The sequence below is a fragment of the Pseudopipra pipra genome, unplaced genomic scaffold (genome assembly GCF_036250125.1).
Source record: "Pseudopipra pipra isolate bDixPip1 unplaced genomic scaffold, bDixPip1.hap1 HAP1_SCAFFOLD_72, whole genome shotgun sequence".
NCBI lineage: Eukaryota > Metazoa > Chordata > Aves > Passeriformes > Pipridae > Pseudopipra > Pseudopipra pipra.
In genome coordinates this window covers 1-62,113 of record NW_026991215.1, presented here as the reverse complement: position 1 = coordinate 62,113, position 62,113 = coordinate 1, and the positions used below count along the sequence as shown (strand labels likewise).

Sequence of the window (62,113 nt, the reverse complement as noted above, 5' to 3'; positions counted from 1 at the left end):
GTTGAAATTGTAATTGGTTGTTTCTTTGCTACTTGTTTAGGTTTGGCTTTCCATGTTGTGTATGGCATACTGTCTAACAGCATTTTAAAATAGTGAGAAGTAAATACTCGATTTAGGGTCCCTCCTAGTATTTCTATTCTTCCCCCCTGTAACACAAAAGAACCTTTTATAATAGTAGATAATTTGTCAATTAGTAAAGTTGTCCTTTTGTGACTTAGTAAGTTAAATATGGTAGCTGATAGATGTATGTCTGCTGTGTTTTGCAATGTTACCCTTAGATTGTTGGTTGTGTCAGTAGGTGGATTGTGTTGTTCCAGCTGAAATTCTCGCAGCATAAAACCAGCAGCTGCTATTGTTAGCAACGTAGCCAATATATATATTGTCCATTTTAACATTGGTAGCTTTGACTTCACTGATGGTCTCGGCTTGGGCCGAGGAATATGTTTTGTGTTTTGTGTGCTTTCCCACTCTGTATTCTCTTCTTCGAGCTGAAGTAGTAGCTGTAGCCATGTTTGCTGTTCTTCCTCTTCTGCAGGATCCAAAACTGCTTGTCTTCTATCTGGTTCTCTCATCTTGCTGAGTTCGGTTTGCCACAGCTCGGCTAAGATTTCTAGGGTGTCAATTTCTAATCTTCCTCTTCCATCAGGCCGTCTTCGGCATAGAAGCTGTTCTGAGGCTGGCAAGGGCTGTGGGTTGGTTTCTTGGTAGGAGTGCCACGGTGGTGTTTTAACTGTTGTGCATTTGTTGGCTGTTGGTTGAACTGGTGGTGACGGAAGAGGCACTTTAACTTGCGCCTCATGACAGGAGTAAGCTGGCTGTGTCCATTGTTCTGCAGAAGTCTCATGGCAACTGCGCGGCCAAAGAGAGTTACTGGACCCCCCTGACCCCGCAACAGCAGTCCATCCGTTGCCCCCTCGTCGCAGCCCCTGCAGCTGATGCTACTGCTGGTGCCCTAACCCAAGTGAAGTTTGGAGGGATTTGTGGAGGTGGGGGGACCTGTGGGAGGGTGGGTGGGTGGGTAGTGGCTTGGAGATCTCCCTCTGGGGGTGTAGGGATGTTTCCCTTCTTGGGGAGGAGCTGCTGTTTCTCAGGCTCAACTGTGTCCTCCTGCCTTGGCAGAAGCTGTCGGAGAAGAAAGAAGAGACTGGAGTGCAACTTCGAGGCAAGAGCGAACAAGAAGAGGAGCAGCGTGAAGCTGAAGAGGGGGCAAAACAGAGACCCTCTGGGCAAAGGCCCCTCCCTTGGCATCCCCGGGGCAGGGATCCCAAAGAGTCCGGCGGGCAGCTTCCGGCTGCGCCGGCCGGCTTGGCGCTGGGCGGACCTCCCTGTAAGCAGGGCTGGGTCCTTTGCTTTGCTTGGCGTTGGCCTTTTGCCATCGCGCTCCTGTGGCTGCCCGGAGAGAGGGGCAACCGCCCTGTAAGGAGGGCGAGAGTGCCCGCCTCCGCGCCCGAGGGGGGACACGGAGCTCTCCCGACCCCCGGCCCGCCCGCCCCGTAAGCGGGGCAGGGCTTTTTCCCTTGGCACCTTTGGTGCCTGCTGGCGGCCCCTGGCCAGAGTGACCCCCCGTAGTCGGGGTGTGTCACGGCCTGTGTCCCTTGCCCCTCAGCACGCCGAGGCCCTTCTGGCCCGCGCGCAGCCCGGGGCCACTAACGGGCTTCTCTCCGTCCTCGGGAACAGGGGGCGAGCCCGAGGCTCTCCTCCCCTGCTCGGCGGCAGGGCCGGCTCCCCACGGCTTGGCGCACAGAGCTTGCTCCCTCTTCTGGGACGTTCCCCCTTTGTGTCCTTGTCCCGTCGGTGTGAGTGAGCGAGCGAGCGAGCTGGTCCCTCCTGTAGCCCCCGTAGAGATGTAGGCAGCGTAGCTTAGACTTCCCAGGAGGGAAAGAGGGGCTCTGTGTGCCAACCCGTGGGGAGTCAGCCCCGCTGCCGAGCAGGAGAGGAGAGCCTCGGGCTCGCCCCCTGTTCCCGAGGACGGAGCGAAGCCCGTTAGTGGCGCCGCGGGGCCGCCGGTCCTGCTGGCGATGTGCCAGCGTGGGCCCCCCCCCGTCCTCGGGGCTGGGGCCCTGTCCCTGCCGGCCTTAGGCCGCGAGGCCGTTGCTGGGAGTGCCGGGCCTCGGGGGGGGCGGCCCCCTAAGTGGGGCTTTGTGCGTCCCCCCTGCTCGGCGGGCGGTTGGAGGGACCCCCTGTAATCAGGCGGGTGTCCCGCGGGGTCCCCCGGCCTCTCACGGGCGTGGGGCTGGGCGTGTGCCCTCCCTGCCCTCGGGGCCCAGCTCAGGGCCTTAGGCCACGAGCCCCAGTGCCTGGCCCTTGAGCCAGGTACTTGATGCCGCGGGGGAAGGCCGAGCTCCGTGGCTCCCTGGGTGTGGACCCGCCTGTAAGCAGGGTCCGGGTCTGGGAGCCTTTGCGCTCCCTCAGCTGGCAGCCTGTGCGGGGCGACCGCCCCGTTAGCGGGGAGCGGGTCAGGTGCCCCCCGAAGCGGAGAGAAGGAGCCTCCGTAGGCCTTTGGGCCCAGGGCCCCCCTGTAAGTCGGGGTCAGTGCCCTGGTGTCCCAGGCCCTTTGTGGTCCAGGCAGCGGCCGGAGCCCCCTGTAAGCAGGGCGGCAGCCTCTTTGGCCGCTGCTTCGCGTGCCCAGCTGCCTTTGCCCAGAGGGCCCGGCTCCCCGCAGCGGGTGGGACTGCGCCGTGCGTCGCCGTGGTGAGTCCAAGTGAAGCTTGGAGAGTTTTGTGGGGGGAAGTGGGGGGGCCTGTGGGTGGGCGGGGAGGGTCTTGGAGATGTGCCTCCGGGGGCGTGGGGTCCGGGTTGCCTTGGTAGGGAGGAGCTGGTGTTTCTCGGGCCCACCTGCCTCCTCCCGCCCTGGCAGAAGCCGTCGGAGAAGAGAGCGGAAGAGGCGTCGCGCGGGACGGCAGCGCCGGCGCGGGAAGACGCCGCGGTGAGAGCGGCTGAAGTTGGGGGGTGGTGTGGAGGTGTGGGGGTCCTGCGAGTGGGCGGGCGGGTGGTGGCTGGGGCAGCTGCCCCTGGGTCCTGCTTTCCTTCGGTGCAAGGACTCGGAGCTTCTGAGTCCGAGCTGCGTCCTCCTGCCTTGGCAGGAGCCCTCCGAGAAGAAAGCAGAGCCGTGGAGCGGGACGGCGAGGCAAGAGCGAGGAAGAAGAGCGTCGGCTTCGCGCTCAAGAGGGGGCGGGAGAAAGGCCCTCTGGGCAAAGGCCCCTCCCTTGGCATCCCCGGGGCAGGGATCCCAAAGAGTCCGGCGGGCAGCTTCCGGCTGCGCCGGCCGGCTTGGCGCTGGGCGGACCTCCCTGTAAGCAGGGCTGGGTCCTTTGCTTTGCTTGGCGTTGGCCTTTTGCCATCGCGCTCCTGTGGCTGCCCGGAGAGAGGGGCAACCGCCCTGTAAGGAGGGCGAGAGTGCCCGCCTCCGCGCCCGAGGGGGGACACGGAGCTCTCCCGACCCCCGGCCCGCCCGCCCCGTAAGCGGGGCAGGGCTTTTTCCCTTGGCACCTTTGGTGCCTGCTGGCGGCCCCTGGCCAGAGTGACCCCCCGTAGTCGGGGTGTGTCACGGCCTGTGTCCCTTGCCCCTCAGCACGCCGAGGCCCTTCTGGCCCGCGCGCAGCCCGGGGCCACTAACGGGCTTCTCTCCGTCCTCGGGAACAGGGGGCGAGCCCGAGGCTCTCCTCCCCTGCTCGGCGGCAGGGCCGGCTCCCCACGGCTTGGCGCACAGAGCTTGCTCCCTCTTCTGGGACGTTCCCCCTTTGTGTCCTTGTCCCGTCGGTGTGAGTGAGCGAGCGAGCGAGCTGGTCCCTCCTGTAGCCCCCGTAGAGATGTAGGCAGCGTAGCTTAGACTTCCCAGGAGGGAAAGAGGGGCTCTGTGTGCCAACCCGTGGGGAGTCAGCCCCGCTGCCGAGCAGGAGAGGAGAGCCTCGGGCTCGCCCCCTGTTCCCGAGGACGGAGCGAAGCCCGTTAGTGGCGCCGCGGGGCCGCCGGTCCTGCTGGCGATGTGCCAGCGTGGGCCCCCCCCCGTCCTCGGGGCTGGGGCCCTGTCCCTGCCGGCCTTAGGCCGCGAGGCCGTTGCTGGGAGTGCCGGGCCTCGGGGGGGGCGGCCCCCTAAGTGGGGCTTTGTGCGTCCCCCCTGCTCGGCGGGCGGTTGGAGGGACCCCCTGTAATCAGGCGGGTGTCCCGCGGGGTCCCCCGGCCTCTCACGGGCGTGGGGCTGGGCGTGTGCCCTCCCTGCCCTCGGGGCCCAGCTCAGGGCCTTAGGCCACGAGCCCCAGTGCCTGGCCCTTGAGCCAGGTACTTGATGCCGCGGGGGAAGGCCGAGCTCCGTGGCTCCCTGGGTGTGGACCCGCCTGTAAGCAGGGTCCGGGTCTGGGAGCCTTTGCGCTCCCTCAGCTGGCAGCCTGTGCGGGGCGACCGCCCCGTTAGCGGGGAGCGGGTCAGGTGCCCCCCGAAGCGGAGAGAAGGAGCCTCCGTAGGCCTTTGGGCCCAGGGCCCCCCTGTAAGTCGGGGTCAGTGCCCTGGTGTCCCAGGCCCTTTGTGGTCCAGGCAGCGGCCGGAGCCCCCTGTAAGCAGGGCGGCAGCCTCTTTGGCCGCTGCTTCGCGTGCCCAGCTGCCTTTGCCCAGAGGGCCCGGCTCCCCGCAGCGGGTGGGACTGCGCCGTGCGTCGCCGTGGTGAGTCCAAGTGAAGCTTGGAGAGTTTTGTGGGGGGAAGTGGGGGGGCCTGTGGGTGGGCGGGGAGGGTCTTGGAGATGTGCCTCCGGGGGCGTGGGGTCCGGGTTGCCTTGGTAGGGAGGAGCTGGTGTTTCTCGGGCCCACCTGCCTCCTCCCGCCCTGGCAGAAGCCGTCGGAGAAGAGAGCGGAAGAGGCGTCGCGCGGGACGGCAGCGCCGGCGCGGGAAGACGCCGCGGTGAGAGCGGCTGAAGTTGGGGGGTGGTGTGGAGGTGTGGGGGTCCTGCGAGTGGGCGGGCGGGTGGTGGCTGGGGCAGCTGCCCCTGGGTCCTGCTTTCCTTCGGTGCAAGGACTCGGAGCTTCTGAGTCCGAGCTGCGTCCTCCTGCCTTGGCAGGAGCCCTCCGAGAAGAAAGCAGAGCCGTGGAGCGGGACGGCGAGGCAAGAGCGAGGAAGAAGAGCGTCGGCTTCGCGCTCAAGAGGGGGCGGGAGAAAGGCCCTCTGGGCAAAGGCCCCTCCCTTGGCATCCCCGGGGCAGGGATCCCAAAGAGTCCGGCGGGCAGCTTCCGGCTGCGCCGGCCGGCTTGGCGCTGGGCGGACCTCCCTGTAAGCAGGGCTGGGTCCTTTGCTTTGCTTGGCGTTGGCCTTTTGCCATCGCGCTCCTGTGGCTGCCCGGAGAGAGGGGCAACCGCCCTGTAAGGAGGGCGAGAGTGCCCGCCTCCGCGCCCGAGGGGGGACACGGAGCTCTCCCGACCCCCGGCCCGCCCGCCCCGTAAGCGGGGCAGGGCTTTTTCCCTTGGCACCTTTGGTGCCTGCTGGCGGCCCCTGGCCAGAGTGACCCCCCGTAGTCGGGGTGTGTCACGGCCTGTGTCCCTTGCCCCTCAGCACGCCGAGGCCCTTCTGGCCCGCGCGCAGCCCGGGGCCACTAACGGGCTTCTCTCCGTCCTCGGGAACAGGGGGCGAGCCCGAGGCTCTCCTCCCCTGCTCGGCGGCAGGGCCGGCTCCCCACGGCTTGGCGCACAGAGCTTGCTCCCTCTTCTGGGACGTTCCCCCTTTGTGTCCTTGTCCCGTCGGTGTGAGTGAGCGAGCGAGCGAGCTGGTCCCTCCTGTAGCCCCCGTAGAGATGTAGGCAGCGTAGCTTAGACTTCCCAGGAGGGAAAGAGGGGCTCTGTGTGCCAACCCGTGGGGAGTCAGCCCCGCTGCCGAGCAGGAGAGGAGAGCCTCGGGCTCGCCCCCTGTTCCCGAGGACGGAGCGAAGCCCGTTAGTGGCGCCGCGGGGCCGCCGGTCCTGCTGGCGATGTGCCAGCGTGGGCCCCCCCCCGTCCTCGGGGCTGGGGCCCTGTCCCTGCCGGCCTTAGGCCGCGAGGCCGTTGCTGGGAGTGCCGGGCCTCGGGGGGGGCGGCCCCCTAAGTGGGGCTTTGTGCGTCCCCCCTGCTCGGCGGGCGGTTGGAGGGACCCCCTGTAATCAGGCGGGTGTCCCGCGGGGTCCCCCGGCCTCTCACGGGCGTGGGGCTGGGCGTGTGCCCTCCCTGCCCTCGGGGCCCAGCTCAGGGCCTTAGGCCACGAGCCCCAGTGCCTGGCCCTTGAGCCAGGTACTTGATGCCGCGGGGGAAGGCCGAGCTCCGTGGCTCCCTGGGTGTGGACCCGCCTGTAAGCAGGGTCCGGGTCTGGGAGCCTTTGCGCTCCCTCAGCTGGCAGCCTGTGCGGGGCGACCGCCCCGTTAGCGGGGAGCGGGTCAGGTGCCCCCCGAAGCGGAGAGAAGGAGCCTCCGTAGGCCTTTGGGCCCAGGGCCCCCCTGTAAGTCGGGGTCAGTGCCCTGGTGTCCCAGGCCCTTTGTGGTCCAGGCAGCGGCCGGAGCCCCCTGTAAGCAGGGCGGCAGCCTCTTTGGCCGCTGCTTCGCGTGCCCAGCTGCCTTTGCCCAGAGGGCCCGGCTCCCCGCAGCGGGTGGGACTGCGCCGTGCGTCGCCGTGGTGAGTCCAAGTGAAGCTTGGAGAGTTTTGTGGGGGGAAGTGGGGGGGCCTGTGGGTGGGCGGGGAGGGTCTTGGAGATGTGCCTCCGGGGGCGTGGGGTCCGGGTTGCCTTGGTAGGGAGGAGCTGGTGTTTCTCGGGCCCACCTGCCTCCTCCCGCCCTGGCAGAAGCCGTCGGAGAAGAGAGCGGAAGAGGCGTCGCGCGGGACGGCAGCGCCGGCGCGGGAAGACGCCGCGGTGAGAGCGGCTGAAGTTGGGGGGTGGTGTGGAGGTGTGGGGGTCCTGCGAGTGGGCGGGCGGGTGGTGGCTGGGGCAGCTGCCCCTGGGTCCTGCTTTCCTTCGGTGCAAGGACTCGGAGCTTCTGAGTCCGAGCTGCGTCCTCCTGCCTTGGCAGGAGCCCTCCGAGAAGAAAGCAGAGCCGTGGAGCGGGACGGCGAGGCAAGAGCGAGGAAGAAGAGCGTCGGCTTCGCGCTCAAGAGGGGGCGGGAGAAAGGCCCTCTGGGCAAAGGCCCCTCCCTTGGCATCCCCGGGGCAGGGATCCCAAAGAGTCCGGCGGGCAGCTTCCGGCTGCGCCGGCCGGCTTGGCGCTGGGCGGACCTCCCTGTAAGCAGGGCTGGGTCCTTTGCTTTGCTTGGCGTTGGCCTTTTGCCATCGCGCTCCTGTGGCTGCCCGGAGAGAGGGGCAACCGCCCTGTAAGGAGGGCGAGAGTGCCCGCCTCCGCGCCCGAGGGGGGACACGGAGCTCTCCCGACCCCCGGCCCGCCCGCCCCGTAAGCGGGGCAGGGCTTTTTCCCTTGGCACCTTTGGTGCCTGCTGGCGGCCCCTGGCCAGAGTGACCCCCCGTAGTCGGGGTGTGTCACGGCCTGTGTCCCTTGCCCCTCAGCACGCCGAGGCCCTTCTGGCCCGCGCGCAGCCCGGGGCCACTAACGGGCTTCTCTCCGTCCTCGGGAACAGGGGGCGAGCCCGAGGCTCTCCTCCCCTGCTCGGCGGCAGGGCCGGCTCCCCACGGCTTGGCGCACAGAGCTTGCTCCCTCTTCTGGGACGTTCCCCCTTTGTGTCCTTGTCCCGTCGGTGTGAGTGAGCGAGCGAGCGAGCTGGTCCCTCCTGTAGCCCCCGTAGAGATGTAGGCAGCGTAGCTTAGACTTCCCAGGAGGGAAAGAGGGGCTCTGTGTGCCAACCCGTGGGGAGTCAGCCCCGCTGCCGAGCAGGAGAGGAGAGCCTCGGGCTCGCCCCCTGTTCCCGAGGACGGAGCGAAGCCCGTTAGTGGCGCCGCGGGGCCGCCGGTCCTGCTGGCGATGTGCCAGCGTGGGCCCCCCCCCGTCCTCGGGGCTGGGGCCCTGTCCCTGCCGGCCTTAGGCCGCGAGGCCGTTGCTGGGAGTGCCGGGCCTCGGGGGGGGCGGCCCCCTAAGTGGGGCTTTGTGCGTCCCCCCTGCTCGGCGGGCGGTTGGAGGGACCCCCTGTAATCAGGCGGGTGTCCCGCGGGGTCCCCCGGCCTCTCACGGGCGTGGGGCTGGGCGTGTGCCCTCCCTGCCCTCGGGGCCCAGCTCAGGGCCTTAGGCCACGAGCCCCAGTGCCTGGCCCTTGAGCCAGGTACTTGATGCCGCGGGGGAAGGCCGAGCTCCGTGGCTCCCTGGGTGTGGACCCGCCTGTAAGCAGGGTCCGGGTCTGGGAGCCTTTGCGCTCCCTCAGCTGGCAGCCTGTGCGGGGCGACCGCCCCGTTAGCGGGGAGCGGGTCAGGTGCCCCCCGAAGCGGAGAGAAGGAGCCTCCGTAGGCCTTTGGGCCCAGGGCCCCCCTGTAAGTCGGGGTCAGTGCCCTGGTGTCCCAGGCCCTTTGTGGTCCAGGCAGCGGCCGGAGCCCCCTGTAAGCAGGGCGGCAGCCTCTTTGGCCGCTGCTTCGCGTGCCCAGCTGCCTTTGCCCAGAGGGCCCGGCTCCCCGCAGCGGGTGGGACTGCGCCGTGCGTCGCCGTGGTGAGTCCAAGTGAAGCTTGGAGAGTTTTGTGGGGGGAAGTGGGGGGGCCTGTGGGTGGGCGGGGAGGGTCTTGGAGATGTGCCTCCGGGGGCGTGGGGTCCGGGTTGCCTTGGTAGGGAGGAGCTGGTGTTTCTCGGGCCCACCTGCCTCCTCCCGCCCTGGCAGAAGCCGTCGGAGAAGAGAGCGGAAGAGGCGTCGCGCGGGACGGCAGCGCCGGCGCGGGAAGACGCCGCGGTGAGAGCGGCTGAAGTTGGGGGGTGGTGTGGAGGTGTGGGGGTCCTGCGAGTGGGCGGGCGGGTGGTGGCTGGGGCAGCTGCCCCTGGGTCCTGCTTTCCTTCGGTGCAAGGACTCGGAGCTTCTGAGTCCGAGCTGCGTCCTCCTGCCTTGGCAGGAGCCCTCCGAGAAGAAAGCAGAGCCGTGGAGCGGGACGGCGAGGCAAGAGCGAGGAAGAAGAGCGTCGGCTTCGCGCTCAAGAGGGGGCGGGAGAAAGGCCCTCTGGGCAAAGGCCCCTCCCTTGGCATCCCCGGGGCAGGGATCCCAAAGAGTCCGGCGGGCAGCTTCCGGCTGCGCCGGCCGGCTTGGCGCTGGGCGGACCTCCCTGTAAGCAGGGCTGGGTCCTTTGCTTTGCTTGGCGTTGGCCTTTTGCCATCGCGCTCCTGTGGCTGCCCGGAGAGAGGGGCAACCGCCCTGTAAGGAGGGCGAGAGTGCCCGCCTCCGCGCCCGAGGGGGGACACGGAGCTCTCCCGACCCCCGGCCCGCCCGCCCCGTAAGCGGGGCAGGGCTTTTTCCCTTGGCACCTTTGGTGCCTGCTGGCGGCCCCTGGCCAGAGTGACCCCCCGTAGTCGGGGTGTGTCACGGCCTGTGTCCCTTGCCCCTCAGCACGCCGAGGCCCTTCTGGCCCGCGCGCAGCCCGGGGCCACTAACGGGCTTCTCTCCGTCCTCGGGAACAGGGGGCGAGCCCGAGGCTCTCCTCCCCTGCTCGGCGGCAGGGCCGGCTCCCCACGGCTTGGCGCACAGAGCTTGCTCCCTCTTCTGGGACGTTCCCCCTTTGTGTCCTTGTCCCGTCGGTGTGAGTGAGCGAGCGAGCGAGCTGGTCCCTCCTGTAGCCCCCGTAGAGATGTAGGCAGCGTAGCTTAGACTTCCCAGGAGGGAAAGAGGGGCTCTGTGTGCCAACCCGTGGGGAGTCAGCCCCGCTGCCGAGCAGGAGAGGAGAGCCTCGGGCTCGCCCCCTGTTCCCGAGGACGGAGCGAAGCCCGTTAGTGGCGCCGCGGGGCCGCCGGTCCTGCTGGCGATGTGCCAGCGTGGGCCCCCCCCCGTCCTCGGGGCTGGGGCCCTGTCCCTGCCGGCCTTAGGCCGCGAGGCCGTTGCTGGGAGTGCCGGGCCTCGGGGGGGGCGGCCCCCTAAGTGGGGCTTTGTGCGTCCCCCCTGCTCGGCGGGCGGTTGGAGGGACCCCCTGTAATCAGGCGGGTGTCCCGCGGGGTCCCCCGGCCTCTCACGGGCGTGGGGCTGGGCGTGTGCCCTCCCTGCCCTCGGGGCCCAGCTCAGGGCCTTAGGCCACGAGCCCCAGTGCCTGGCCCTTGAGCCAGGTACTTGATGCCGCGGGGGAAGGCCGAGCTCCGTGGCTCCCTGGGTGTGGACCCGCCTGTAAGCAGGGTCCGGGTCTGGGAGCCTTTGCGCTACCTCTGCTGGCAGCCTGTGCGGGGCGACCGCCCCGTTAGCGGGGAGCGGGTCAGGTGCCCCCCGAAGCGGAGAGAAGGAGCCTCCGTAGGCCTTTGGGCCCAGGGCCCCCCTGTAAGTCGGGGTCAGTGCCCTGGTGTCCCAGGCCCTTTGTGGTCCAGGCAGCGGCCGGAGCCCCCTGTAAGCAGGGCGGCAGCCTCTTTGGCCGCTGCTTCGCGTGCCCAGCTGCCTTTGCCCAGAGGGCCCGGCTCCCCGCAGCGGGTGGGACTGCGCCGTGCGTCGCCGTGGTGAGTCCAAGTGAAGCTTGGAGAGTTTTGTGGGGGGAAGTGGGGGGGCCTGTGGGTGGGCGGGGAGGGTCTTGGAGATGTGCCTCCGGGGGCGTGGGGTCCGGGTTGCCTTGGTAGGGAGGAGCTGGTGTTTCTCGGGCCCACCTGCCTCCTCCCGCCCTGGCAGAAGCCGTCGGAGAAGAGAGCGGAAGAGGCGTCGCGCGGGACGGCAGCGCCGGCGCGGGAAGACGCCGCGGTGAGAGCGGCTGAAGTTGGGGGGTGGTGTGGAGGTGTGGGGGTCCTGCGAGTGGGCGGGCGGGTGGTGGCTGGGGCAGCTGCCCCTGGGTCCTGCTTTCCTTCGGTGCAAGGACTCGGAGCTTCTGAGTCCGAGCTGCGTCCTCCTGCCTTGGCAGGAGCCCTCCGAGAAGAAAGCAGAGCCGTGGAGCGGGACGGCGAGGCAAGAGCGAGGAAGAAGAGCGTCGGCTTCGCGCTCAAGAGGGGGCGGGAGAAAGGCCCTCTGGGCAAAGGCCCCTCCCTTGGCATCCCCGGGGCAGGGATCCCAAAGAGTCCGGCGGGCAGCTTCCGGCTGCGCCGGCCGGCTTGGCGCTGGGCGGACCTCCCTGTAAGCAGGGCTGGGTCCTTTGCTTTGCTTGGCGTTGGCCTTTTGCCATCGCGCTCCTGTGGCTGCCCGGAGAGAGGGGCAACCGCCCTGTAAGGAGGGCGAGAGTGCCCGCCTCCGCGCCCGAGGGGGGACACGGAGCTCTCCCGACCCCCGGCCCGCCCGCCCCGTAAGCGGGGCAGGGCTTTTTCCCTTGGCACCTTTGGTGCCTGCTGGCGGCCCCTGGCCAGAGTGACCCCCCGTAGTCGGGGTGTGTCACGGCCTGTGTCCCTTGCCCCTCAGCACGCCGAGGCCCTTCTGGCCCGCGCGCAGCCCGGGGCCACTAACGGGCTTCTCTCCGTCCTCGGGAACAGGGGGCGAGCCCGAGGCTCTCCTCCCCTGCTCGGCGGCAGGGCCGGCTCCCCACGGCTTGGCGCACAGAGCTTGCTCCCTCTTCTGGGACGTTCCCCCTTTGTGTCCTTGTCCCGTCGGTGTGAGTGAGCGAGCGAGCGAGCTGGTCCCTCCTGTAGCCCCCGTAGAGATGTAGGCAGCGTAGCTTAGACTTCCCAGGAGGGAAAGAGGGGCTCTGTGTGCCAACCCGTGGGGAGTCAGCCCCGCTGCCGAGCAGGAGAGGAGAGCCTCGGGCTCGCCCCCTGTTCCCGAGGACGGAGCGAAGCCCGTTAGTGGCGCCGCGGGGCCGCCGGTCCTGCTGGCGATGTGCCAGCGTGGGCCCCCCCCCGTCCTCGGGGCTGGGGCCCTGTCCCTGCCGGCCTTAGGCCGCGAGGCCGTTGCTGGGAGTGCCGGGCCTCGGGGGGGGCGGCCCCCTAAGTGGGGCTTTGTGCGTCCCCCCTGCTCGGCGGGCGGTTGGAGGGACCCCCTGTAATCAGGCGGGTGTCCCGCGGGGTCCCCCGGCCTCTCACGGGCGTGGGGCTGGGCGTGTGCCCTCCCTGCCCTCGGGGCCCAGCTCAGGGCCTTAGGCCACGAGCCCCAGTGCCTGGCCCTTGAGCCAGGTACTTGATGCCGCGGGGGAAGGCCGAGCTCCGTGGCTCCCTGGGTGTGGACCCGCCTGTAAGCAGGGTCCGGGTCTGGGAGCCTTTGCGCTCCCTCAGCTGGCAGCCTGTGCGGGGCGACCGCCCCGTTAGCGGGGAGCGGGTCAGGTGCCCCCCGAAGCGGAGAGAAGGAGCCTCCGTAGGCCTTTGGGCCCAGGGCCCCCCTGTAAGTCGGGGTCAGTGCCCTGGTGTCCCAGGCCCTTTGTGGTCCAGGCAGCGGCCGGAGCCCCCTGTAAGCAGGGCGGCAGCCTCTTTGGCCGCTGCTTCGCGTGCCCAGCTGCCTTTGCCCAGAGGGCCCGGCTCCCCGCAGCGGGTGGGACTGCGCCGTGCGTCGCCGTGGTGAGTCCAAGTGAAGCTTGGAGAGTTTTGTGGGGGGAAGTGGGGGGGCCTGTGGGTGGGCGGGGAGGGTCTTGGAGATGTGCCTCCGGGGGCGTGGGGTCCGGGTTGCCTTGGTAGGGAGGAGCTGGTGTTTCTCGGGCCCACCTGCCTCCTCCCGCCCTGGCAGAAGCCGTCGGAGAAGAGAGCGGAAGAGGCGTCGCGCGGGACGGCAGCGCCGGCGCGGGAAGACGCCGCGGTGAGAGCGGCTGAAGTTGGGGGGTGGTGTGGAGGTGTGGGGGTCCTGCGAGTGGGCGGGCGGGTGGTGGCTGGGGCAGCTGCCCCTGGGTCCTGCTTTCCTTCGGTGCAAGGACTCGGAGCTTCTGAGTCCGAGCTGCGTCCTCCTGCCTTGGCAGGAGCCCTCCGAGAAGAAAGCAGAGCCGTGGAGCGGGACGGCGAGGCAAGAGCGAGGAAGAAGAGCGTCGGCTTCGCGCTCAAGAGGGGGCGGGAGAAAGGCCCTCTGGGCAAAGGCCCCTCCCTTGGCATCCCCGGGGCAGGGATCCCAAAGAGTCCGGCGGGCAGCTTCCGGCTGCGCCGGCCGGCTTGGCGCTGGGCGGACCTCCCTGTAAGCAGGGCTGGGTCCTTTGCTTTGCTTGGCGTTGGCCTTTTGCCATCGCGCTCCTGTGGCTGCCCGGAGAGAGGGGCAACCGCCCTGTAAGGAGGGCGAGAGTGCCCGCCTCCGCGCCCGAGGGGGGACACGGAGCTCTCCCGACCCCCGGCCCGCCCGCCCCGTAAGCGGGGCAGGGCTTTTTCCCTTGGCACCTTTGGTGCCTGCTGGCGGCCCCTGGCCAGAGTGACCCCCCGTAGTCGGGGTGTGTCACGGCCTGTGTCCCTTGCCCCTCAGCACGCCGAGGCCCTTCTGGCCCGCGCGCAGCCCGGGGCCACTAACGGGCTTCTCTCCGTCCTCGGGAACAGGGGGCGAGCCCGAGGCTCTCCTCCCCTGCTCGGCGGCAGGGCCGGCTCCCCACGGCTTGGCGCACAGAGCTTGCTCCCTCTTCTGGGACGTTCCCCCTTTGTGTCCTTGTCCCGTCGGTGTGAGTGAGCGAGCGAGCGAGCTGGTCCCTCCTGTAGCCCCCGTAGAGATGTAGGCAGCGTAGCTTAGACTTCCCAGGAGGGAAAGAGGGGCTCTGTGTGCCAACCCGTGGGGAGTCAGCCCCGCTGCCGAGCAGGAGAGGAGAGCCTCGGGCTCGCCCCCTGTTCCCGAGGACGGAGCGAAGCCCGTTAGTGGCGCCGCGGGGCCGCCGGTCCTGCTGGCGATGTGCCAGCGTGGGCCCCCCCCCGTCCTCGGGGCTGGGGCCCTGTCCCTGCCGGCCTTAGGCCGCGAGGCCGTTGCTGGGAGTGCCGGGCCTCGGGGGGGGCGGCCCCCTAAGTGGGGCTTTGTGCGTCCCCCCTGCTCGGCGGGCGGTTGGAGGGACCCCCTGTAATCAGGCGGGTGTCCCGCGGGGTCCCCCGGCCTCTCACGGGCGTGGGGCTGGGCGTGTGCCCTCCCTGCCCTCGGGGCCCAGCTCAGGGCCTTAGGCCACGAGCCCCAGTGCCTGGCCCTTGAGCCAGGTACTTGATGCCGCGGGGGAAGGCCGAGCTCCGTGGCTCCCTGGGTGTGGACCCGCCTGTAAGCAGGGTCCGGGTCTGGGAGCCTTTGCGCTCCCTCAGCTGGCAGCCTGTGCGGGGCGACCGCCCCGTTAGCGGGGAGCGGGTCAGGTGCCCCCCGAAGCGGAGAGAAGGAGCCTCCGTAGGCCTTTGGGCCCAGGGCCCCCCTGTAAGTCGGGGTCAGTGCCCTGGTGTCCCAGGCCCTTTGTGGTCCAGGCAGCGGCCGGAGCCCCCTGTAAGCAGGGCGGCAGCCTCTTTGGCCGCTGCTTCGCGTGCCCAGCTGCCTTTGCCCAGAGGGCCCGGCTCCCCGCAGCGGGTGGGACTGCGCCGTGCGTCGCCGTGGTGAGTCCAAGTGAAGCTTGGAGAGTTTTGTGGGGGGAAGTGGGGGGGCCTGTGGGTGGGCGGGGAGGGTCTTGGAGATGTGCCTCCGGGGGCGTGGGGTCCGGGTTGCCTTGGTAGGGAGGAGCTGGTGTTTCTCGGGCCCACCTGCCTCCTCCCGCCCTGGCAGAAGCCGTCGGAGAAGAGAGCGGAAGAGGCGTCGCGCGGGACGGCAGCGCCGGCGCGGGAAGACGCCGCGGTGAGAGCGGCTGAAGTTGGGGGGTGGTGTGGAGGTGTGGGGGTCCTGCGAGTGGGCGGGCGGGTGGTGGCTGGGGCAGCTGCCCCTGGGTCCTGCTTTCCTTCGGTGCAAGGACTCGGAGCTTCTGAGTCCGAGCTGCGTCCTCCTGCCTTGGCAGGAGCCCTCCGAGAAGAAAGCAGAGCCGTGGAGCGGGACGGCGAGGCAAGAGCGAGGAAGAAGAGCGTCGGCTTCGCGCTCAAGAGGGGGCGGGAGAAAGGCCCTCTGGGCAAAGGCCCCTCCCTTGGCATCCCCGGGGCAGGGATCCCAAAGAGTCCGGCGGGCAGCTTCCGGCTGCGCCGGCCGGCTTGGCGCTGGGCGGACCTCCCTGTAAGCAGGGCTGGGTCCTTTGCTTTGCTTGGCGTTGGCCTTTTGCCATCGCGCTCCTGTGGCTGCCCGGAGAGAGGGGCAACCGCCCTGTAAGGAGGGCGAGAGTGCCCGCCTCCGCGCCCGAGGGGGGACACGGAGCTCTCCCGACCCCCGGCCCGCCCGCCCCGTAAGCGGGGCAGGGCTTTTTCCCTTGGCACCTTTGGTGCCTGCTGGCGGCCCCTGGCCAGAGTGACCCCCCGTAGTCGGGGTGTGTCACGGCCTGTGTCCCTTGCCCCTCAGCACGCCGAGGCCCTTCTGGCCCGCGCGCAGCCCGGGGCCACTAACGGGCTTCTCTCCGTCCTCGGGAACAGGGGGCGAGCCCGAGGCTCTCCTCCCCTGCTCGGCGGCAGGGCCGGCTCCCCACGGCTTGGCGCACAGAGCTTGCTCCCTCTTCTGGGACGTTCCCCCTTTGTGTCCTTGTCCCGTCGGTGTGAGTGAGCGAGCGAGCGAGCTGGTCCCTCCTGTAGCCCCCGTAGAGATGTAGGCAGCGTAGCTTAGACTTCCCAGGAGGGAAAGAGGGGCTCTGTGTGCCAACCCGTGGGGAGTCAGCCCCGCTGCCGAGCAGGAGAGGAGAGCCTCGGGCTCGCCCCCTGTTCCCGAGGACGGAGCGAAGCCCGTTAGTGGCGCCGCGGGGCCGCCGGTCCTGCTGGCGATGTGCCAGCGTGGGCCCCCCCCCGTCCTCGGGGCTGGGGCCCTGTCCCTGCCGGCCTTAGGCCGCGAGGCCGTTGCTGGGAGTGCCGGGCCTCGGGGGGGGCGGCCCCCTAAGTGGGGCTTTGTGCGTCCCCCCTGCTCGGCGGGCGGTTGGAGGGACCCCCTGTAATCAGGCGGGTGTCCCGCGGGGTCCCCCGGCCTCTCACGGGCGTGGGGCTGGGCGTGTGCCCTCCCTGCCCTCGGGGCCCAGCTCAGGGCCTTAGGCCACGAGCCCCAGTGCCTGGCCCTTGAGCCAGGTACTTGATGCCGCGGGGGAAGGCCGAGCTCCGTGGCTCCCTGGGTGTGGACCCGCCTGTAAGCAGGGTCCGGGTCTGGGAGCCTTTGCGCTACCTCTGCTGGCAGCCTGTGCGGGGCGACCGCCCCGTTAGCGGGGAGCGGGTCAGGTGCCCCCCGAAGCGGAGAGAAGGAGCCTCCGTAGGCCTTTGGGCCCAGGGCCCCCCTGTAAGTCGGGGTCAGTGCCCTGGTGTCCCAGGCCCTTTGTGGTCCAGGCAGCGGCCGGAGCCCCCTGTAAGCAGGGCGGCAGCCTCTTTGGCCGCTGCTTCGCGTGCCCAGCTGCCTTTGCCCAGAGGGCCCGGCTCCCCGCAGCGGGTGGGACTGCGCCGTGCGTCGCCGTGGTGAGTCCAAGTGAAGCTTGGAGAGTTTTGTGGGGGGAAGTGGGGGGGCCTGTGGGTGGGCGGGGAGGGTCTTGGAGATGTGCCTCCGGGGGCGTGGGGTCCGGGTTGCCTTGGTAGGGAGGAGCTGGTGTTTCTCGGGCCCACCTGCCTCCTCCCGCCCTGGCAGAAGCCGTCGGAGAAGAGAGCGGAAGAGGCGTCGCGCGGGACGGCAGCGCCGGCGCGGGAAGACGCCGCGGTGAGAGCGGCTGAAGTTGGGGGGTGGTGTGGAGGTGTGGGGGTCCTGCGAGTGGGCGGGCGGGTGGTGGCTGGGGCAGCTGCCCCTGGGTCCTGCTTTCCTTCGGTGCAAGGACTCGGAGCTTCTGAGTCCGAGCTGCGTCCTCCTGCCTTGGCAGGAGCCCTCCGAGAAGAAAGCAGAGCCGTGGAGCGGGACGGCGAGGCAAGAGCGAGGAAGAAGAGCGTCGGCTTCGCGCTCAAGAGGGGGCGGGAGAAAGGCCCTCTGGGCAAAGGCCCCTCCCTTGGCATCCCCGGGGCAGGGATCCCAAAGAGTCCGGCGGGCAGCTTCCGGCTGCGCCGGCCGGCTTGGCGCTGGGCGGACCTCCCTGTAAGCAGGGCTGGGTCCTTTGCTTTGCTTGGCGTTGGCCTTTTGCCATCGCGCTCCTGTGGCTGCCCGGAGAGAGGGGCAACCGCCCTGTAAGGAGGGCGAGAGTGCCCGCCTCCGCGCCCGAGGGGGGACACGGAGCTCTCCCGACCCCCGGCCCGCCCGCCCCGTAAGCGGGGCAGGGCTTTTTCCCTTGGCACCTTTGGTGCCTGCTGGCGGCCCCTGGCCAGAGTGACCCCCCGTAGTCGGGGTGTGTCACGGCCTGTGTCCCTTGCCCCTCAGCACGCCGAGGCCCTTCTGGCCCGCGCGCAGCCCGGGGCCACTAACGGGCTTCTCTCCGTCCTCGGGAACAGGGGGCGAGCCCGAGGCTCTCCTCCCCTGCTCGGCGGCAGGGCCGGCTCCCCACGGCTTGGCGCACAGAGCTTGCTCCCTCTTCTGGGACGTTCCCCCTTTGTGTCCTTGTCCCGTCGGTGTGAGTGAGCGAGCGAGCGAGCTGGTCCCTCCTGTAGCCCCCGTAGAGATGTAGGCAGCGTAGCTTAGACTTCCCAGGAGGGAAAGAGGGGCTCTGTGTGCCAACCCGTGGGGAGTCAGCCCCGCTGCCGAGCAGGAGAGGAGAGCCTCGGGCTCGCCCCCTGTTCCCGAGGACGGAGCGAAGCCCGTTAGTGGCGCCGCGGGGCCGCCGGTCCTGCTGGCGATGTGCCAGCGTGGGCCCCCCCCCGTCCTCGGGGCTGGGGCCCTGTCCCTGCCGGCCTTAGGCCGCGAGGCCGTTGCTGGGAGTGCCGGGCCTCGGGGGGGGCGGCCCCCTAAGTGGGGCTTTGTGCGTCCCCCCTGCTCGGCGGGCGGTTGGAGGGACCCCCTGTAATCAGGCGGGTGTCCCGCGGGGTCCCCCGGCCTCTCACGGGCGTGGGGCTGGGCGTGTGCCCTCCCTGCCCTCGGGGCCCAGCTCAGGGCCTTAGGCCACGAGCCCCAGTGCCTGGCCCTTGAGCCAGGTACTTGATGCCGCGGGGGAAGGCCGAGCTCCGTGGCTCCCTGGGTGTGGACCCGCCTGTAAGCAGGGTCCGGGTCTGGGAGCCTTTGCGCTCCCTCAGCTGGCAGCCTGTGCGGGGCGACCGCCCCGTTAGCGGGGAGCGGGTCAGGTGCCCCCCGAAGCGGAGAGAAGGAGCCTCCGTAGGCCTTTGGGCCCAGGGCCCCCCTGTAAGTCGGGGTCAGTGCCCTGGTGTCCCAGGCCCTTTGTGGTCCAGGCAGCGGCCGGAGCCCCCTGTAAGCAGGGCGGCAGCCTCTTTGGCCGCTGCTTCGCGTGCCCAGCTGCCTTTGCCCAGAGGGCCCGGCTCCCCGCAGCGGGTGGGACTGCGCCGTGCGTCGCCGTGGTGAGTCCAAGTGAAGCTTGGAGAGTTTTGTGGGGGGAAGTGGGGGGGCCTGTGGGTGGGCGGGGAGGGTCTTGGAGATGTGCCTCCGGGGGCGTGGGGTCCGGGTTGCCTTGGTAGGGAGGAGCTGGTGTTTCTCGGGCCCACCTGCCTCCTCCCGCCCTGGCAGAAGCCGTCGGAGAAGAGAGCGGAAGAGGCGTCGCGCGGGACGGCAGCGCCGGCGCGGGAAGACGCCGCGGTGAGAGCGGCTGAAGTTGGGGGGTGGTGTGGAGGTGTGGGGGTCCTGCGAGTGGGCGGGCGGGTGGTGGCTGGGGCAGCTGCCCCTGGGTCCTGCTTTCCTTCGGTGCAAGGACTCGGAGCTTCTGAGTCCGAGCTGCGTCCTCCTGCCTTGGCAGGAGCCCTCCGAGAAGAAAGCAGAGCCGTGGAGCGGGACGGCGAGGCAAGAGCGAGGAAGAAGAGCGTCGGCTTCGCGCTCAAGAGGGGGCGGGAGAAAGGCCCTCTGGGCAAAGGCCCCTCCCTTGGCATCCCCGGGGCAGGGATCCCAAAGAGTCCGGCGGGCAGCTTCCGGCTGCGCCGGCCGGCTTGGCGCTGGGCGGACCTCCCTGTAAGCAGGGCTGGGTCCTTTGCTTTGCTTGGCGTTGGCCTTTTGCCATCGCGCTCCTGTGGCTGCCCGGAGAGAGGGGCAACCGCCCTGTAAGGAGGGCGAGAGTGCCCGCCTCCGCGCCCGAGGGGGGACACGGAGCTCTCCCGACCCCCGGCCCGCCCGCCCCGTAAGCGGGGCAGGGCTTTTTCCCTTGGCACCTTTGGTGCCTGCTGGCGGCCCCTGGCCAGAGTGACCCCCCGTAGTCGGGGTGTGTCACGGCCTGTGTCCCTTGCCCCTCAGCACGCCGAGGCCCTTCTGGCCCGCGCGCAGCCCGGGGCCACTAACGGGCTTCTCTCCGTCCTCGGGAACAGGGGGCGAGCCCGAGGCTCTCCTCCCCTGCTCGGCGGCAGGGCCGGCTCCCCACGGCTTGGCGCACAGAGCTTGCTCCCTCTTCTGGGACGTTCCCCCTTTGTGTCCTTGTCCCGTCGGTGTGAGTGAGCGAGCGAGCGAGCTGGTCCCTCCTGTAGCCCCCGTAGAGATGTAGGCAGCGTAGCTTAGACTTCCCAGGAGGGAAAGAGGGGCTCTGTGTGCCAACCCGTGGGGAGTCAGCCCCGCTGCCGAGCAGGAGAGGAGAGCCTCGGGCTCGCCCCCTGTTCCCGAGGACGGAGCGAAGCCCGTTAGTGGCGCCGCGGGGCCGCCGGTCCTGCTGGCGATGTGCCAGCGTGGGCCCCCCCCCGTCCTCGGGGCTGGGGCCCTGTCCCTGCCGGCCTTAGGCCGCGAGGCCGTTGCTGGGAGTGCCGGGCCTCGGGGGGGGCGGCCCCCTAAGTGGGGCTTTGTGCGTCCCCCCTGCTCGGCGGGCGGTTGGAGGGACCCCCTGTAATCAGGCGGGTGTCCCGCGGGGTCCCCCGGCCTCTCACGGGCGTGGGGCTGGGCGTGTGCCCTCCCTGCCCTCGGGGCCCAGCTCAGGGCCTTAGGCCACGAGCCCCAGTGCCTGGCCCTTGAGCCAGGTACTTGATGCCGCGGGGGAAGGCCGAGCTCCGTGGCTCCCTGGGTGTGGACCCGCCTGTAAGCAGGGTCCGGGTCTGGGAGCCTTTGCGCTCCCTCAGCTGGCAGCCTGTGCGGGGCGACCGCCCCGTTAGCGGGGAGCGGGTCAGGTGCCCCCCGAAGCGGAGAGAAGGAGCCTCCGTAGGCCTTTGGGCCCAGGGCCCCCCTGTAAGTCGGGGTCAGTGCCCTGGTGTCCCAGGCCCTTTGTGGTCCAGGCAGCGGCCGGAGCCCCCTGTAAGCAGGGCGGCAGCCTCTTTGGCCGCTGCTTCGCGTGCCCAGCTGCCTTTGCCCAGAGGGCCCGGCTCCCCGCAGCGGGTGGGACTGCGCCGTGCGTCGCCGTGGTGAGTCCAAGTGAAGCTTGGAGAGTTTTGTGGGGGGAAGTGGGGGGGCCTGTGGGTGGGCGGGGAGGGTCTTGGAGATGTGCCTCCGGGGGCGTGGGGTCCGGGTTGCCTTGGTAGGGAGGAGCTGGTGTTTCTCGGGCCCACCTGCCTCCTCCCGCCCTGGCAGAAGCCGTCGGAGAAGAGAGCGGAAGAGGCGTCGCGCGGGACGGCAGCGCCGGCGCGGGAAGACGCCGCGGTGAGAGCGGCTGAAGTTGGGGGGTGGTGTGGAGGTGTGGGGGTCCTGCGAGTGGGCGGGACCACTCTATCTTGTTGCCTGACCTCCGCCGCCACCTGGAAATATAAAAAACAAAAGAAAATAAAAGAAAGAGGCAAAAAAACTAAAAAGGAATTAAAATGATTATGAAATAAAAGAGAAAAGAAAAAAAAAAACCACCCTTTTTGGGCTCCCGCTCCCGCCCCCGTCCCCGCCCCGCTCGGTCCCGCCGTGGCCTGGAGATGCTGTCGGGGCTGCGCCGCCGCCTTCCCCCCCTGGAAGCGACCCACGGCGGCAGATCCGACGGAGATCGTCCCCGGGGTAACCTGGGCGCTGTGGGGGGGCGCGGCGGTGGGGGGGCGCGGCGGGGGGGCGCGGCCGCTCTTCTGCCTCTCCCGCGGCCATCGGCGACCGCAGGCAGGGGAAGCGACAGGCAAGTTTCTCGCCTCTGCGGAGAAACTTGCACCTGCGTGCCGCCGCAGGGCCGGGTTCGGATGTGCCCTGGCATTGCGCCCCCCCCTCCCCCGCGGGGAGGGTCTGCGCTGCCTCGGGGCCCCTGTCTGTGCTGCCGGGAGAGAGAAATCCTTTGGGAAGCTGGGCTGGAAACAGCAACTCTGTGAATTGCTCAGCTTTTCCTAGGCAAGGGCAGGTTTTAGGGAACAAAGGCCCGTACTCGCGAAAGGCGCCGCGGGTCTCGCCAAGGGGTGGGGGGGGGCGCGCGGCTGCGGCGCCGCGCGCGGCTGCAGTGCCGCTCCCGGCCGTGTCCGCCAGGCGGCGACTGTGAGGCCCGGCCCGGCGCTCGGGGGCGCTCTCGCAAGCGACGCCCCCGGGAAAGCGGCGGGGTTTGGGCGCTGCCGGCCTTCCCCCGGAGCGCCCGGGCTGGCCCGGCGCCTGGCAAAACCTCTGAGGGAAAAGGCAAGCAACAGCTGCGCTTGTTCTGCCGTTTCTTTAGCCAGGGACTGGAACACAGACAAAATCAAGGGGCTCTTTGACCTGTGCAGGCTCCGAGCATTTTTCAGCCTTCCCTAGCAGGGCATTCTCACCCTCTGAAAAGCTGAAAGGCTTTAACAGCTGGAGACGCGCCTGCAGCTGTGCAGATTAATGTAGTTTCTTTGAGGAAACGAAGGGGAAGTTTTCCTGTTGTGAGCCTAAATACCGAGTCTACTCTGCTTTTTCAATCAGGTGACGAAGCTTATGGAAAAAAAGACCAAAGGCCTCGAGGTGAGTACATTCTACCGAGTTCTGCTTTTCTGGGATCGGTTTGGGAAAATCACGTGAAATTCTAAAAAGCTTCTCTCCGTGTTTTCTAGTTGTTTTTTCAGCCTTGGTCTAAGTTTCCTGTAGAAAAGGGCATAGAATTATTAGAACAGACAAACTAGACCTTCTCGGGAGAGATGGAAGAAAAGGCTGCTGATTGCAGTTCTGCTTTTCTTGTCTTCCCTTCGACTGTCATTTTCTCTCCCCTGCTGTTCAAATAGGCAGCAATTAATTGCTCTGCTGAAGAGTTTGCTGTGCTAAGTGTCTGTCAAATTGACGCCTTCAACTCAAGACAGCACCTGCTCCTTAGTTACAAAAAGTTCCTCCCAGGAAATTTCCAGGCGTGCCCATAAATCTCCTCGCTGTTTGTTTGGGAGAACAGGGTTTTCTCGTCTGTAACAGAATAGTCGTGGCATTTGCTATTGAATGCTGGTGGCAATCTAGTCAGAAGAGGACCCCGTGCTTCACTAATTTTGCCTTTTTGTTGTTGGGGGTGACTTCTTCCCAGGGATGTTCTTCTTGATCCCCCGGGGCAAAGGGAGGTGTCAGCGTCAGGAGCCATCCTAACTGGGGCCCTGGTAGGTCAGTGCTTTTTGTGTGACTGGACGGTGAAGCTGTCTGTGGGAATGACCTGGCTAGTGCTCAGTGTAGTCCTAATTAAGGTGTCTTTTACTCCGTGTTCCCAGGCTCCCTGTTTTCCTTCGGTCGCCGTGGGTGTGCCGGACGCCTCTGGCAGGACTAACCCTGTGGCTTTTATGTCCAACGTGCTGTGCTGTGTGTGCCTGCAGGTAAGAAAAGCTGGGAGTGCAGTCCCTCTGCTTTGATTGCTGTGTCTCTTGGGTAGCGATTTTGGAAGCGGCGCCCGCGCAGAGCGAGGCGTTGGCCGGGCCGGCGCCTGAAGCGCTCGGGGCCGCCGGGCAGGGCAGTGCCCGGCTGGTGGGTGCCTCGCAGAGAGAAGAGCCTGGCCCTGGGAAGGCAGGAGCCTGGTCTCGAGCTGCTCTGGACCGCTGTGGGGATGAGTTTGAAGTTTTGGGATCGCTTGTTTCTGTCCCTACCTTCCCACTGAAAACAATAACTTAAGAAGTTCTCCTCTGGACTGGTCCAGAGAAATTGTGGAGTCTCCATCCCTGGAGATGCTTAAAACACTTTTGCTCAGGCAAAGTTGTGAGCAACCTCTTCTGCCTAATCCCGCTTTTTGAGCAGGAGAGACTGGACTAGATGATCTCCAGAGGTATTGTCCAACCCCCACCATTCTGTCCTTCTGTAAAGGGGCTTTGCACTGCCCTTTGGAACTGTAATCTGTTGATGACCTGTGTTGAGGTCACGCTGCAGCTTGTTACACTGCAGCTTGTCACACTGAATGGCAGCCTGAATAATTTAATATTGAACTGTGATTAATCACAAGATGAAAGCTCAGATAGGCTGGTAAGAGGCAGTGTTCTTTGCTGCAGCATTTCCCACCTGAGGTAATTTTCCTTGTTCTGAAAGTGTCAAGTACAGTTGGGCAATGTACTGCATAGGAAGAAGGGAAAGAATCTCCAAAGCAAATAAATGAACAAAAAAACCCTTTATATTTGCTTGTGCAAGAAGAAGATTGTTATTCCACTCAACCAGGTTTTGAGAGGACAAATTAATTGTTTCTCTGACAACAGTATACACTGGAGGCTGTTAATGATCCCATAGTCTGTGCTAAAGGTTTTAGCTGATTGTGTTTGTCATCAGCTTTTACTAAAGAAAAAGCAAGCCTTCTCGGCTGTGTGGATATTACAGGAACGAAATGATTCCATTCATGTAGATAATGATAACAGAGCCAAACCAAAACTATTGTGAGTGTCCTATGTGGAACAATATACAGAATTTCAAAAGGGATTGTAGTGGTCCCATATACAGAACTAACATACTTCCTGTTCCTTATTTGCTGATCAGGTCATGTTTATCTGCCTGTCAGGACTGTTGGAGCACTGGATGGAGAGCAGGTCATATGAGGAGGATTACGGAGTAAAAGGCAGCTTGTACTGAAGTGCAGGGAAAGTATAAATATTTATATATATTGGCACAGCGCCTGGCCTTAATGCTTAAAATCCTTTGGAGAGCTGTCTGCATATTTACTGTATTAATGATCAAATGCAAGGCTGTGTTGGGAAAGGTCTTCCATTTGGAAGTCAGTAGTTGAGACTGTCTTGCCTATGAAAAAGAGGGAGAATTTTCGTTAGAGGGTGTAGGATTCTGGCTGGTAATAGTCTTAATTCAAGGTATTTTTAAGAATTGATTTAATACAAGCAGAACAAATGGCCAGAAGTGTAATGAGAGACAAGTTGAAATTAGAAAGTAGATGTGCATTTTGAATGTATTGTCATAGCAACTGATTAAATTCTCCCTCTCTTGCTGTTCTGGGGACCTTTTAAATGTGCTTTGGCTAAATAAAAAGTTAGACTATTAGACTATTTCAGAGCCAAAAGGTCAGTTCTTGTTGTCTCTTTTGCACTTTAATTCTAGTACACTGATACTTGCTAACCACGTATAACCCTAGATGCAGAATGAGAACTTGGGTTATTAACAATAAACAAGTAAACAGCAGAAAGACTTGACCTTTCTTTTGAATTGCCCTACAGTGTTACAAAATACCAAACAAACCTCCTTCCCCAAAGAAACGCCCCCCAAAATGCCCTAACAACTCACCAAACACAAAATCACCGACAACCAAAAAGCAGAAGTAACAAATATGAACAGCAAGTGGAGGAAGAGTTTGAAAGCGGGCTGGACAGAAGCAGAAGTGTTACTGCCCACTCTTAGGCCACTGTGCTGATTAAATGGGTGTTGTTAGGTTTAGATTAGTAGTTTGTTGTTGTTGGGTTTTTCGGTGGTGTTGATTTTTTTTGTTGTCGTTGTGGGGGATTGTTTGTTTGTTTGTTTTTATTTTGGTTTTTTTTCTGTATTAAAAATCTGGCTCAGTTACTCTCTAGTTCTGGTGTGTTCTCTTTTCCAGGTGGTTGGTGTTTCTGCAGTGTTTGGCACAGGACTGGGGGAGATTTTTACCCAGCTTTCTAAAGCTGTAGATGAATAGGAGAGGTAAGGGGATAACTTCTGGTCCGCGACCCAGTGACCACTTCCTGAAGGTCCTGATTCATGAGTCTGCTCCTTTGATTTGAAGGAGTGTACAGTTGCCATAGCCAAGGTAGCTTAGGGTGTCCAGTATCAGCATAAAAAGCAGCAGTAAAAAGGAACTATTCAGAGATGAATTTTTGTGCTGTTCCGTGAAAAAGTAAAAGCTATCTGTGCCAGCAAGTCTGTGAAGTAATTTTTTTCTTGTAGTTCCATACCAAGTTTTGAATTGTTGCTGTTTTAATGAAGTATGTTCATTGATTTTGCATCCATTGGTTTCAGAATCCAAATCTGGGGAAAAAAGTACTGTCTTTCTGAAATGTCTCTCAAACATGAAAGCCTAGAGAAAACTTTTTTTTGTGAGTAAAAAGAAGCCTCCAGGATGATCCTTATGCAATACAAATCATGTGTTTTTCAGACTGAATGCACTCCCTTTATTCACCTTTTCAGAGAGTATCGGCCAGAATACGAGCGCCTGAGAAAAACACTGGTAAGTGTTTTTAGCTGTTTTACACCTGAACAGTGTATCTTGGGTCACTTTTGTGCACACAATTGCCTTTATGTTGAGAGGGTCTAACATTTCATTTACTAGTCGTACTCACTGTGGGAAAACTCCTGTCCTGAAGGAGTCCACCATTTGCCTTTTTTTTCCTAGATGTGGTGGAGCATATCTTTACAAAACTAAAGATTTTGTAAAACAGATGTTGCTCACTGGTTTAGTGCTAGTATTTGAGCTAATTGTGTGAAAATGATTGGGAAATAAGATTGTGTCTTCCATTCAGATGGACAGAGAGTTCTTAAAAATAAATTTCCAAAGGGATTTGTTGAGACTATCCCTGTATCTTCCTGCACCAGTGAAGAGTACTAGTTTGACTTAGTAAGAAAGGCTGAATTGCAGTGCCAAAATCAGTAGCTCTGCTCACCTTGAGTTCTGGCTGTCCAAAGGACAGTTCTCTGCAGGCACAGCTACACAGAGTTTGGCTTCCCGGCGCTGCTGAAAACGTCCTAGAATCCCACCTGACTGGAGGTTGCTTTCCATGCTTAGTCAGAAGTTCTGTGTAACCTGAGTTGAAATGTAAGACCTGCGTAGTGACTTCTGCTCTCTGACTGGGGGACAGGCTGCTGGGTTTGGGTGAGGTTTCTCTTCTCCTGATGTTTTAAATGTTCTCAGAATCCACATGTAAATCTTTGTCTACGGGAGAAAGCTCAAAATAAACAAAAGAGAGAGCAGCTGGAACACTTGTGGAAGGACATGGGCAGCGTGTGTGTGCAGGGCAGCACACTGGCAGGTACCTCCCCAGGAAGATAAAGTTTACTGCAGAAGTTTTCTGAAGAGTTTGCCTCGTGAAGTAGTACAGTGCTTCTTTGTCCTCACAGCAGAAATGTGAAAGCAGCTCCATGTTAGAGGAGCAGGGCTTTAGTTCCTGTGGGATTGGTCACACTCAGCTCGTCCTGTGTCAGTCACAGGTTTGGAAGAAACCCCGCTGTGTAGCTAAAGCAGTGGACCTACTAGAAATAATGAAATACTTTAGAAAAGGCGAAACAGTCAGATCAGAATATGAGAAAGCTCTGCTGTTGGCTGCACTGTTCCTTAGATGAGGCGAGTAGGTGCTGATGGAGTCTGTCCTGTGTCTGGGATCCACAAGCAGCTTTCTGTCCCCTTAGAGCAGGTGTTCATTGCTGGGTTTCTGTGCAGATAGAAACCTTACCTTTAGCAAGCTGCTGTGCTGTGTGTGCCTGCAGGTAAGAAAAGCTGGGAGTGCAGTCCCTCTGCTTTGATTGCTGTGTCCCTTTGGTAGTGATTTTGGAGGGGAATCCCAGAGCCATTTGGTTTGAAGGGGACCTTCAAAGGCCAGCCTGTCTTCCGTGGGCAGGGACACCTTCCACTGTCCCCGGTTGCTCCGAGTCCCGTCCAGCCTGGCCTGGAACACGTGCAGGGATGGGGCAGGCTCAGCTTCCCTGTGCAGTGTGCTCTAATATCTCTCCACTGGCATCCTGAAAAATGTTGTCAGCGTGTTTTGTTGGCCGACGGTAAGCAGGACCTGGGTGAAAAGGACATTCTCTGAGGTGCTGGGAGAAGGAGGACTCGTGCGGGCACCTCCAGAGACAGCGGGAACGGGAGCGTGCTGCGGAGAAGGAAAATTCCAGGGGGTGGGTGCCAAGAAATTTGTCCTTCCCTTGCCCTGTGCTCTGCACTTAGCAATGGGTCAAGTGCAGAAGTTTCCTGGGGACCCTGGGAAATGATGCCGGGTCTGCTAAGAAAAGTGGGGCCAAGGGAGCAGGACCTGGGTCTGCGAGCGTGGGAGAAACAAGGGCCGGGTCATCCTCTGCTTCCAGGAGGGAGGGCAGCAGGAAAGGCCACGGACTAAAGCACTGAAGTGCCGTTCCCCAGGGAGCCCCTGCCCAGCACTGAACTTGCTTGTGCACTTGCTGTCCCTTTGCCAGCGGAGCCGAAGCGTCGGGTGCGGGTGCCGGGGGGATGGAGCTGCCAAGGACAAACTGGGAGGGTGTTTGCGAAGGAAGGGGGGAGAAGGAGCTCTTGATGTGCTTTTTTTACTTCTTCATCCCACAGAATTGCCACGAGAGGAAATACTTCAGAGGGGCTTCCCTCCAGCTAAGCCCTGAATATGCCAGGAGGTTTCAGCCGGGAGGAAAGGAGCTGTGGAAGAAAAGCAGCCTAAAAATAGCCAGCGGGGATCATCAGGTTTTCCAGCCAAGAAGAACAAGGAGAGAGATGAGGGAATCGGGTTCCAATTCCTAATGATTTGGTGGGTGCAGGAATGATTTCTGTGTGTTTTCCAGTCCCTTTTGATTCCTGAGATGATTTGAAAATGATGGCTTTAGCAATCAACTAAATCGGAGATGTTGTTTTTGAGAGGAAATGATGCCAAATAAATGCAGAGTTTTGGGTCAGTTTTTGGGATGATTTGAGTCAGTTTTTGGGGTCAGTTTGGGGTCATTGTTTGGGGTGATTTGGGTCAGTTTTGGGTCAGCTTTTGGGGTGATTGGGGTCAGTTTTGGGTCAGCTTTTGGGATGATTTGGGTCAGGTTTTGGGGTCAGTTTTGGGTCAGCTTTTGGGGTGATTTGGGTCGGTTTGGGGTCAATTTTTGGGGAGCACTGGGTGTTACTGGTGGTTGTTGGGGAGCACTGGGTGTTACTGGGGAGCACTGGGAGAGCAAATGAAAAATAAAGGGAATAAAAAATAACCGAAATAAAAAAGGAAATATAAAATAGAAAAGAAAATTAAAAAAAAAAAAAGGCAAAAAAACTAAAAAGGAAATAAAATGAAAATGAAATAAAAGAGAAAAAAAAAACAAAAAACCCCCTTCTTGGGCACCCCGTTTCCTCTCCTCCCCCCCCCCCCCGAACCGTAAATTGCGGGGTCATCACCCCTCAAATGTGAGAAGGGGACCCCAAAATGTGGGTGAGGGAACCCCAGGGAGCCGAAAAAGTGGAGGGGGAGCCGCAGTAAGAAAGCGAAGCCGGGCGGTCGGGCGGCGGGGTGGGGGGGGGAGCCAAGGTGGCGACGCCGGCGCGTGCGCAGTCGTTGGAAAGACGCCGGCGATCACGTGGTAACTGAGGGCAGCCAGGAGAGGGACCGGCGACGCATGCGCGGTGGCTCTCGTGCCGGTGCAGCGCTCCCTGGTCGAGTTAAGGGCCGGTTCCGGCGGCAGGGCGGGACTCGCGGTCTCCCGTCCCTCCCGGGGTGTGTGTGGGGGGAATAACATGAAGATTTTTCGGGGTGAAAGCGCAGAAATTAGCGAGGAGGGACGCTAATTTGGGTAAACCCGGTCCCCGGAAGTAGAGAGCGACCGGAAGTCCTCCAAAGCCCCGGCCCGGAAGTCCGCCAAGCCCACAGTAAAGATGGCGCCGCCAGGACCGGAACGACCACACTAAAGATGGCGGCCCCGGCCCGGAAGTCCGCCAAGCCCACAGTAAAGATGGCGCCGCCAGGACCGGAACGACCACACTAAAGATGGCGGCCCCGGCCCGGAAGTCCGCCCCGAGGCCACACTCAAGATGGCGCCGCCAAAACCGGAACTTAGCCGAGGCCACTCTAAAGATGGCGGCGAGAGGCCCCCTCGCTTTAGAGAGGCGTTTATCCTGTTGCCTGACCTCCGCCGCCACCCGGACCCCCGCCCCGCGCCCGCAGCGCCGTCTCGCCGCGCCGCTTCCCGCTGTGGGGACAAGGCGGGGCGCTCGGCGGCGCCGGGCGCGGGCGGTAGGTTCGTGGGCGGCGGCAGGCACCGGCGACGGCAGCCCCCTCTCGGCGCCGCGGAGCGCGGCGGTCGCCGCGAGAAGCCCAGGCACCGCCCCCCTTCCGCTCCGCTCCGCTCCCGCTCCCGCCCCCGTCCCCGCCCCGCTCGGTCCCGCCGTGGCCTGGAGATGCTGTCGGGGCTGCGCCGCCGCCTTCCCCCCCTGGAAGCGACCCACGGCGGCAGATCCGACGGAGATCGTCCCCGGGGTAACCTGGGCGCTGTGGGGGGGCGCGGCGGTGGGGGGGCGCGGCGGGGGGGCGCGGCCGCTCTTCTGCCTCTCCCGCGGCCATCGGCGACCGCAGGCAGGGGAAGCGACAGGCAAGTTTCTCGCCTCTGCGGAGAAACTTGCACCTGCGTGCCGCCGCAGGGCCGGGTTCGGATGTGCCCTGGCATTGCGCCCCCCCCTCCCCCGCGGGGAGGGTCTGCGCTGCCTCGGGGCCCCTGTCTGTGCTGCCGGGAGAGAGAAATCCTTTGGGAAGCTGGGCTGGAAACAGCAACTCTGTGAATTGCTCAGCTTTTCCTAGGCAAGGGCAGGTTTTAGGGAACAAAGGCCCGTACTCGCGAAAGGCGCCGCGGGTCTCGCCAAGGGGTGGGGGGGGGCGCGCGGCTGCGGCGCCGCGCGCGGCTGCAGTGCCGCTCCCGGCCGTGTCCGCCAGGCGGCGACTGTGAGGCCCGGCCCGGCGCTCGGGGGCGCTCTCGCAAGCGACGCCCCCGGGAAAGCGGCGGGGTTTGGGCGCTGCCGGCCTTCCCCCGGAGCGCCCGGGCTGGCCCGGCGCCTGGCAAAACCTCTGAGGGAAAAGGCAAGCAACAGCTGCGCTTGTTCTGCCGTTTCTTTAGCCAGGGACTGGAACACAGACAAAATCAAGGGGCTCTTTGACCTGTGCAGGCTCCGAGCATTTTTCAGCCTTCCCTAGCAGGGCATTCTCACCCTCTGAAAAGCTGAAAGGCTTTAACAGCTGGAGACGCGCCTGCAGCTGTGCAGATTAATGTAGTTTCTTTGAGGAAACGAAGGGGAAGTTTTCCTGTTGTGAGCCTAAATACCGAGTCTACTCTGCTTTTTCAATCAGGTGACGAAGCTTATGGAAAAAAAGACCAAAGGCCTCGAGGTGAGTACATTCTACCGAGTTCTGCTTTTCTGGGATCGGTTTGGGAAAATCACGTGAAATTCTAAAAAGCTTCTCTCCGTGTTTTCTAGTTGTTTTTTCAGCCTTGGTCTAAGTTTCCTGTAGAAAAGGGCATAGAATTATTAGAACAGACAAACTAGACCTTCTCGGGAGAGATGGAAGAAAAGGCTGCTGATTGCAGTTCTGCTTTTCTTGTCTTCCCTTCGACTGTCATTTTCTCTCCCCTGCTGTTCAAATAGGCAGCAATTAATTGCTCTGCTGAAGAGTTTGCTGTGCTAAGTGTCTGTCAAATTGACGCCTTCAACTCAAGACAGCACCTGCTCCTTAGTTACAAAAAGTTCCTCCCAGGAAATTTCCAGGCGTGCCCATAAATCTCCTCGCTGTTTGTTTGGGAGAACAGGGTTTTCTCGTCTGTAACAGAATAGTCGTGGCATTTGCTATTGAATGCTGGTGGCAATCTAGTCAGAAGAGGACCCCGTGCTTCACTAATTTTGCCTTTTTGTTGTTGGGGGTGACTTCTTCCCAGGGATGTTCTTCTTGATCCCCCGGGGCAAAGGGAGGTGTCAGCGTCAGGAGCCATCCTAACTGGGGCCCTGGTAGGTCAGTGCTTTTTGTGTGACTGGACGGTGAAGCTGTCTGTGGGAATGACCTGGCTAGTGCTCAGTGTAGTCCTAATTAAGGTGTCTTTTACTCCGTGTTCCCAGGCTCCCTGTTTTCCTTCGGTCGCCGTGGGTGTGCCGGACGCCTCTGGCAGGACTAACCCTGTGGCTTTTATGTCCAACGTGCTGTGCTGTGTGTGCCTGCAGGTAAGAAAAGCTGGGAGTGCAGTCCCTCTGCTTTGATTGCTGTGTCTCTTGGGTAGTGATTTTGGAAGCGGCGCCCGCGCAGGGCGAGGCGTTGGCCGGGCCGGCGCCTGAAGCGCTCGGGGCCGCCGGGCAGGGCAGTGCCCGGCTGGTGGGTGCCTCGCAGAGAGAAGAGCCTGGCCCTGGGAAGGCAGGAGCCTGGTCTCGAGCTGCTCTGGACCGCTGTGGGGATGAGTTTGAAGTTTTGGGATCGCTTGTTTCTGTCCCTACCTTCCCACTGAAAACAATAACTTAAGAAGTTCTCCTCTGGACTGGTCCAGAGAAATTGTGGAGTCTCCATCCCTGGAGATGCTTAAAACACTTTTGCTCAGGCAAAGTTGTGAGCAACCTCTTCTGCCTAATCCCGCTTTTTGAGCAGGAGAGACTGGACTAGATGATCTCCAGAGGTATTGTCCAACCCCCACCATTCTGTCCTTCTGTAAAGGGGCTTTGCACTGCCCTTTGGAACTGTAATCTGTTGATGACCTGTGTTGAGGTCACGCTGCAGCTTGTTACACTGCAGCTTGTCACACTGAATGGCAGCCTGAATAATTTAATATTGAACTGTGATTAATCACAAGATGAAAGCTCAGATAGGCTGGTAAGAGGCAGTGTTCTTTGCTGCAGCATTTCCCACCTGAGGTAATTTTCCTTGTTCTGAAAGTGTCAAGTACAGTTGGGCAATGTACTGCATAGGAAGAAGGGAAAGAATCTCCAAAGCAAATAAATGAACAAAAAAACCCTTTATATTTGCTTGTGCAAGAAGAAGATTGTTATTCCACTCAACCAGGTTTTGAGAGGACAAATTAATTGTTTCTCTGACAACAGTATACACTGGAGGCTGTTAATGATCCCATAGTCTGTGCTAAAGGTTTTAGCTGATTGTGTTTGTCATCAGCTTTTACTAAAGAAAAAGCAAGCCTTCTCGGCTGTGTGGATATTACAGGAACGAAATGATTCCATTCATGTAGATAATGATAACAGAGCCAAACCAAAACTATTGTGAGTGTCCTATGTGGAACAATATACAGAATTTCAAAAGGGATTGTAGTGGTCCCATATACAGAACTAACATACTTCCTGTTCCTTATTTGCTGATCAGGTCATGTTTATCTGCCTGTCAGGACTGTTGGAGCACTGGATGGAGAGCAGGTCATATGAGGAGGATTACGGAGTAAAAGGCAGCTTGTACTGAAGTGCAGGGAAAGTATAAATATTTATATATATTGGCACAGCGCCTGGCCTTAATGCTTAAAATCCTTTGGAGAGCTGTCTGCATATTTACTGTATTAATGATCAAATGCAAGGCTGTGTTGGGAAAGGTCTTCCATTTGGAAGTCAGTAGTTGAGACTGTCTTGCCTATGAAAAAGAGGGAGAATTTTCGTTAGAGGGTGTAGGATTCTGGCTGGTAATAGTCTTAATTCAAGGTATTTTTAGAGAATTGATTTAATACAAGCAGAACAAATGGCCAGAAGTGTAATGAGAGACAAGTTGAAATTAGAAAGTAGATGTGCATTTTGAATGTATTGTCATAGCAACTGATTAAATTCTCCCTCTCTTGCTGTTCTGGGGACCTTTTAAATGTGCTTTGGCTAAATAAAAAGTTAGACTATTAGACTATTTCAGAGCCAAAAGGTCAGTTCTTGTTGTCTCTTTTGCACTTTAATTCTAGTACACTGATACTTGCTAACCACGTATAACCCTAGATGCAGAATGAGAACTTGGGTTATTAACAATAAACAAGTAAACAGCAGAAAGACTTGACCTTTCTTTTGAATTGCCCTACAGTGTTACAAAATACCAAACAAACCTCCTTCCCCAAAGAAACGCCCCCCAAAATGCCCTAACAACTCACCAAACACAAAATCACCGACAACCAAAAAGCAGAAGTAACAAATATGAACAGCAAGTGGAGGAAGAGTTTGAAAGCGGGCTGGACAGAAGCAGAAGTGTTACTGCCCACTCTTAGGCCACTGTGCTGATTAAATGGGTGTTGTTAGGTTTAGATTAGTAGTTTGTTGTTGTTGGGTTTTTCGGTGGTGTTGATTTTTTTTGTTGTCGTTGTGGGGGATTGTTTGTTTGTTTGTTTTTATTTTGGTTTTTTTTCTGTATTAAAAATCTGGCTCAGTTACTCTCTAGTTCTGGTGTGTTCTCTTTTCCAGGTGGTTGGTGTTTCTGCAGTGTTTGGCACAGGACTGGGGGAGATTTTTACCCAGCTTTCTAAAGCTGTAGATGAATAGGAGAGGTAAGGGGATAACTTCTGGTCCGCGACCCAGTGACCACTTCCTGAAGGTCCTGATTCATGAGTCTGCTCCTTTGATTTGAAGGAGTGTACAGTTGCCATAGCCAAGGTAGCTTAGGGTGTCCAGTATCAGCATAAAAAGCAGCAGTAAAAAGGAACTATTCAGAGATGAATTTTTGTGCTGTTCCGTGAAAAAGTAAAAGCTATCTGTGCCAGCAAGTCTGTGAAGTAATTTTTTTCTTGTAGTTCCATACCAAGTTTTGAATTGTTGCTGTTTTAATGAAGTATGTTCATTGATTTTGCATCCATTGGTTTCAGAATCCAAATCTGGGGAAAAAAGTACTGTCTTTCTGAAATGTCTCTCAAACATGAAAGCCTAGAGAAAACTTTTTTTTGTGAGTAAAAAGAAGCCTCCAGGATGATCCTTATGCAATACAAATCATGTGTTTTTCAGACTGAATGCACTCCCTTTATTCACCTTTTCAGAGAGTATCGGCCAGAATACGAGCGCCTGAGAAAAACACTGGTAAGTGTTTTTAGCTGTTTTACACCTGAACAGTGTATCTTGGGTCACTTTTGTGCACACAATTGCCTTTATGTTGAGAGGGTCTAACATTTCATTTACTAGTCGTACTCACTGTGGGAAAACTCCTGTCCTGAAGGAGTCCACCATTTGCCTTTTTTTTCCTAGATGTGGTGGAGCATATCTTTACAAAACTAAAGATTTTGTAAAACAGATGTTGCTCACTGGTTTAGTGCTAGTATTTGAGCTAATTGTGTGAAAATGATTGGGAAATAAGATTGTGTCTTCCATTCAGATGGACAGAGAGTTCTTAAAAATAAATTTCCAAAGGGATTTGTTGAGACTATCCCTGTATCTTCCTGCACCAGTGAAGAGTACTAGTTTGACTTAGTAAGAAAGGCTGAATTGCAGTGCCAAAATCAGTAGCTCTGCTCACCTTGAGTTCTGGCTGTCCAAAGGACAGTTCTCTGCAGGCACAGCTACACAGAGTTTGGCTTCCCGGCGCTGCTGAAAACGTCCTAGAATCCCACCTGACTGGAGGTTGCTTTCCATGCTTAGTCAGAAGTTCTGTGTAACCTGAGTTGAAATGTAAGACCTGCGTAGTGACTTCTGCTCTCTGACTGGGGGACAGGCTGCTGGGTTTGGGTGAGGTTTCTCTTCTCCTGATGTTTTAAATGTTCTCAGAATCCACATGTAAATCTTTGTCTACGGGAGAAAGCTCAAAATAAACAAAAGAGAGAGCAGCTGGAACACTTGTGGAAGGACATGGGCAGCGTGTGTGTGCAGGGCAGCACACTGGCAGGTACCTCCCCAGGAAGATAAAGTTTACTGCAGAAGTTTTCTGAAGAGTTTGCCTCGTGAAGTAGTACAGTGCTTCTTTGTCCTCACAGCAGAAATGTGAAAGCAGCTCCATGTTAGAGGAGCAGGGCTTTAGTTCCTGTGGGATTGGTCACACTCAGCTCGTCCTGTGTCAGTCACAGGTTTGGAAGAAACCCCGCTGTGTAGCTAAAGCAGTGGACCTACTAGAAATAATGAAATACTTTAGAAAAGGCGAAACAGTCAGATCAGAATATGAGAAAGCTCTGCTGTTGGCTGCACTGTTCCTTAGATGAGGCGAGTAGGTGCTGATGGAGTCTGTCCTGTGTCTGGGATCCACAAGCAGCTTTCTGTCCCCTTAGAGCAGGTGTTCATTGCTGGGTTTCTGTGCAGATAGAAACCTTACCTTTAGCAAGCTGCTGTGCTGTGTGTGCCTGCAGGTAAGAAAAGCTGGGAGTGCAGTCCCTCTGCTTTGATTGCTGTGTCCCTTTGGTAGTGATTTTGGAGGGGAATCCCAGAGCCATTTGGTTTGAAGGGGACCTTCAAAGGCCAGCCTGTCTTCCGTGGGCAGGGACACCTTCCACTGTCCCCGGTTGCTCCGAGTCCCGTCCAGCCTGGCCTGGAACACGTGCAGGGATGGGGCAGGCTCAGCTTCCCTGTGCAGTGTGCTCTAATATCTCTCCACTGGCATCCTGAAAAATGTTGTCAGCGTGTTTTGTTGGCCGACGGTAAGCAGGACCTGGGTGAAAAGGACATTCTCTGAGGTGCTGGGAGAAGGAGGACTCGTGCGGGCACCTCCAGAGACAGCGGGAACGGGAGCGTGCTGCGGAGAAGGAAAATTCCAGGGGGTGGGTGCCAAGAAATTTGTCCTTCCCTTGCCCTGTGCTCTGCACTTAGCAATGGGTCAAGTGCAGAAGTTTCCTGGGGACCCTGGGAAATGATGCCGGGTCTGCTAAGAAAAGTGGGGCCAAGGGAGCAGGACCTGGGTCTGCGAGCGTGGGAGAAACAAGGGCCGGGTCATCCTCTGCTTCCAGGAGGGAGGGCAGCAGGAAAGGCCACGGACTAAAGCACTGAAGTGCCGTTCCCCAGGGAGCCCCTGCCCAGCACTGAACTTGCTTGTGCACTTGCTGTCCCTTTGCCAGCGGAGCCGAAGCGTCGGGTGCGGGTGCCGGGGGGATGGAGCTGCCAAGGACAAACTGGGAGGGTGTTTGCGAAGGAAGGGGGGAGAAGGAGCTCTTGATGTGCTTTTTTTACTTCTTCATCCCACAGAATTGCCACGAGAGGAAATACTTCAGAGGGGCTTCCCTCCAGCTAAGCCCTGAATATGCCAGGAGGTTTCAGCCGGGAGGAAAGGAGCTGTGGAAGAAAAGCAGCCTAAAAATAGCCAGCGGGGATCATCAGGTTTTCCAGCCAAGAAGAACAAGGAGAGAGATGAGGGAATCGGGTTCCAATTCCTAATGATTTGGTGGGTGCAGGAATGATTTCTGTGTGTTTTCCAGTCCCTTTTGATTCCTGAGATGATTTGAAAATGATGGCTTTAGCAATCAACTAAATCGGAGATGTTGTTTTTGAGAGGAAATGATGCCAAATAAATGCAGAGTTTTGGGTCAGTTTTTGGGATGATTTGAGTCAGTTTTTGGGGTCAGTTTGGGGTCATTGTTTGGGGTGATTTGGGTCAGTTTTGGGTCAGCTTTTGGGGTGATTGGGGTCAGTTTTGGGTCAGCTTTTGGGATGATTTGGGTCAGGTTTTGGGGTCAGTTTTGGGTCAGCTTTTGGGGTGATTTGGGTCGGTTTGGGGTCAATTTTTGGGGAGCACTGGGTGTTACTGGTGGTTGTTGGGGAGCACTGGGTGTTACTGGGGAGCACTGGGAGAGCAAATGAAAAATAAAGGGAATAAAAAATAACCGAAATAAAAAAGGAAATATAAAATAGAAAAGAAAATTAAAAAAAAAAAAAGGCAAAAAAACTAAAAAGGAAATAAAATGAAAATGAAATAAAAGAGAAAAAAAAAACAAAAAACCCCCTTCTTGGGCACCCCGTTTCCTCTCCTCCCCCCCCCCCCCGAACCGTAAATTGCGGGGTCATCACCCCTCAAATGTGAGAAGGGGACCCCAAAATGTGGGTGAGGGAACCCCAGGGAGCCGAAAAAGTGGAGGGGGAGCCGCAGTAAGAAAGCGAAGCCGGGCGGTCGGGCGGCGGGGTGGGGGGGGGAGCCAAGGTGGCGACGCCGGCGCGTGCGCAGTCGTTGGAAAGACGCCGGCGATCACGTGGTAACTGAGGGCAGCCAGGAGAGGGACCGGCGACGCATGCGCGGTGGCTCTCGTGCCGGTGCAGCGCTCCCTGGTCGAGTTAAGGGCCGGTTCCGGCGGCAGGGCGGGACTCGCGGTCTCCCGTCCCTCCCGGGGTGTGTGTGGGGGGAATAACATGAAGATTTTTCGGGGTGAAAGCGCAGAAATTAGCGAGGAGGGACGCTAATTTGGGTAAACCCGGTCCCCGGAAGTAGAGAGCGACCGGAAGTCCTCCAAAGCCCCGGCCCGGAAGTCCGCCAAGCCCACAGTAAAGATGGCGCCGCCAGGACCGGAACGACCACACTAAAGATGGCGGCCCCGGCCCGGAAGTCCGCCAAGCCCACAGTAAAGATGGCGCCGCCAGGACCGGAACGACCACACTAAAGATGGCGGCCCCGGCCCGGAAGTCCGCCCCGAGGCCACACTCAAGATGGCGCCGCCAAAACCGGAACTTAGCCGAGGCCACTCTAAAGATGGCGGCGAGAGGCCCCCTCGCTTTAGAGAGGCGTTTATCCTGTTGCCTGACCTCCGCCGCCACCCGGACCCCCGCCCCGCGCCCGCAGCGCCGTCTCGCCGCGCCGCTTCCCGCTGTGGGGACAAGGCGGGGCGCTCGGCGGCGCCGGGCGCGGGCGGTAGGTTCGTGGGCGGCGGCAGGCACCGGCGACGGCAGCCCCCTCTCGGCGCCGCGGAGCGCGGCGGTCGCCGCGAGAAGCCCAGGCACCGCCCCCCTTCCGCTCCGCTCCGCTCCCGCTCCCGCCCCCGTCCCCGCCCCGCTCGGTCCCGCCGTGGCCTGGAGATGCTGTCGGGGCTGCGCCGCCGCCTTCCCCCCCTGGAAGCGACCCACGGCGGCAGATCCGACGGAGATCGTCCCCGGGGTAACCTGGGCGCTGTGGGGGGGCGCGGCGGTGGGGGGGCGCGGCGGGGGGGCGCGGCCGCTCTTCTGCCTCTCCCGCGGCCATCGGCGACCGCAGGCAGGGGAAGCGACAGGCAAGTTTCTCGCCTCTGCGGAGAAACTTGCACCTGCGTGCCGCCGCAGGGCCGGGTTCGGATGTGCCCTGGCATTGCGCCCCCCCCTCCCCCGCGGGGAGGGTCTGCGCTGCCTCGGGGCCCCTGTCTGTGCTGCCGGGAGAGAGAAATCCTTTGGGAAGCTGGGCTGGAAACAGCAACTCTGTGAATTGCTCAGCTTTTCCTAGGCAAGGGCAGGTTTTAGGGAACAAAGGCCCGTACTCGCGAAAGGCGCCGCGGGTCTCGCCAAGGGGTGGGGGGGGGCGCGCGGCTGCGGCGCCGCGCGCGGCTGCAGTGCCGCTCCCGGCCGTGTCCGCCAGGCGGCGACTGTGAGGCCCGGCCCGGCGCTCGGGGGCGCTCTCGCAAGCGACGCCCCCGGGAAAGCGGCGGGGTTTGGGCGCTGCCGGCCTTCCCCCGGAGCGCCCGGGCTGGCCCGGCGCCTGGCAAAACCTCTGAGGGAAAAGGCAAGCAACAGCTGCGCTTGTTCTGCCGTTTCTTTAGCCAGGGACTGGAACACAGACAAAATCAAGGGGCTCTTTGACCTGTGCAGGCTCCGAGCATTTTTCAGCCTTCCCTAGCAGGGCATTCTCACCCTCTGAAAAGCTGAAAGGCTTTAACAGCTGGAGACGCGCCTGCAGCTGTGCAGATTAATGTAGTTTCTTTGAGGAAACGAAGGGGAAGTTTTCCTGTTGTGAGCCTAAATACCGAGTCTACTCTGCTTTTTCAATCAGGTGACGAAGCTTATGGAAAAAAAGACCAAAGGCCTCGAGGTGAGTACATTCTACCGAGTTCTGCTTTTCTGGGATCGGTTTGGGAAAATCACGTGAAATTCTAAAAAGCTTCTCTCCGTGTTTTCTAGTTGTTTTTTCAGCCTTGGTCTAAGTTTCCTGTAGAAAAGGGCATAGAATTATTAGAACAGACAAACTAGACCTTCTCGGGAGAGATGGAAGAAAAGGCTGCTGATTGCAGTTCTGCTTTTCTTGTCTTCCCTTCGACTGTCATTTTCTCTCCCCTGCTGTTCAAATAGGCAGCAATTAATTGCTCTGCTGAAGAGTTTGCTGTGCTAAGTGTCTGTCAAATTGACGCCTTCAACTCAAGACAGCACCTGCTCCTTAGTTACAAAAAGTTCCTCCCAGGAAATTTCCAGGCGTGCCCATAAATCTCCTCGCTGTTTGTTTGGGAGAACAGGGTTTTCTCGTCTGTAACAGAATAGTCGTGGCATTTGCTATTGAATGCTGGTGGCAATCTAGTCAGAAGAGGACCCCGTGCTTCACTAATTTTGCCTTTTTGTTGTTGGGGGTGACTTCTTCCCAGGGATGTTCTTCTTGATCCCCCGGGGCAAAGGGAGGTGTCAGCGTCAGGAGCCATCCTAACTGGGGCCCTGGTAGGTCAGTGCTTTTTGTGTGACTGGACGGTGAAGCTGTCTGTGGGAATGACCTGGCTAGTGCTCAGTGTAGTCCTAATTAAGGTGTCTTTTACTCCGTGTTCCCAGGCTCCCTGTTTTCCTTCGGTCGCCGTGGGTGTGCCGGACGCCTCTGGCAGGACTAACCCTGTGGCTTTTATGTCCAACGTGCTGTGCTGTGTGTGCCTGCAGGTAAGAAAAGCTGGGAGTGCAGTCCCTCTGCTTTGATTGCTGTGTCTCTTGGGTAGTGATTTTGGAAGCGGCGCCCGCGCAGGGCGAGGCGTTGGCCGGGCCGGCGCCTGAAGCGCTCGGGGCCGCCGGGCAGGGCAGTGCCCGGCTGGTGGGTGCCTCGCAGAGAGAAGAGCCTGGCCCTGGGAAGGCAGGAGCCTGGTCTCGAGCTGCTCTGGACCGCTGTGGGGATGAGTTTGAAGTTTTGGGATCGCTTGTTTCTGTCCCTACCTTCCCACTGAAAACAATAACTTAAGAAGTTCTCCTCTGGACTGGTCCAGAGAAATTGTGGAGTCTCCATCCCTGGAGATGCTTAAAACACTTTTGCTCAGGCAAAGTTGTGAGCAACCTCTTCTGCCTAATCCCGCTTTTTGAGCAGGAGAGACTGGACTAGATGATCTCCAGAGGTTTTGTCCAACCCCCACCATTCTGTCCTTCTGTAAAGGGGCTTTGCACTGCCCTTTGGAACTGTAATCTGTTGATGACCTGTGTTGAGGTCACGCTGCAGCTTGTTACACTGCAGCTTGTCACACTGAATGGCAGCCTGAATAATTTAATATTGAACTGTGATTAATCACAAGATGAAAGCTCAGATAGGCTGGTAAGAGGCAGTGTTCTTTGCTGCAGCATTTCCCACCTGAGGTAATTTTCCTTGTTCTGAAAGTGTCAAGTACAGTTGGGCAATGTACTGCATAGGAAGAAGGGAAAGAATCTCCAAAGCAAATAAATGAACAAAAAAACCCTTTATATTTGCTTGTGCAAGAAGAAGATTGTTATTCCACTCAACCAGGTTTTGAGAGGACAAATTAATTGTTTCTCTGACAACAGTATACACTGGAGGCTGTTAATGATCCCATAGTCTGTGCTAAAGGTTTTAGCTGATTGTGTTTGTCATCAGCTTTTACTAAAGAAAAAGCAAGCCTTCTCGGCTGTGTGGATATTACAGGAACGAAATGATTCCATTCATGTAGATAATGATAACAGAGCCAAACCAAAACTATTGTGAGTGTCCTATGTGGAACAATATACAGAATTTCAAAAGGGATTGTAGTGGTCCCATATACAGAACTAACATACTTCCTGTTCCTTATTTGCTGATCAGGTCATGTTTATCTGCCTGTCAGGACTGTTGGAGCACTGGATGGAGAGCAGGTCATATGAGGAGGATTACGGAGTAAAAGGCAGCTTGTACTGAAGTGCAGGGAAAGTATAAATATTTATATATATTGGCACAGCGCCTGGCCTTAATGCTTAAAATCCTTTGGAGAGCTGTCTGCATATTTACTGTATTAATGATCAAATGCAAGGCTGTGTTGGGAAAGGTCTTCCATTTGGAAGTCAGTAGTTGAGACTGTCTTGCCTATGAAAAAGAGGGAGAATTTTCGTTAGAGGGTGTAGGATTCTGGCTGGTAATAGTCTTAATTCAAGGTATTTTTAGAGAATTGATTTAATACAAGCAGAACAAATGGCCAGAAGTGTAATGAGAGACAAGTTGAAATTAGAAAGTAGATGTGCATTTTGAATGTATTGTCATAGCAACTGATTAAATTCTCCCTCTCTTGCTGTTCTGGGGACCTTTTAAATGTGCTTTGGCTAAATAAAAAGTTAGACTATTAGACTATTTCAGAGCCAAAAGGTCAGTTCTTGTTGTCTCTTTTGCACTTTAATTCTAGTACACTGATACTTGCTAACCACGTATAACCCTAGATGCAGAATGAGAACTTGGGTTATTAACAATAAACAAGTAAACAGCAGAAAGACTTGACCTTTCTTTTGAATTGCCCTACAGTGTTACAAAATACCAAACAAACCTCCTTCCCCAAAGAAACGCCCCCCAAAATGCCCTAACAACTCACCAAACACAAAATCACCGACAACCAAAAAGCAGAAGTAACAAACATGAACAGCAAGTGGAGGAAGAGTTTGAAAGCGGGCTGGACAGAAGCAGAAGTGTTACTGCCCACTCTTAGGCCACTGTGCTGATTAAATGGGTGTTGTTAGGTTTAGATTAGTAGTTTGTTGTTGTTGGGTTTTTCGGTGGTGTTGATTTTTTTTGTTGTCGTTGTGGGGGATTGTTTGTTTGTTTGTTTTTATTTTGGTTTTTTTTCTGTATTAAAAATCTGGCTCAGTTACTCTCTAGTTCTGGTGTGTTCTCTTTTCCAGGTGGTTGGTGTTTCTGCAGTGTTTGGCACAGGACTGGGGGAGATTTTTACCCAGCTTTCTAAAGCTGTAGATGAATAGGAGAGGTAAGGGGATAACTTCTGGTCCGCGACCCAGTGACCACTTCCTGAAGGTCCTGATTCATGAGTCTGCTCCTTTGATTTGAAGGAGTGTACAGTTGCCATAGCCAAGGTAGCTTAGGGTGTCCAGTATCAGCATAAAAAGCAGCAGTAAAAAGGAACTATTCAGAGATGAATTTTTGTGCTGTTCCGTGAAAAAGTAAAAGCTATCTGTGCCAGCAAGTCTGTGAAGTAATTTTTTTCTTGTAGTTCCATACCAAGTTTTGAATTGTTGCTGTTTTAATGAAGTATGTTCATTGATTTTGCATCCATTGGTTTCAGAATCCAAATCTGGGGAAAAAAGTACTGTCTTTCTGAAATGTCTCTCAAACATGAAAGCCTAGAGAAAACTTTTTTTTGTGAGTAAAAAGAAGCCTCCAGGATGATCCTTATGCAATACAAATCATGTGTTTTTCAGACTGAATGCACTCCCTTTATTCACCTTTTCAGAGAGTATCGGCCAGAATACGAGCGCCTGAGAAAAACACTGGTAAGTGTTTTTAGCTGTTTTACACCTGAACAGTGTATCTTGGGTCACTTTTGTGCACACAATTGCCTTTATGTTGAGAGGGTCTAACATTTCATTTACTAGTCGTACTCACTGTGGGAAAACTCCTGTCCTGAAGGAGTCCACCATTTGCCTTTTTTTTCCTAGATGTGGTGGAGCATATCTTTACAAAACTAAAGATTTTGTAAAACAGATGTTGCTCACTGGTTTAGTGCTAGTATTTGAGCTAATTGTGTGAAAATGATTGGGAAATAAGATTGTGTCTTCCATTCAGATGGACAGAGAGTTCTTAAAAATAAATTTCCAAAGGGATTTGTTGAGACTATCCCTGTATCTTCCTGCACCAGTGAAGAGTACTAGTTTGACTTAGTAAGAAAGGCTGAATTGCAGTGCCAAAATCAGTAGCTCTGCTCACCTTGAGTTCTGGCTGTCCAAAGGACAGTTCTCTGCAGGCACAGCTACACAGAGTTTGGCTTCCCGGCGCTGCTGAAAACGTCCTAGAATCCCACCTGACTGGAGGTTGCTTTCCATGCTTAGTCAGAAGTTCTGTGTAACCTGAGTTGAAATGTAAGACCTGCGTAGTGACTTCTGCTCTCTGACTGGGGGACAGGCTGCTGGGTTTGGGTGAGGTTTCTCTTCTCCTGATGTTTTAAATGTTCTCAGAATCCACATGTAAATCTTTGTCTACGGGAGAAAGCTCAAAATAAACAAAAGAGAGAGCAGCTGGAACACTTGTGGAAGGACATGGGCAGCGTGTGTGTGCAGGGCAGCACACTGGCAGGTACCTCCCCAGGAAGATAAAGTTTACTGCAGAAGTTTTCTGAAGAGTTTGCCTCGTGAAGTAGTACAGTGCTTCTTTGTCCTCACAGCAGAAATGTGAAAGCAGCTCCATGTTAGAGGAGCAGGGCTTTAGTTCCTGTGGGATTGGTCACACTCAGCTCGTCCTGTGTCAGTCACAGGTTTGGAAGAAACCCCGCTGTGTAGCTAAAGCAGTGGACCTACTAGAAATAATGAAATACTTTAGAAAAGGCGAAACAGTCAGATCAGAATATGAGAAAGCTCTGCTGTTGGCTGCACTGTTCCTTAGATGAGGCGAGTAGGTGCTGATGGAGTCTGTCCTGTGTCTGGGATCCACAAGCAGCTTTCTGTCCCCTTAGAGCAGGTGTTCATTGCTGGGTTTCTGTGCAGATAGAAACCTTACCTTTAGCAAGCTGCTGTGCTGTGTGTGCCTGCAGGTAAGAAAAGCTGGGAGTGCAGTCCCTCTGCTTTGATTGCTGTGTCCCTTTGGTAGTGATTTTGGAGGGGAATCCCAGAGCCATTTGGTTTGAAGGGGACCTTCAAAGGCCAGCCTGTCTTCCGTGGGCAGGGACACCTTCCACTGTCCCCGGTTGCTCCGAGTCCCGTCCAGCCTGGCCTGGAACACGTGCAGGGATGGGGCAGGCTCAGCTTCCCTGTGCAGTGTGCTCTAATATCTCTCCACTGGCATCCTGAAAAATGTTGTCAGCGTGTTTTGTTGGCCGACGGTAAGCAGGACCTGGGTGAAAAGGACATTCTCTGAGGTGCTGGGAGAAGGAGGACTCGTGCGGGCACCTCCAGAGACAGCGGGAACGGGAGCGTGCTGCGGAGAAGGAAAATTCCAGGGGGTGGGTGCCAAGAAATTTGTCCTTCCCTTGCCCTGTGCTCTGCACTTAGCAATGGGTCAAGTGCAGAAGTTTCCTGGGGACCCTGGGAAATGATGCCGGGTCTGCTAAGAAAAGTGGGGCCAAGGGAGCAGGACCTGGGTCTGCGAGCGTGGGAGAAACAAGGGCCGGGTCATCCTCTGCTTCCAGGAGGGAGGGCAGCAGGAAAGGCCACGGACTAAAGCACTGAAGTGCCGTTCCCCAGGGAGCCCCTGCCCAGCACTGAACTTGCTTGTGCACTTGCTGTCCCTTTGCCAGCGGAGCCGAAGCGTCGGGTGCGGGTGCCGGGGGGATGGAGCTGCCAAGGACAAACTGGGAGGGTGTTTGCGAAGGAAGGGGGGAGAAGGAGCTCTTGATGTGCTTTTTTTACTTCTTCATCCCACAGAATTGCCACGAGAGGAAATACTTCAGAGGGGCTTCCCTCCAGCTAAGCCCTGAATATGCCAGGAGGTTTCAGCCGGGAGGAAAGGAGCTGTGGAAGAAAAGCAGCCTAAAAATAGCCAGCGGGGATCATCAGGTTTTCCAGCCAAGAAGAACAAGGAGAGAGATGAGGGAATCGGGTTCCAATTCCTAATGATTTGGTGGGTGCAGGAATGATTTCTGTGTGTTTTCCAGTCCCTTTTGATTCCTGAGATGATTTTAAAATGATGGCTTTAGCAATCAACTAAATCGGAGATGTTGTTTTTGAGAGGAAATGATGCCAAATAAATGCAGAGTTTTGGGTCAGTTTTTGGGATGATTTGAGTCAGTTTTTGGGGTCAGTTTGGGGTCATTGTTTGGGGTGATTTGGGTCAGTTTTGGGTCAGCTTTTGGGGTGATTGGGGTCAGTTTTGGGTCAGCTTTTGGGATGATTTGGGTCAGGTTTTGGGGTCAGTTTTGGGTCAGCTTTTGGGGTGATTTGGGTCGGTTTGGGGTCAATTTTTGGGGAGCACTGGGTGTTACTGGTGGTTGTTGGGGAGCACTGGGTGTTACTGGGGAGCACTGGGAGAGCAAATGAAAAATAAAGGGAATAAAAAATAACCGAAATAAAAAAGGAAATATAAAATAGAAAAGAAAATTAAAAAAAAAAAAAGGCAAAAAAACTAAAAAGGAAATAAAATGAAAATGAAATAAAAGAGAAAAAAAAAACAAAAAACCCCCTTCTTGGGCACCCCGTTTCCTCTCCTCCCCCCCCCCCCCGAACCGTAAATTGCGGGGTCATCACCCCTCAAATGTGAGAAGGGGACCCCAAAATGTGGGTGAGGGAACCCCAGGGAGCCGAAAAAGTGGAGGGGGAGCCGCAGTAAGAAAGCGAAGCCGGGCGGTCGGGCGGCGGGGTGGGGGGGGGAGCCAAGGTGGCGACGCCGGCGCGTGCGCAGTCGTTGGAAAGACGCCGGCGATCACGTGGTAACTGAGGGCAGCCAGGAGAGGGACCGGCGACGCATGCGCGGTGGCTCTCGTGCCGGTGCAGCGCTCCCTGGTCGAGTTAAGGGCCGGTTCCGGCGGCAGGGCGGGACTCGCGGTCTCCCGTCCCTCCCGGGGTGTGTGTGGGGGGAATAACATGAAGATTTTTCGGGGTGAAAGCGCAGAAATTAGCGAGGAGGGACGCTAATTTGGGTAAACCCGGTCCCCGGAAGTAGAGAGCGACCGGAAGTCCTCCAAAGCCCCGGCCCGGAAGTCCGCCAAGCCCACAGTAAAGATGGCGCCGCCAGGACCGGAACGACCACACTAAAGATGGCGGCCCCGGCCCGGAAGTCCGCCAAGCCCACAGTAAAGATGGCGCCGCCAGGACCGGAACGACCACACTAAAGATGGCGGCCCCGGCCCGGAAGTCCGCCCCGAGGCCACACTCAAGATGGCGCCGCCAAAACCGGAACTTAGCCGAGGCCACTCTAAAGATGGCGGCGAGAGGCCCCCTCGCTTTAGAGAGGCGTTTATCCTGTTGCCTGACCTCCGCCGCCACCCGGACCCCCGCCCCGCGCCCGCAGCGCCGTCTCGCCGCGCCGCTTCCCGCTGTGGGGACAAGGCGGGGCGCTCGGCGGCGCCGGGCGCGGGCGGTAGGTTCGTGGGCGGCGGCAGGCACCGGCGACGGCAGCCCCCTCTCGGCGCCGCGGAGCGCGGCGGTCGCCGCGAGAAGCCCAGGCACCGCCCCCCTTCCGCTCCGCTCCGCTCCCGCTCCCGCCCCCGTCCCCGCCCCGCTCGGTCCCGCCGTGGCCTGGAGATGCTGTCGGGGCTGCGCCGCCGCCTTCCCCCCCTGGAAGCGACCCACGGCGGCAGATCCGACGGAGATCGTCCCCGGGGTAACCTGGGCGCTGTGGGGGGGCGCGGCGGTGGGGGGGCGCGGCGGGGGGGCGCGGCCGCTCTTCTGCCTCTCCCGCGGCCATCGGCGACCGCAGGCAGGGGAAGCGACAGGCAAGTTTCTCGCCTCTGCGGAGAAACTTGCACCTGCGTGCCGCCGCAGGGCCGGGTTCGGATGTGCCCTGGCATTGCGCCCCCCCCTCCCCCGCGGGGAGGGTCTGCGCTGCCTCGGGGCCCCTGTCTGTGCTGCCGGGAGAGAGAAATCCTTTGGGAAGCTGGGCTGGAAACAGCAACTCTGTGAATTGCTCAGCTTTTCCTAGGCAAGGGCAGGTTTTAGGGAACAAAGGCCCGTACTCGCGAAAGGCGCCGCGGGTCTCGCCAAGGGGTGGGGGGGGGCGCGCGGCTGCGGCGCCGCGTGCGGCTGCAGTGCCGCTCCCGGCCGTGTCCGCCAGGCGGCGACTGTGAGGCCCGGCCCGGCGCTCGGGGGCGCTCTCGCAAGCGACGCCCCCGGGAAAGCGGCGGGGTTTGGGCGCTGCCGGCCTTCCCCCGGAGCGCCCGGGCTGGCCCGGCGCCTGGCAAAACCTCTGAGGGAAAAGGCAAGCAACAGCTGCGCTTGTTCTGCCGTTTCTTTAGCCAGGGACTGGAACACAGACAAAATCAAGGGGCTCTTTGACCTGTGCAGGCTCCGAGCATTTTTCAGCCTTCCCTAGCAGGGCATTCTCACCCTCTGAAAAGCTGAAAGGCTTTAACAGCTGGAGACGCGCCTGCAGCTGTGCAGATTAATGTAGTTTCTTTGAGGAAACGAAGGGGAAGTTTTCCTGTTGTGAGCCTAAATACCGAGTCTACTCTGCTTTTTCAATCAGGTGACGAAGCTTATGGAAAAAAAGACCAAAGGCCTCGAGGTGAGTACATTCTACCGAGTTCTGCTTTTCTGGGATCGGTTTGGGAAAATCACGTGAAATTCTAAAAAGCTTCTCTCCGTGTTTTCTAGTTGTTTTTTCAGCCTTGGTCTAAGTTTCCTGTAGAAAAGGGCATAGAATTATTAGAACAGACAAACTAGACCTTCTCGGGAGAGATGGAAGAAAAGGCTGCTGATTGCAGTTCTGCTTTTCTTGTCTTCCCTTCGACTGTCATTTTCTCTCCCCTGCTGTTCAAATAGGCAGCAATTAATTGCTCTGCTGAAGAGTTTGCTGTGCTAAGTGTCTGTCAAATTGACGCCTTCAACTCAAGACAGCACCTGCTCCTTAGTTACAAAAAGTTCCTCCCAGGAAATTTCCAGGCGTGCCCATAAATCTCCTCGCTGTTTGTTTGGGAGAACAGGGTTTTCTCGTCTGTAACAGAATAGTCGTGGCATTTGCTATTGAATGCTGGTGGCAATCTAGTCAGAAGAGGACCCCGTGCTTCACTAATTTTGCCTTTTTGTTGTTGGGGGTGACTTCTTCCCAGGGATGTTCTTCTTGATCCCCCGGGGCAAAGGGAGGTGTCAGCGTCAGGAGCCATCCTAACTGGGGCCCTGGTAGGTCAGTGCTTTTTGTGTGACTGGACGGTGAAGCTGTCTGTGGGAATGACCTGGCTAGTGCTCAGTGTAGTCCTAATTAAGGTGTCTTTTACTCCGTGTTCCCAGGCTCCCTGTTTTCCTTCGGTCGCCGTGGGTGTGCCGGACGCCTCTGGCAGGACTAACCCTGTGGCTTTTATGTCCAACGTGCTGTGCTGTGTGTGCCTGCAGGTAAGAAAAGCTGGGAGTGCAGTCCCTCTGCTTTGATTGCTGTGTCTCTTGGGTAGTGATTTTGGAAGCGGCGCCCGCGCAGGGCGAGGCGTTGGCCGGGCCGGCGCCTGAAGCGCTCGGGGCCGCCGGGCAGGGCAGTGCCCGGCTGGTGGGTGCCTCGCAGAGAGAAGAGCCTGGCCCTGGGAAGGCAGGAGCCTGGTCTCGAGCTGCTCTGGACCGCTGTGGGGATGAGTTTGAAGTTTTGGGATCGCTTGTTTCTGTCCCTACCTTCCCACTGAAAACAATAACTTAAGAAGTTCTCCTCTGGACTGGTCCAGAGAAATTGTGGAGTCTCCATCCCTGGAGATGCTTAAAACACTTTTGCTCAGGCAAAGTTGTGAGCAACCTCTTCTGCCTAATCCCGCTTTTTGAGCAGGAGAGACTGGACTAGATGATCTCCAGAGGTTTTGTCCAACCCCCACCATTCTGTCCTTCTGTAAAGGGGCTTTGCACTGCCCTTTGGAACTGTAATCTGTTGATGACCTGTGTTGAGGTCACGCTGCAGCTTGTTACACTGCAGCTTGTCACACTGAATGGCAGCCTGAATAATTTAATATTGAACTGTGATTAATCACAAGATGAAAGCTCAGATAGGCTGGTAAGAGGCAGTGTTCTTTGCTGCAGCATTTCCCACCTGAGGTAATTTTCCTTGTTCTGAAAGTGTCAAGTACAGTTGGGCAATGTACTGCATAGGAAGAAGGGAAAGAATCTCCAAAGCAAATAAATGAACAAAAAAACCCTTTATATTTGCTTGTGCAAGAAGAAGATTGTTATTCCACTCAACCAGGTTTTGAGAGGACAAATTAATTGTTTCTCTGACAACAGTATACACTGGAGGCTGTTAATGATCCCATAGTCTGTGCTAAAGGTTTTAGCTGATTGTGTTTGTCATCAGCTTTTACTAAAGAAAAAGCAAGCCTTCTCGGCTGTGTGGATATTACAGGAACGAAATGATTCCATTCATGTAGATAATGATAACAGAGCCAAACCAAAACTATTGTGAGTGTCCTATGTGGAACAATATACAGAATTTCAAAAGGGATTGTAGTGGTCCCATATACAGAACTAACATACTTCCTGTTCCTTATTTGCTGATCAGGTCATGTTTATCTGCCTGTCAGGACTGTTGGAGCACTGGATGGAGAGCAGGTCATATGAGGAGGATTACGGAGTAAAAGGCAGCTTGTACTGAAGTGCAGGGAAAGTATAAATATTTATATATATTGGCACAGCGCCTGGCCTTAATGCTTAAAATCCTTTGGAGAGCTGTCTGCATATTTACTGTATTAATGATCAAATGCAAGGCTGTGTTGGGAAAGGTCTTCCATTTGGAAGTCAGTAGTTGAGACTGTCTTGCCTATGAAAAAGAGGGAGAATTTTCGTTAGAGGGTGTAGGATTCTGGCTGGTAATAGTCTTAATTCAAGGTATTTTTAGAGAATTGATTTAATACAAGCAGAACAAATGGCCAGAAGTGTAATGAGAGACAAGTTGAAATTAGAAAGTAGATGTGCATTTTGAATGTATTGTCATAGCAACTGATTAAATTCTCCCTCTCTTGCTGTTCTGGGGACCTTTTAAATGTGCTTTGGCTAAATAAAAAGTTAGACTATTAGACTATTTCAGAGCCAAAAGGTCAGTTCTTGTTGTCTCTTTTGCACTTTAATTCTAGTACACTGATACTTGCTAACCACGTATAACCCTAGATGCAGAATGAGAACTTGGGTTATTAACAATAAACAAGTAAACAGCAGAAAGACTTGACCTTTCTTTTGAATTGCCCTACAGTGTTACAAAATACCAAACAAACCTCCTTCCCCAAAGAAACGCCCCCCAAAATGCCCTAACAACTCACCAAACACAAAATCACCGACAACCAAAAAGCAGAAGTAACAAACATGAACAGCAAGTGGAGGAAGAGTTTGAAAGCGGGCTGGACAGAAGCAGAAGTGTTACTGCCCACTCTTAGGCCACTGTGCTGATTAAATGGGTGTTGTTAGGTTTAGATTAGTAGTTTGTTGTTGTTGGGTTTTTCGGTGGTGTTGATTTTTTTTGTTGTCGTTGTGGGGGATTGTTTGTTTGTTTGTTTTTATTTTGGTTTTTTTTCTGTATTAAAAATCTGGCTCAGTTACTCTCTAGTTCTGGTGTGTTCTCTTTTCCAGGTGGTTGGTGTTTCTGCAGTGTTTGGCACAGGACTGGGGGAGATTTTTACCCAGCTTTCTAAAGCTGTAGATGAATAGGAGAGGTAAGGGGATAACTTCTGGTCCGCGACCCAGTGACCACTTCCTGAAGGTCCTGATTCATGAGTCTGCTCCTTTGATTTGAAGGAGTGTACAGTTGCCATAGCCAAGGTAGCTTAGGGTGTCCAGTATCAGCATAAAAAGCAGCAGTAAAAAGGAACTATTCAGAGATGAATTTTTGTGCTGTTCCGTGAAAAAGTAAAAGCTATCTGTGCCAGCAAGTCTGTGAAGTAATTTTTTTCTTGTAGTTCCATACCAAGTTTTGAATTGTTGCTGTTTTAATGAAGTATGTTCATTGATTTTGCATCCATTGGTTTCAGAATCCAAATCTGGGGAAAAAAGTACTGTCTTTCTGAAATGTCTCTCAAACATGAAAGCCTAGAGAAAACTTTTTTTTGTGAGTAAAAAGAAGCCTCCAGGATGATCCTTATGCAATACAAATCATGTGTTTTTCAGACTGAATGCACTCCCTTTATTCACCTTTTCAGAGAGTATCGGCCAGAATACGAGCGCCTGAGAAAAACACTGGTAAGTGTTTTTAGCTGTTTTACACCTGAACAGTGTATCTTGGGTCACTTTTGTGCACACAATTGCCTTTATGTTGAGAGGGTCTAACATTTCATTTACTAGTCGTACTCACTGTGGGAAAACTCCTGTCCTGAAGGAGTCCACCATTTGCCTTTTTTTTCCTAGATGTGGTGGAGCATATCTTTACAAAACTAAAGATTTTGTAAAACAGATGTTGCTCACTGGTTTAGTGCTAGTATTTGAGCTAATTGTGTGAAAATGATTGGGAAATAAGATTGTGTCTTCCATTCAGATGGACAGAGAGTTCTTAAAAATAAATTTCCAAAGGGATTTGTTGAGACTATCCCTGTATCTTCCTGCACCAGTGAAGAGTACTAGTTTGACTTAGTAAGAAAGGCTGAATTGCAGTGCCAAAATCAGTAGCTCTGCTCACCTTGAGTTCTGGCTGTCCAAAGGACAGTTCTCTGCAGGCACAGCTACACAGAGTTTGGCTTCCCGGCGCTGCTGAAAACGTCCTAGAATCCCACCTGACTGGAGGTTGCTTTCCATGCTTAGTCAGAAGTTCTGTGTAACCTGAGTTGAAATGTAAGACCTGCGTAGTGACTTCTGCTCTCTGACTGGGGGACAGGCTGCTGGGTTTGGGTGAGGTTTCTCTTCTCCTGATGTTTTAAATGTTCTCAGAATCCACATGTAAATCTTTGTCTACGGGAGAAAGCTCAAAATAAACAAAAGAGAGAGCAGCTGGAACACTTGTGGAAGGACATGGGCAGCGTGTGTGTGCAGGGCAGCACACTGGCAGGTACCTCCCCAGGAAGATAAAGTTTACTGCAGAAGTTTTCTGAAGAGTTTGCCTCGTGAAGTAGTACAGTGCTTCTTTGTCCTCACAGCAGAAATGTGAAAGCAGCTCCATGTTAGAGGAGCAGGGCTTTAGTTCCTGTGGGATTGGTCACACTCAGCTCGTCCTGTGTCAGTCACAGGTTTGGAAGAAACCCCGCTGTGTAGCTAAAGCAGTGGACCTACTAGAAATAATGAAATACTTTAGAAAAGGCGAAACAGTCAGATCAGAATATGAGAAAGCTCTGCTGTTGGCTGCACTGTTCCTTAGATGAGGCGAGTAGGTGCTGATGGAGTCTGTCCTGTGTCTGGGATCCACAAGCAGCTTTCTGTCCCCTTAGAGCAGGTGTTCATTGCTGGGTTTCTGTGCAGATAGAAACCTTACCTTTAGCAAGCTGCTGTGCTGTGTGTGCCTGCAGGTAAGAAAAGCTGGGAGTGCAGTCCCTCTGCTTTGATTGCTGTGTCCCTTTGGTAGTGATTTTGGAGGGGAATCCCAGAGCCATTTGGTTTGAAGGGGACCTTCAAAGGCCAGCCTGTCTTCCGTGGGCAGGGACACCTTCCACTGTCCCCGGTTGCTCCGAGTCCCGTCCAGCCTGGCCTGGAACACGTGCAGGGATGGGGCAGGCTCAGCTTCCCTGTGCAGTGTGCTCTAATATCTCTCCACTGGCATCCTGAAAAATGTTGTCAGCGTGTTTTGTTGGCCGACGGTAAGCAGGACCTGGGTGAAAAGGACATTCTCTGAGGTGCTGGGAGAAGGAGGACTCGTGCGGGCACCTCCAGAGACAGCGGGAACGGGAGCGTGCTGCGGAGAAGGAAAATTCCAGGGGGTGGGTGCCAAGAAATTTGTCCTTCCCTTGCCCTGTGCTCTGCACTTAGCAATGGGTCAAGTGCAGAAGTTTCCTGGGGACCCTGGGAAATGATGCCGGGTCTGCTAAGAAAAGTGGGGCCAAGGGAGCAGGACCTGGGTCTGCGAGCGTGGGAGAAACAAGGGCCGGGTCATCCTCTGCTTCCAGGAGGGAGGGCAGCAGGAAAGGCCACGGACTAAAGCACTGAAGTGCCGTTCCCCAGGGAGCCCCTGCCCAGCACTGAACTTGCTTGTGCACTTGCTGTCCCTTTGCCAGCGGAGCCGAAGCGTCGGGTGCGGGTGCCGGGGGGATGGAGCTGCCAAGGACAAACTGGGAGGGTGTTTGCGAAGGAAGGGGGGAGAAGGAGCTCTTGATGTGCTTTTTTTACTTCTTCATCCCACAGAATTGCCACGAGAGGAAATACTTCAGAGGGGCTTCCCTCCAGCTAAGCCCTGAATATGCCAGGAGGTTTCAGCCGGGAGGAAAGGAGCTGTGGAAGAAAAGCAGCCTAAAAATAGCCAGCGGGGATCATCAGGTTTTCCAGCCAAGAAGAACAAGGAGAGAGATGAGGGAATCGGGTTCCAATTCCTAATGATTTGGTGGGTGCAGGAATGATTTCTGTGTGTTTTCCAGTCCCTTTTGATTCCTGAGATGATTTTAAAATGATGGCTTTAGCAATCAACTAAATCGGAGATGTTGTTTTTGAGAGGAAATGATGCCAAATAAATGCAGAGTTTTGGGTCAGTTTTTGGGATGATTTGAGTCAGTTTTTGGGGTCAGTTTGGGGTCATTGTTTGGGGTGATTTGGGTCAGTTTTGGGTCAGCTTTTGGGGTGATTGGGGTCAGTTTTGGGTCAGCTTTTGGGATGATTTGGGTCAGGTTTTGGGGTCAGTTTTGGGTCAGCTTTTGGGGTGATTTGGGTCGGTTTGGGGTCAATTTTTGGGGAGCACTGGGTGTTACTGGTGGTTGTTGGGGAGCACTGGGTGTTACTGGGGAGCACTGGGAGAGCAAATGAAAAATAAAGGGAATAAAAAATAACCGAAATAAAAAAGGAAATATAAAATAGAAAAGAAAATTAAAAAAAAAAAAAGGCAAAAAAACTAAAAAGGAAATAAAATGAAAATGAAATAAAAGAGAAAAAAAAAACAAAAAACCCCCTTCTTGGGCACCCCGTTTCCTCTCCTCCCCCCCCCCCCCGAACCGTAAATTGCGGGGTCATCACCCCTCAAATGTGAGAAGGGGACCCCAAAATGTGGGTGAGGGAACCCCAGGGAGCCGAAAAAGTGGAGGGGGAGCCGCAGTAAGAAAGCGAAGCCGGGCGGTCGGGCGGCGGGGTGGGGGGGGGAGCCAAGGTGGCGACGCCGGCGCGTGCGCAGTCGTTGGAAAGACGCCGGCGATCACGTGGTAACTGAGGGCAGCCAGGAGAGGGACCGGCGACGCATGCGCGGTGGCTCTCGTGCCGGTGCAGCGCTCCCTGGTCGAGTTAAGGGCCGGTTCCGGCGGCAGGGCGGGACTCGCGGTCTCCCGTCCCTCCCGGGGTGTGTGTGGGGGGAATAACATGAAGATTTTTCGGGGTGAAAGCGCAGAAATTAGCGAGGAGGGACGCTAATTTGGGTAAACCCGGTCCCCGGAAGTAGAGAGCGACCGGAAGTCCTCCAAAGCCCCGGCCCGGAAGTCCGCCAAGCCCACAGTAAAGATGGCGCCGCCAGGACCGGAACGACCACACTAAAGATGGCGGCCCCGGCCCGGAAGTCCGCCAAGCCCACAGTAAAGATGGCGCCACCAGGACCGGAACGACCACACTAAAGATGGCGGCCCCGGCCCGGAAGTCCGCCCCGAGGCCACACTCAAGATGGCGCCGCCAAAACCGGAACTTAGCCGAGGCCACTCTAAAGATGGCGGCGAGAGGCCCCCTCGCTTTAGAGAGGCGTTTATCCTGTTGCCTGACCTCCGCCGCCACCCGGACCCCCGCCCCGCGCCCGCAGCGCCGTCTCGCCGCGCCGCTTCCCGCTGTGGGGACAAGGCGGGGCGCTCGGCGGCGCCGGGCGCGGGCGGCAGGTTCGTGGGCGGCGGCAGGCACCGGCGACGGCAGCCCCCTCTCGGCGCCGCGGAGCGCGGCGGTCGCCGCGAGAAGCCCAGGCACCGCCCCCCTTCCGCTCCGCTCCGCTCCCGCTCCCGCCCCCGTCCCCGCCCCGCTCGGTCCCGCCGTGGCCTGGAGATGCTGTCGGGGCTGCGCCGCCGCCTTCCCCCCCTGGAAGCGACCCACGGCGGCAGATCCGACGGAGATCGTCCCCGGGGTAACCTGGGCGCTGTGGGGGGGCGCGGCGGTGGGGGGGCGCGGCGGGGGGGCGCGGCCGCTCTTCTGCCTCTCCCGCGGCCATCGGCGACCGCAGGCAGGGGAAGCGACAGGCAAGTTTCTCGCCTCTGCGGAGAAACTTGCACCTGCGTGCCGCCGCAGGGCCGGGTTCGGATGTGCCCTGGCATTGCGCCCCCCCCTCCCCCGCGGGGAGGGTCTGCGCTGCCTCGGGGCCCCTGTCTGTGCTGCCGGGAGAGAGAAATCCTTTGGGAAGCTGGGCTGGAAACAGCAACTCTGTGAATTGCTCAGCTTTTCCTAGGCAAGGGCAGGTTTTAGGGAACAAAGGCCCGTACTCGCGAAAGGCGCCGCGGGTCTCGCCAAGGGGTGGGGGGGGGCGCGCGGCTGCGGCGCCGCGCGCGGCTGCAGTGCCGCTCCCGGCTGCAGTGCCGCTCCCGGCCGTGTCCGCCAGGCGGCGACTGTGAGGCCCGGCCCGGCGCTCGGGGGCGCTCTCGCAAGCGACGCCCCCGGGAAAGCGGCGGGGTTTGGGCGCTGCCGGCCTTCCCCCGGAGCGCCCGGGCTGGCCCGGCGCCTGGCAAAACCTCTGAGGGAAAAGGCAAGCAACAGCTGCGCTTGTTCTGCCGTTTCTTTAGCCAGGGACTGGAACACAGACAAAATCAAGGGGCTCTTTGACCTGTGCAGGCTCCGAGCATTTTTCAGCCTTCCCTAGCAGGGCATTCTCACCCTCTGAAAAGCTGAAAGGCTTTAACAGCTGGAGACGCGCCTGCAGCTGTGCAGATTAATGTAGTTTCTTTGAGGAAACGAAGGGGAAGTTTTCCTGTTGTGAGCCTAAATACCGAGTCTACTCTGCTTTTTCAATCAGGTGACGAAGCTTATGGAAAAAAAGACCAAAGGCCTCGAGGTGAGTACATTCTACCGAGTTCTGCTTTTCTGGGATCGGTTTGGGAAAATCACGTGAAATTCTAAAAAGCTTCTCTCCGTGTTTTCTAGTTGTTTTTTCAGCCTTGGTCTAAGTTTCCTGTAGAAAAGGGCATAGAATTATTAGAACAGACAAACTAGACCTTCTCGGGAGAGATGGAAGAAAAGGCTGCTGATTGCAGTTCTGCTTTTCTTGTCTTCCCTTCGACTGTCATTTTCTCTCCCCTGCTGTTCAAATAGGCAGCAATTAATTGCTCTGCTGAAGAGTTTGCTGTGCTAAGTGTCTGTCAAATTGACGCCTTCAACTCAAGACAGCACCTGCTCCTTAGTTACAAAAAGTTCCTCCCAGGAAATTTCCAGGCGTGCCCATAAATCTCCTCGCTGTTTGTTTGGGAGAACAGGGTTTTCTCGTCTGTAACAGAATAGTCGTGGCATTTGCTATTGAATGCTGGTGGCAATCTAGTCAGAAGAGGACCCCGTGCTTCACTAATTTTGCCTTTTTGTTGTTGGGGGTGACTTCTTCCCAGGGATGTTCTTCTTGATCCCCCGGGGCAAAGGGAGGTGTCAGCGTCAGGAGCCATCCTAACTGGGGCCCTGGTAGGTCAGTGCTTTTTGTGTGACTGGACGGTGAAGCTGTCTGTGGGAATGACCTGGCTAGTGCTCAGTGTAGTCCTAATTAAGGTGTCTTTTACTCCGTGTTCCCAGGCTCCCTGTTTTCCTTCGGTCGCCGTGGGTGTGCCGGCCGCCTCTGGCAGGACTAACCCTGTGGCTTTTATGTCCAACGTGCTGTGCTGTGTGTGCCTGCAGGTAAGAAAAGCTGGGAGTGCAGTCCCTCTGCTTTGATTGCTGTGTCTCTTGGGTAGCGATTTTGGAAGCGGCGCCCGCGCAGAGCGAGGCGTTGGCCGGGCCGGCGCCTGAAGCGCTCGGGGCCGCCGGGCAGGGCAGTGCCCGGCTGGTGGGTGCCTGGCAGAGAGAAGAGCCTGGCCCTGGGAAGGCAGGAGCCTGGTCTCGAGCTGCTCTGGACCGCTGTGGGGATGAGTTTGAAGTTTTGGGATCGCTTGTTTCTGTCCCTACCTTCCCACTGAAAACAATAACTTAAGAAGTTCTCCTCTGGACTGGTCCAGAGAAATTGTGGAGTCTCCATCCCTGGAGATGCTTAAAACACTTTTGCTCAGGCAAAGTTGTGAGCAACCTCTTCTGCCTAATCCCGCTTTTTGAGCAGGAGAGACTGGACTAGATGATCTCCAGAGGTATTGTCCAACCCCCACCATTCTGTCCTTCTGTAAAGGGGCTTTGCACTGCCCTTTGGAACTGTAATCTGTTGATGACCTGTGTTGAGGTCACGCTGCAGCTTGTTACACTGCAGCTTGTCACACTGAATGGCAGCCTGAATAATTTAATATTGAACTGTGATTAATCACAAGATGAAAGCTCAGATAGGCTGGTAAGAGGCAGTGTTCTTTGCTGCAGCATTTCCCACCTGAGGTAATTTTCCTTGTTCTGAAAGTGTCAAGTACAGTTGGGCAATGTACTGCATAGGAAGAAGGGAAAGAATCTCCAAAGCAAATAAATGAACAAAAAAACCCTTTATATTTGCTTGTGCAAGAAGAAGATTGTTATTCCACTCAACCAGGTTTTGAGAGGACAAATTAATTGTTTCTCTGACAACAGTATACACTGGAGGCTGTTAATGATCCCATAGTCTGTGCTAAAGGTTTTAGCTGATTGTGTTTGTCATCAGCTTTTACTAAAGAAAAAGCAAGCCTTCTCGGCTGTGTGGATATTACAGGAACGAAATGATTCCATTCATGTAGATAATGATAACAGAGCCAAACCAAAACTATTGTGAGTGTCCTATGTGGAACAATATACAGAATTTCAAAAGGGATTGTAGTGGTCCCATATACAGAACTAACATACTTCCTGTTCCTTATTTGCTGATCAGGTCATGTTTATCTGCCTGTCAGGACTGTTGGAGCACTGGATGGAGAGCAGGTCATATGAGGAGGATTACGGAGTAAAAGGCAGCTTGTACTGAAGTGCAGGGAAAGTATAAATATTTATATATATTGGCACAGCGCCTGGCCTTAATGCTTAAAATCCTTTGGAGAGCTGTCTGCATATTTACTGTATTAATGATCAAATGCAAGGCTGTGTTGGGAAAGGTCTTCCATTTGGAAGTCAGTAGTTGAGACTGTCTTGCCTATGAAAAAGAGGGAGAATTTTCGTTAGAGGGTGTAGGATTCTGGCTGGTAATAGTCTTAATTCAAGGTATTTTTAGAGAATTGATTTAATACAAGCAGAACAAATGGCCAGAAGTGTAATGAGAGACAAGTTGAAATTAGAAAGTAGATGTGCATTTTGAATGTATTGTCATAGCAACTGATTAAATTCTCCCTCTCTTGCTGTTCTGGGGACCTTTTAAATGTGCTTTGGCTAAATAAAAAGTTAGACTATTAGACTATTTCAGAGCCAAAAGGTCAGTTCTTGTTGTCTCTTTTGCACTTTAATTCTAGTACACTGATACTTGCTAACCACGTATAACCCTAGATGCAGAATGAGAACTTGGGTTATTAACAATAAACAAGTAAACAGCAGAAAGACTTGACCTTTCTTTTGAATTGCCCTACAGTGTTACAAAATACCAAACAAACCTCCTTCCCCAAAGAAACGCCCCCCAAAATGCCCTAACAACTCACCAAACACAAAATCACCGACAACCAAAAAGCAGAAGTAACAAACATGAACAGCAAGTGGAGGAAGAGTTTGAAAGCGGGCTGGACAGAAGCAGAAGTGTTACTGCCCACTCTTAGGCCACTGTGCTGATTAAATGGGTGTTGTTAGGTTTAGATTAGTAGTTCGTTGTTGTTGGGTTTTTCGGTGGTGTTGATTTTTTTTGTTGTCGTTGTGGGGGATTGTTTGTTTGTTTGTTTTTATTTTGGTTTTTTTTCTGTATTAAAAATCTGGCTCAGTTACTCTCTAGTTCTGGTGTGTTCTCTTTTCCAGGTGGTTGGTGTTTCTGCAGTGTTTGGCACAGGACTGGGGGAGATTTTTACCCAGCTTTCTAAAGCTGTAGATGAATAGGAGAGGTAAGGGGATAACTTCTGGTCCGCGACCCAGTGACCACTTCCTGAAGGTCCTGATTCATGAGTCTGCTCCTTTGATTTGAAGGAGTGTACAGTTGCCATAGCCAAGGTAGCTTAGGGTGTCCAGTATCAGCATAAAAAGCAGCAGTAAAAAGGAACTATTCAGAGATGAATTTTTGTGCTGTTCCGTGAAAAAGTAAAAGCTATCTGTGCCAGCAAGTCTGTGAAGTAATTTTTTTCTTGTAGTTCCATACCAAGTTTTGAATTGTTGCTGTTTTAATGAAGTATGTTCATTGATTTTGCATCCATTGGTTTCAGAATCCAAATCTGGGGAAAAAAGTACTGTCTTTCTGAAATGTCTCTCAAACATGAAAGCCTAGAGAAAACTTTTTTTTGTGAGTAAAAAGAAGCCTCCAGGATGATCCTTATGCAATACAAATCATGTGTTTTTCAGACTGAATGCACTCCCTTTATTCACCTTTTCAGAGAGTATCGGCCAGAATACGAGCGCCTGAGAAAAACACTGGTAAGTGTTTTTAGCTGTTTTACACCTGAACAGTGTATCTTGGGTCACTTTTGTGCACACAATTGCCTTTATGTTGAGAGGGTCTAACATTTCATTTACTAGTCGTACTCACTGTGGGAAAACTCCTGTCCTGAAGGAGTCCACCATTTGCCTTTTTTTTCCTAGATGTGGTGGAGCATATCTTTACAAAACTAAAGATTTTGTAAAACAGATGTTGCTCACTGGTTTAGTGCTAGTATTTGAGCTAATTGTGTGAAAATGATTGGGAAATAAGATTGTGTCTTCCATTCAGATGGACAGAGAGTTCTTAAAAATAAATTTCCAAAGGGATTTGTTGAGACTATCCCTGTATCTTCCTGCACCAGTGAAGAGTACTAGTTTGACTTAGTAAGAAAGGCTGAATTGCAGTGCCAAAATCAGTAGCTCTGCTCACCTTGAGTTCTGGCTGTCCAAAGGACAGTTCTCTGCAGGCACAGCTACACAGAGTTTGGCTTCCCGGCGCTGCTGAAAACGTCCTAGAATCCCACCTGACTGGAGGTTGCTTTCCATGCTTAGTCAGAAGTTCTGTGTAACCTGAGTTGAAATGTAAGACCTGCGTAGTGACTTCTGCTCTCTGACTGGGGGACAGGCTGCTGGGTTTGGGTGAGGTTTCTCTTCTCCTGATGTTTTAAATGTTCTCAGAATCCACATGTAAATCTTTGTCTACGGGAGAAAGCTCAAAATAAACAAAAGAGAGAGCAGCTGGAACACTTGTGGAAGGACATGGGCAGCGTGTGTGTGCAGGGCAGCACACTGGCAGGTACCTCCCCAGGAAGATAAAGTTTACTGCAGAAGTTTTCTGAAGAGTTTGCCTCGTGAAGTAGTACAGTGCTTCTTTGTCCTCACAGCAGAAATGTGAAAGCAGCTCCATGTTAGAGGAGCAGGGCTTTAGTTCCTGTGGGATTGGTCACACTCAGCTCGTCCTGTGTCAGTCACAGGTTTGGAAGAAACCCCGCTGTGTAGCTAAAGCAGTGGACCTACTAGAAATAATGAAATACTTTAGAAAAGGCGAAACAGTCAGATCAGAATATGAGAAAGCTCTGCTGTTGGCTGCACTGTTCCTTAGATGAGGCGAGTAGGTGCTGATGGAGTCTGTCCTGTGTCTGGGATCCACAAGCAGCTTTCTGTCCCCTTAGAGCAGGTGTTCATTGCTGGGTTTCTGTGCAGACAGAAGTTGTCAGTGCACACGCTCCCTTACCTTTAGCAAGCTGGTTTGTGTACAGCCGTTTCTGTTCCCTTCAAGGACCTGATGCTTCTGCAATGGGTCCCTCTGAGCTAATACTAACATGAGGAACTCTCGATGAAGAGCAAGAAGAGAGGGAGAGTGACGCTGATGGCATTGACCACGAAGGTAAGGGAATGAGGTCTAAAAGCTGCCTCTCAAGAAATCCCCTCTATATTTCATGTCCTGGATGGACTGTAAGGAGAGCCTAGAAAACAAGCAAACATTCAGTCACCTGACGTGTCAGAATCTGTAGCAGAAGCTCAGCTGCAATGGTCAGTGCAGGGATATCACTCTGTAACCTTTGTGAAAGTTCAATTGTAAATTTTCTATTCAAGTAATTAATAGGTGTATAACACACATAAACCAGAGAACTCGTTAGGCTTGGGGCATGCAGTGACCTCTGAACCTGATTGATGCACAGATGTGTCCATCATCTTTTTGGCCTTACAGTTTCTGCCCCTGGCTCTCTTCCCTTTTCCTGTGACTGTGGTCTTGGAGCAATCTTCTAAGTTGTTACAGTGTGATTTTTCTCTTCTATAGCTCACAGACTTAATCTTCATTCTTTCCCTGTTCCACTGATGGGTAGGATCACTTATTTCCTTTGCCCTGTAATGTAGCTGAAGATGGAATAGACTTTCTATGTTGCTTTGGCTATCCTGATTCTAGCTTTTTTTCAGAAACACAAGTAGAACAAGTACTGAAATAGCGCTGAACTTCAGCAGCAGCGGGGACTGCGCAGGAGAAGGAGGGTGGGCAGCGGGCCTGGGGCAGGCAGGGGGATGGGGGTGGGGGCGGGCACTTAAAAGATTTCGGCCAGGGAGCTGATCTCAGCCAGCACCCAGTCGGGGCAGTCTAAGTCCCCGTAGAAGCAGAACTGCTGCGTGGGGAGAGGCGGTCAGAGGCGCACTGCTGCTCTGCGTCCTCCCCGCTCCCCGCCGCCGACTCCCGGCCCACCACGTCGCCGCTGCTCCACGGTCCCCCATGCCGCACAGTCCGCCTTCGCGATCCGGAACCGCCCCGTGTGCCGGTGGGGGGCTCCCCGAGGGGCTCTGCAGGGGCCTTGGGGCCGGGACCCCGGGGGTGCAGCCCGACCAAGGGGCGGGGCAGGGGACGGGGTCCCGGGAGCGGGACCCGGGACGGCCACGGACCCGCGGGAAGGGCGCCTCCGACACGGCCCTAGTCCCTCCTCCTGACCACCCGAGCACCTCCCGCCACCCCGCCGGCTCCAAGCCCCGCCAATCCGGGCCCGAGGCAGAGTCTGGCCCGCCAATCCCGGGCCGCCTTTCTCGGCGCCGTCCAATCACAGCCCGCCTTTTCAATCCGGCAGCGGTCC

At 57.0% G+C, this 62,113-nt stretch overlaps 4 long non-coding RNA genes across 7 annotated transcripts; all 4 read left to right on the top strand.

The window, feature by feature from the left end:
* Positions 1-21,537: 21,537 nt before the first annotated feature.
* On the top strand, positions 21,538-48,217 carry LOC135408881 (uncharacterized). 4 transcript variants are annotated; one of them, XR_010427913.1, is made up of 9 exons: positions 21,538-21,850; positions 22,395-22,468; positions 22,573-22,660; positions 26,708-26,731; positions 31,077-31,164; positions 35,213-35,236; positions 39,582-39,669; positions 43,718-43,741; positions 48,087-48,217. It is a non-coding gene; the product is annotated as an uncharacterized LOC135408881 (long non-coding RNA). The 4 variants fall into 4 exon arrangements; XR_010427914.1 differs by lacking the exon at positions 22,395-22,468 and having other exon boundaries at positions 21,539-21,850; XR_010427915.1 differs by lacking the exons at positions 21,538-21,850; positions 22,395-22,468; positions 22,573-22,660; positions 26,708-26,731 and adding an exon at positions 30,044-30,354.
* A 3,463-nt stretch (positions 48,218-51,680) lies between these two features.
* LOC135408882 (uncharacterized) lies at positions 51,681-53,424 on the top strand. Its single transcript, XR_010427917.1, has 3 exons — positions 51,681-51,792; positions 52,543-52,654; positions 53,076-53,424. It is a non-coding gene; the product is annotated as an uncharacterized LOC135408882 (long non-coding RNA).
* A 2,962-nt stretch (positions 53,425-56,386) lies between these two features.
* On the top strand, positions 56,387-59,589 carry LOC135408873 (uncharacterized). The gene is made up of 3 exons (XR_010427901.1): positions 56,387-56,711; positions 58,911-58,993; positions 59,445-59,589. It is a non-coding gene; the product is annotated as an uncharacterized LOC135408873 (long non-coding RNA).
* A 569-nt stretch (positions 59,590-60,158) lies between these two features.
* Positions 60,159-61,434, top strand: LOC135408872 (uncharacterized). The gene is made up of 2 exons (XR_010427900.1): positions 60,159-60,315; positions 60,799-61,434. It is a non-coding gene; the product is annotated as an uncharacterized LOC135408872 (long non-coding RNA).
* Positions 61,435-62,113: the final 679 nt, after the last annotated feature.